Source organism: Elaeis guineensis, chromosome 2 (assembly GCF_000442705.2).
Source record: "Elaeis guineensis isolate ETL-2024a chromosome 2, EG11, whole genome shotgun sequence".
Lineage (NCBI taxonomy): Eukaryota > Viridiplantae > Streptophyta > Magnoliopsida > Arecales > Arecaceae > Elaeis > Elaeis guineensis.
Window position 1 is genome coordinate 113513220 of NC_025994.2, and position 70658 is coordinate 113583877.

General features: G+C 35.2%; 8 protein-coding genes across 15 annotated transcripts in view; 4 read left to right on the forward strand and 4 right to left on the reverse strand.

Moving 5' to 3' along the window:
• LOC105042307 (CRS2-associated factor 1, chloroplastic) overlaps window positions 1-424 on the reverse strand; it is a 9672-nt gene extending 9248 nt beyond the window's left edge. Inside the window, exon 1 of the mRNA XM_010919461.4 lies at window positions 1-424. This exon is cut by the window's left edge and continues 534 nt beyond it. Within this exon, the coding sequence (XP_010917763.1) occupies window positions 1-313 (313 nt within the window). The 5' untranslated portion in view covers window positions 314-424.
• A 1560-nt stretch (window positions 425-1984) lies between these two features.
• LOC105042315 (uncharacterized) lies at window positions 1985-5756 on the reverse strand. The gene is made up of 5 exons (XM_010919471.4): window positions 5538-5756; window positions 4839-4967; window positions 3769-3857; window positions 3399-3496; window positions 1985-2319 (listed from the first exon to the last, which is right to left on the reverse strand). The coding sequence occupies exons 2-5, from the start codon at window positions 4846-4848 to the stop codon at window positions 2184-2186; spliced, it is 333 nt and encodes a 110-aa protein (XP_010917773.1). The 5' UTR covers window positions 4849-4967; window positions 5538-5756; the 3' UTR covers window positions 1985-2183.
• Window positions 5757-14229: 8473 nt separating this feature from the next.
• On the forward strand, window positions 14230-22066 carry LOC105042326 (uncharacterized). Of its 4 annotated transcripts, none has more exons than XM_010919492.4 (11): window positions 14230-14342; window positions 14934-14995; window positions 16457-16556; window positions 17129-17384; window positions 18123-18227; window positions 18423-18551; window positions 19838-19887; window positions 19972-20069; window positions 20253-20371; window positions 20933-21224; window positions 21338-22066. In XM_010919492.4, exons 1-11 carry the CDS (start codon window positions 14258-14260, stop codon window positions 21923-21925), a joined length of 1884 nt encoding a protein of 627 aa, XP_010917794.2. In that variant the 5' UTR covers window positions 14230-14257; the 3' UTR covers window positions 21926-22066. The 4 variants fall into 4 exon arrangements, with proteins under 4 accessions (XP_010917794.2, XP_010917809.2, XP_010917800.1 ...); XM_019848056.3 differs by lacking the exon at window positions 14230-14342 and adding an exon at window positions 14471-14519; XM_010919507.4 differs by lacking the exon at window positions 20253-20371 and having other exon boundaries at window positions 14236-14342; window positions 20940-21224.
• A 1049-nt stretch (window positions 22067-23115) lies between these two features.
• Window positions 23116-29885, forward strand: LOC105042355 (uncharacterized). The gene is made up of 4 exons (XM_010919528.4): window positions 23116-23412; window positions 24105-24224; window positions 24328-24398; window positions 29360-29885. Exons 1-4 carry the CDS (start codon window positions 23263-23265, stop codon window positions 29595-29597), a joined length of 579 nt encoding a protein of 192 aa, XP_010917830.1. The 5' UTR covers window positions 23116-23262; the 3' UTR covers window positions 29598-29885.
• A 704-nt stretch (window positions 29886-30589) lies between these two features.
• Window positions 30590-37586, reverse strand: LOC105042365 (uncharacterized). Its single transcript, XM_010919537.3, has 9 exons — window positions 37335-37586; window positions 36637-36713; window positions 33700-33928; window positions 33319-33473; window positions 33180-33225; window positions 32991-33082; window positions 32615-32711; window positions 31172-31228; window positions 30590-30978 (listed from the first exon to the last, which is right to left on the reverse strand). The coding sequence occupies exons 1-9, from the start codon at window positions 37500-37502 to the stop codon at window positions 30802-30804; spliced, it is 1098 nt and encodes a 365-aa protein (XP_010917839.1). The 5' UTR covers window positions 37503-37586; the 3' UTR covers window positions 30590-30801.
• A 4666-nt stretch (window positions 37587-42252) lies between these two features.
• On the reverse strand, window positions 42253-50141 carry LOC105042371 (ABC transporter E family member 2). 2 transcript variants are annotated; one of them, XM_010919549.3, is made up of 12 exons: window positions 49896-50141; window positions 49136-49221; window positions 48941-49038; window positions 48739-48856; window positions 48573-48662; window positions 45926-46230; window positions 45625-45820; window positions 45372-45557; window positions 44920-45189; window positions 43623-43868; window positions 42862-43039; window positions 42253-42773 (listed from the first exon to the last, which is right to left on the reverse strand). In XM_010919549.3, the coding sequence occupies exons 1-11, from the start codon at window positions 49996-49998 to the stop codon at window positions 42920-42922; spliced, it is 1818 nt and encodes a 605-aa protein (XP_010917851.1). In that variant the 5' UTR covers window positions 49999-50141; the 3' UTR covers window positions 42253-42773; window positions 42862-42919. The 2 variants fall into 2 exon arrangements, with proteins under 2 accessions (XP_010917851.1, XP_073108914.1); XM_073252813.1 differs by lacking the exons at window positions 42253-42773; window positions 42862-43039 and adding an exon at window positions 43343-43539.
• Window positions 50142-51550: 1409 nt separating this feature from the next.
• Window positions 51551-57535, forward strand: LOC105042380 (large ribosomal subunit protein bL21m). The gene is made up of 5 exons (XM_010919561.4): window positions 51551-52081; window positions 52174-52254; window positions 56539-56640; window positions 57131-57205; window positions 57290-57535. Exons 1-5 carry the CDS (start codon window positions 51620-51622, stop codon window positions 57359-57361), a joined length of 792 nt encoding a protein of 263 aa, XP_010917863.1. The 5' UTR covers window positions 51551-51619; the 3' UTR covers window positions 57362-57535.
• An 11242-nt stretch (window positions 57536-68777) lies between these two features.
• LOC105042389 (probable ubiquitin-conjugating enzyme E2 24) overlaps window positions 68778-70658 on the forward strand; it is an 11088-nt gene continuing 9207 nt past the window's right edge. For 3 of the 4 annotated variants that reach the window (XM_010919571.4, XM_073252817.1, XM_073252816.1), the window contains exons 1-2: window positions 68780-69177; window positions 69886-70658. The exon at window positions 69886-70658 is cut by the window's right edge and continues 77 nt beyond it. The gene's annotated coding sequence lies outside the window, so the exon portion shown is untranslated. Of the gene's footprint in view, window positions 69178-69885 lie in introns of all 4 variants that reach the window. The other variant, XM_073252818.1, reaches the window with a different exon arrangement.

Below are 70658 nucleotides of genomic sequence, written 5' to 3' on the forward strand. Positions count from 1 at the left end.
ACGGGGAGGAGGGGGAGGAGGGGGTACCGTGGGACCGGAAACCGGCGGGGGAAGGGGGTGGGTCGGCGGTGGAGGAGGAGGAGGCGTCGGTGGTGGCCGCATCCTCGGCGATCTTGAGGGCGGAGCGGTAGCGACGGAGGCGGCGGAGGTCGTCCTCGATCTCCTGCTGGGCGCGGCGGCGGCGGAGGAAGGGCTCGGCGTTGGCGTTGTTCCAGCGGGAGAAGCGGACCTCGGTGGAGGGGCCGGGGCGGCGAGAAGGGGCCGCCGAATTTGGCGGGAAGAGGGGGAGGGGGACGGTGAACTTGAGTGCCATTGGAAATTCCGGCGGGGACGGAGGATGGCGGGGGTTTGGTGTTGGGAGGCTGGGTGGGTGGGGGGAGGTGGGGGCCGGGTGGGTTGCGGTGTGGGGAGAAGAATGGACGAGTGATCCGTTGCCCTTTTTCCGCTGAGGCTAAGAAGCGCGCAGCGCGATATCGTAATATCCAACCACGGGGAGAGTACTTCATGGCTACATAGAAATTAGAAAGGTAAGATTATTGAAGAGTCCCTAACGCTGCTGTCAATAGTCTGCCGTCTGCGTAAAAACAATCCAGTGCCCCTCCAGCCTAGTGGAATAAAAAATAAGATTTTTATAATTTTTTTACAATCCTGCAGTCCAAAGTACAAATTAGACCAAGACTAGGATGGCCTCTGGAGAGAGAGGGAGAGAGAGAGAGAGAGGGAGAGAGAGCTGGCAAGTCAATAGATTCAATTTCTATAGAAAATCAAATTCAATTTTATCAAATTTTTTAAATAATTTTTAAAATTTATTTTTATTTAATATTTGAATGCATAATTTAATAAAATATTAATCAAACTATAGCTCACATATCATATTAAAAAAAAACCAACATAATTTTAATTATCATAATAGCCATTCAAGAATATAAAAAAAAATATGTATATCCTTCTCCCTTTTTAAGAACAATTTTGACTTGTTATATGAGATCTTTAAAGTTAATTGGATATAAATATAAATTTTATAAATTATTGAATGCAAGTATAATGGATATAAATTTTAAAAAAAATTATAATTTATTTTAAAAATTAAATTATATAATTAAATTTTTTAAATTTTATATCATTTATTGTATATAAAATTGTAGTTTTTATATATAAATACACAGCTAGCCTATGCTCCCTATTTACCGGCAGCGGTCAATTTTAGATGGTTGGCAATCTTTTTTAAAAGTTTACTATGAAGATTCAAGATTTAAATTTGAACATACAAAAAGATAAATTATTTTTAAATCATTTTTATTTTTTATTGATATCTAAAAGGATTGTAGGATAAAATTACTACTAAATCCTCTGCTGACTTTAGATAATTTCATTATATTGCACATACAGGGCCACGCACAATCTAAGATAAAATAATTTGAAATACTTTATTAGTCCGTCCACTTTGTTTAAATTATTTTTAGATTAATCAACTCTGTAGAATAATATTAAGGAAATAAAGATGCAAATTACTTGCAAACTCTTAAGTTCTTGGAGAATGAGTTAATGTAGGATAACCGCGTGCAACATTGTCTGCATCAAGAGTTTTAAGGGTGGAGATCATATGATGGTGAACCGAGGGCAGTATGAGGATGATAACATACAGATCCAACAGCTTAGTCTTGTCCAGTGAAAACATCATTACTTGAGCAACATCCCTATTGAAATTAGCAAAATGAACTTGGAATTTTGCTGAGATTTCTCTTGTTTGAAAGAGAGGGTACAACTGAGCTTGAGATAGCAGTAAAGAAAAAATAAGAATCTACTTTCATCAACAATAATAATTTTTCATGTTACATGAAGTTTGCGATTTAGACATCATGTTAGAAATCACTGAAGGCTAATGCAGAATAGAGGATTTGATAAGATCACCAAACATTCTGCTCTGCCCATTTACACATCCTGTTTCAAACTTTCTTGCACTTGGATGCCCTTTTGTAATTCATTGCATATATTTTGCTCATGAAACCACACCACAAATATAGTTTGAAAGCATAAATTCAAAAATGTGAGATATAATCAGGCATAATAACCTTCTGAGATCCAGCACAAGTAGTAGAATCTTGGCAATAATCACTGTTATCATTTTTGAACATTTCTCAGCCGTACAACCTTTGATGCAAAGAATCAATCAGGATGCAACTTTAAGCAATTGTTGTCTTTTCCCTAGACAAGGAGCTGGGTTGATTGTCAACTTTTACATCCCTCTCCTCAGAAGAATCTGGTTCACATTCCTTGCCAAATCCAAGCTCAGACATTTCTTGTTTTGCCATCAAGTTTCTAAAAAAATAAATAAATAAATAAATAGACAACTATATTAACATTATACTGATTATAGAGGTATAATGAACAGAAAAAAAGTTTCTATAACCGCCAATTTTCCTATGAGCAGCAATGAGTCGAGGGTTCAAAACTTCTCCGGAATTCAAATGCATATGTAAAATAAATAAATGTGCATCAATCCTTGCAACATTAGAAGCTCCAAACAGATACAGAAACCATAGTATGCAGCAACGTAAAAGTACCCTTCATATCAGAGAAGGGCATCTGATTATTAGAGGCATTAAATGAGATTGGAGATAGTTTGAGCCAAGCAATGTAACAAACATTTCAACCCTTCTGATTTTGTTGTTTAACCTAGGAAATGAATCACATCAAAACTGAAAAAAAAAATATAGGTAAAACAAAAGTCAGACATTGTGTTTATGTGCATTAACATGGTTAATTGCTTCCAGCTTTATGAGAAGTAGGGGATGAGTACGGTAATTCCACAAAGGAAATTTCGATTTGGTTTTCTAATATGGTAAAACCATCATCATACAAAATGCTGCATTCTAATTTCTATGAGATTGACTGCATGAATTTGATTGATAGCCCAGGGAGGAGCTTTGACCCAACAACTTCAGTAGCATGATTTAAGTACCAAACTACCAGTCACTAGAGCGAGCCAGTAGGGAAGCACCACTCAATACAGCCCCTAAATCAACACCAGGTACCTCACTAGAGTACCATGCCGACACTCACAATGTCTGCACCAGTCGAGTGCTGGAACAATTACTTGTACTGGAAATCAAATTCTTGGTTAGTAGAATGCCAAGACTAATATCAAACTACTTTAGAAGATAAGCTAGCAATGATGCTGATGCTCTAGCTCATATTGCTTCTTCTCCACAACGCTAACAATGGGATCAGTGCTGATTTGAATTTATTCTTAAGAAGCTTAGATTTGACGATAAAGCATTAGTATATTTAGAACAAGTTTATATCCAGCATTGCTGCTGCTTTCTTCTTCTTCTTCTTCTTCTTCTTCTTTTTTTTTAAAGGATTGAGAGAAGAATAAATTAAGGGTCAGCAAGCACCTTTCCATACGGCATTCCAAGTACTTCTTTGAGAAGTGTCTACATTTTTCTGACTTGTGCCCTGATGATTTGAGGCAGGCAATGTATTCTTTCTTCTCCTATGCAACCATGTGAAAGTTCAAATTTAGTTCTCATGTAGATGAGTAAAATTCAATCTACAATTTACTAACAAGAAAGATGAGAACATTATCACTATAAAAAAAACCAAGGCATTAAATTATTTTTTTTTTAAAGAAAGAAAGAAAGAATACAATTGTAGTACCAGATCTACAATTTACTAACAAGAAAGATGAGAACATTATCACTATAAAAAAAACTCAGGCATTAAATTATTTTTTTTTAAAAGAAAGAAAGAATACAGTTGTAGTACCAGGTCACACTCATGCAAGTGATCTAAAGGAAATACACCTTTTTCTGGGGGTACAGGTTTTACTCCTCTATTTCCACCAAATGCCCCACCTGTCAAAATTATTTCAAATATTTAAAAGAAATAAATGAAGCACATTCATCCTGCATTATACTTATGTAGAATCTATAATCCATTACATGTTCAATACAAAACAATTCAAAATTTAAATTACGAAGATCAATTGTGATTGGTTCACGACTCCTACTAATATTGTGGACATAAAGCGTTGTTAAATCATAAAGTCCAATAATCCAACTAATGGACCAATGATAACATACAGGCTATTCAAACTCATACTCATGTAAATAATTGTATCTAGGTCCATACAAAGCACCCATTAGTCAAGTAATCTTGATCTCACAAACTCTTTAAGCAATACTGGTGTACCAACCTCAACTCGGAGGAAGCAAAAGATCAAGGAATATGAGAGATTTTCATATAGAATAATTAAGTTAATGGCCGCATATGGTGTATCACCATATCTAGACAACACTACTACAAGGCATGGTTCAGAAAACAGTGACTCGGTAACCTGTGATAAACTTATTTCCCTGGTGTCATTTTTTTCGTATATCTATTAATACGGTGCTCATCAAGTTCACTACCTAAATAACTGATCAAAACAATTTAGAAATAAAGGGCATCTGAAACTCCAGTCCAATAATCCAATGCTAAGGGCATAGAACAAATTATATCAAACTTCTCAAATATAAGACCAAATTATATCACCTGAGTATTATAAGAGAGCGCAAAGCAACACTAAAAAAAACATTTAAAAATGAAATTTCCTTCACACTGCTGAGATACAAACATTTAATGTAACATAATTTACAGCATAAGAACTTCAATCTCATGCTCTAACAATCACAAAATTGTAAAATTTTCTTGATTTTCTTCTTCCTCCCCCTTTCTTCTGAAAATTAAATTGTTTACTACATAAGGACAAACAAGAAAAGAAAAGGCATTCGAATAAATGTTGAAAGAATACTAATAACTGTTTCATAAGGGAAAACAAAGATAGAAAGACCTACCTGCGCTCATTTGCGGAAGAAATGCTAAGGCTTTTTGAGCTAGAATTCCAGTTTGAGAAGGACAGCGCAGGTTACACGCTCCAGCATTAAGGCGGCGAGAAACTGAATATGGAGATTTCGACTAAATACCTAAAAATTTTTATCAAAAATATGTTTTAATCATCTAAACTAAAATTAACTTAACGATGCTGTCCTAATAAATAAAATTATAATAATTATATAGCAAACAAACAGATAACTAACAAAACATTTGGTAATTTAAAGTATAAATTCTTACATATTAATTTTTTTTATTTTCTCCAATATCTCATCACCATGTATCTTTGTTCTTGAATTCATAGTTTTTGTTTTTCCAGAAAAATAAATTGACTTATTTACTTAAAGAATCATAAGATGTGTGCTCACAAATGCTTAGTACATGAAGACACTGTAACACTCCTACCCTTGTAATTGGATAAATTCTTAGAAAGTAAACAATCCCATTTTCTGGATTCAGCTCAAAAAAGTCCCCAGCCATCGTCTAAACCTCCCTATTCGGCCCCTCCAAGCCTCCCACCCGATTGAGACTTGGGAGAACGGATCTAAACTCCTGGAAAAATTAAAAGGCAAGACCTTTTCCATTGATCAATTTTTTTCCTTTTCCCTTCTTTTTCTTTTCATTTTTTTCTCTTTTTCGGAGATCTATGTGAAGCAAAGCACCTGAAGGAGATCGGACAACAAGACCGACGCCGACGACGATGGGGAGGAAGGCGACAGCGGAGACCGGTGGGAGGTGGTGGCGAGGAGAGCAGTGAGGAGGTCGGCGTCTCTCTTTTTTTCGGATATATGCGGGAAGGAAAGCACCTGACAGAAATTAGAAGGAGAAGGCCGACGCCGATGATAATGGGGAGGAAGGCGATGGCGGAGACCGGCGGGAGGTAGCGGCGAGGAGGTGGGCGTCCGCTAGGGCTCAGGAAGGGTTCAAAGAAAAACGCTGCCGCTACTTACAAATAGAAAAACGCGACTCTCCATGTATTGCATATATTCCCCTCAGCTCTGCCGGTCCAAATGGTCGTGGATTTTGATTTCTTAACAAAATTTCTTCAAAGTGTTTTGTTCCACAGAAACGCGGTTAAAAAATCAAAAATCTAGCCTCCAATTTTTCCAATGATACAATTTTATTTCATATTGTTTAAAGGAAAACCGGCATGTGTGCAGGCTTTTCTTTTTCAGATCAATAAAATGGCTCAAATATCTATTTATTAGTATAAAGCATGGGCCAGCTTGACGATCTCAATGGTCTGTGTAGCCGGTACAGGCCTGGCCCAAATCCCACACTTCCTTGACTAGTAGCCCAAAATCCAGGCCTAAGAACACCGAAAACAACAATGTTTGATATCCCCGCCACCATCGAAGTCGCGGAGAACGTCGACACGGAAAGGCGCCGGCGATGGGAACCAGATTTGGTGGCGAGCACCCAAAACCACAGCTTCTTCGACCAAACTCGCCTACCAGCATCACCTCCTATCTTCCGTGTATCGACGTTGGTGGTACCATGCCCTTCTTGCTTCGTCGAGCCGAGCAGGTCCAGAGTGTCTGACCAAGGCCCATTCCTTCGGGGCTGCGAGGGCGTCGGCGCACAACGCGAGCGGGAGGGAAATCATGGTCAAAACAACCGCCGAACACGGAGACCGATATCATTTCATTACTTAAGTAATTTAAAAAAAAATATATTTATCAAAATAATATATTTTTTAATTTATTTATAAAAATAATATAAATTTATAAAACATCATTTGAAATGATATTTATAGTGTCTACGTCACCATCCTCTCTGCTCCACGTGGACGATCAAAAAAAAAAATTAAAATCGTCATTTGAAATGACGTTTTTGAAAATACCATTTCAAATAGTATTTTTGAAAACACCGTTTGCAACGGCATTTTCAAAAACGCCATTTCAAACGGCGACTTTAATTATTCACTTACAAAAAAAAATAGAAAAAAATAAAAATTATAATTTTAAATTTATAAAAAAATAAAAATTTTGATTTTGATTTAAATAAAAATCATCATTTCAAATTAATATCTCCATTTCAAATTAATTTTTTAAAAAAATATCTCAAAAAAAGAAAAAAAATGGGTCGAAGATAATGGTGGGAGAACCTCAACCTCGTTTGCACGAACCTCCATAATTTTTTAACGATATAAATTTAGATAATGGTGGTTGTATTAGTACTGGTCGAAGATTGAACTCTGATTATCAATTTTGGGACTCCTCGATGACTGAATTTTCTAAAGGTCTAATATTTGAGAGTAAAAATTATGTAAGGAGAACTGTTGATCTTTATCATATTATGAAGCATCAAACATACAATGTAATTCAGTAGCATTCAAAGTTGTGATCCGTACGATGCGCATCATCAGATAATATTCAAAATTGTAAATGGAGGCTTTGTGCTGCATTATTGAAAAAATATGGATATTTTCAAACCATAAGATATGAGGATCTTTACACTTGTTTGTTTATGGGGTTGAGTCGAGACCACAAATATGTCAATGGAAGGATGATTGGCACACTAATCCGACATATTATTGAGAAAGATCCCAATGTTAGAGTTGAAGCTATTGTGGCAACCGTTAATGATCAATTTCAATATACAGTGTCATACAGAAAAGTATAGTGTGAAAAGCAGAAAGCATTGGTTGATATTTATGGAGAATGGGAGCCATCTTATGCTAAATTATCCTATTATATGGCGTACTTCAACATGCAGATCCCGGTACAGTTATTTCATGAAATTTTTTTTCAAACTGCGAATTCCAATGTCCAAGTTTTAAATTATATTTTCTGGGCTTTCAAACCATCCATCCAGAATTTTAGGCACTGCCGTCCTATAATCAGCATTGATGGCACGCACTTGTATGGAAAGTGTAAAGGTAAGATGTTAATTGCAACAAGAAATGATGCAGAGAATGGAATATTTTCATTAGCATATGCAATTGTGGATGAGAAGACGACTGCAAGTTGGAGTTGATTTCTTTTCCAACTCAGAACACATATCGTTAAAATAAAAATAGAATATGCTTAATTTCTGACAGGCATCCAGATATATTAAATGCCATCGCAGATGAGTCTATTGGATGGAGTCCGTCACGTGCCTAGCATCGATACTGCTTAAAACATATCTGTAGTAATTTCAATACTCATTTTAAAAATATACAGCTAAAAAGAGCAGTATGACAAGCAGGAAGCACTCATCAAGCTCGCAAGTTCAACTTTATCATGGATAGGATCAGAACAGTGAATGAAGATGCTCGGAGCTGGTTGTCTGAGTTAGAAAAGAAGAAGTGGACGTTGACACATGATGACGGCCTGCGCTATAGTGTCTTAACTACAAATTTATCGGAGATTTTTAATAGTATTTTACGAAAAACTAGAAATGTACCAATTACAGCTTGTGTTCAAATGATATTTTACTATCTTGTGAAATACTTTAATACGAGGCATGCCCAAGCCTTGAGATATGTACAGGATAATTTAAATAATCTTTTTACTTCTCGTGTTGCAATTAAGATTGCTAAAGATCAAGTTAAAGTTAACCAGCACCAAGTAACAGCATTCAACCTTCAAAGAGGGATATATGAAGTGCTTACGAGGAGAGCAAGCGCAGGGTTACGAGGTGGAAAAAAATTTTATAATATTATTTTAATGAAAAAAAAATATTCTTGTGGAAAATGGAGCATGTACAAATATCCATATTCACACGTTTTAGCTGTGTGCCAAGAAATGCTGTATATTTTAGTGGATTTATGGATGATGCATATACAATTACAGCATATATAAATGCTTAGAGTGGCGAGTTTAATCTATTACCACATGAAGATTATTGGATACATACACGTATATTCAAATGTATTCCTGATCATCATCGTTTGAGACCCAAGCAAAAAGACAGATCAAAGTCAACAAGACTGCGAAATGAAATGGATAATAGGCAAACAAGAAGTAAGAATCACTGTGGCATTTATAAGGAACAGGGTCATGATCGTCGTCGCTGTCTTAGGATACTTCAACACACTTCAACTTCAAACAGTGGAAGAAATTAAAGACTCCGAAGATGTATTTTCAATATTATTTTATGTATTTATGTGGAATGTTGTTTTATGTATTTATGTGGGATTGTATTTTCAATATTGTTTTCTTTCCGAAGATGAACTGTATTGTGTGTTTAAATTGTATTATATGATAATATTATATTTAAAATATATTTCTCATAAAATGCATGGCTATCATATTTTTCATGCTCTAATACACTTGGGATAATATCATTATTTTAGATTCATTAGTGTGCTATGGCTTACGATCCACGGTATCCAGACCCTCGAGACACAAGTATTCTTATATTGCAGGAGCATCATCGATCATAGACTATTTTAGATGACGGCGTAAGTATTCCAATCCTACTCTTACTATTAATATTTTTTTAAAATCATATACATCATCTAATTATTATATCTTATTGCAGGAGCCCAGACACCTTAGACTACGATGATCCGATGTTGACTTCTGAAGGACAGAGCATATCCCACTTGGAGTAGTGGATTATTTGCGATATCTTGGATTATATGGAGTGTATTGGATTGATCACATACAGATGGACGTTGGTCTTATTACTGCCTTGCTGAGAGATGGCGTCCAGAGACACACATTTTATCTTTCATTCGGTGAGGCGACCATCACGTTATAAGATGTCAGCATTCTTACTGGACTGCCGGTTGATGACGATCCAGTTACCGGAGTTGATCCCAAGCTTACCATTCTGGAGTGGTAGGTTTTATGCTTACGATTACTAGGGTTTAAGCCCGACGTCCAGTTTTTCGATCATTCACGACTCAAGATAGAGTGTTTGGATGATCGTTATCAATATTTTCATATTGACGATGATGCACCAGAGGAGATGGTGCAGCAGTATGTCAGGAGTCAGGTGCTGTAGTTGTTAGGTGGTGTTCTATTATCTGATACTTCATCGAACAAGATGCAGTTAATATTTTTGTCATTATTGGAGGATTTAGAGTTCGTTCGTAGGCTCAATTGGGGCAGTGCAGTACTAGCTTGCCTGTATAGGGCTATGTGCCGGGATTCTTATGCTGATCAGAGCGAGATTGGTAGTTATCTTGTATTACTACAGATATGTGAATTAAAAATTTATATTTTTAAAAATTTAATATTGTAGTTCTGATTTGATATATCAGGTATAATTTTTTTGAAATTTGTAGATTTGGACATGGGAGAGGATGCCGATTATTAGTCCATTACGGTGACAGTTGCTCGAGGTGCCACCAGAGCAGTATGACCCTGATATTTCATTCAAACTAAACGGACCATTGGGATATAGGTATAAAAATATTGCTTCGTTTACTTGAAATTTAGTACCGTTTTAAATCTGAAAAAATTTATTTAACATGAGTAGACTGTCAAGCAGATAGAATATTGCATTCAACGTTCATCATGTATCGACGAGAGTGGCACTGGTTTATAAGTGTCAGTTGGATACATTAGTTGATATACATAGATAGATAAAGTTTATTTATTTACAAATATCATTTTACAGTATTCATAATCTATTAAAATTTTAGCTTACTAATTTTTTTTATTTTAACTCTGTCAATTTTTGTAGGAGCCATATATACATGAGATATTGATTATATTGCCGCAGATGTGTACAGTTGGACATGACATATGGACTGCTAAGGTGTCACTTATTTATTTTGATGTTGTAGAGTGGCATCTTCCCAATCGTATCTTGCGATAATTTGGTCAGATTCAGAACATCTCAGAGCAGTTTGATACCAGCCAGAGACTTCATCGTATTGATCGACGAGGGAGAGCTTGTATTGACTGGCATATCAGATATACAGAGTACATCGATTTTGGGATGCACGTCGAGATCACATTGTTCATGGTGATCCCATTTTGAGAGACCGTCCATATACCGAGGACTACATGGCTTGATTTTTTAGCATTACAGTATGAGTCATTGGACAACGTCGGTATGTAGTTTCAGGATATGAGGATGAGAGTTCTGCGGTACATCTTTTGGTAAGACCATGAAAATTATATTTTATATCAATGTCTTTACTTCTAATAATTAAGATTGAAAAATAGTTTATGTTGTTTGTGTTATATTTTTATTTTATATTTTATAGTATATTATTAATTTTATTTTTATTATGTAGACTAATTCTATATCGGATCTTGTGTTGGACGCTCGTCATGCTTTATCTACGACTGATGAGGACAAGCAGATTCAAATACTGCGTGAGATAGAGAGAACAAATTCGAAAATATTGATGGCGATTGATGTTGACCCAGATAGCTGTGCGCCTTGGTATGGAGCAACCGATGCGCCAGATATGAGATATACACCATCACCATATGTTCTACATATGCCATCACCGCATATTCTGCAGATGTCATCACTATACGCTGCACAAATGCCACCACCTTTTGATCCATAGATGGCAGCACATTTTTCTTCCTACATCCCCCAGATGACATCATCGGGTACCACCTGACCACATGAGTATGATACTTTCTTTTCAGGTCCATCCGTATATCCAGATGAGAGGGTTGAGGGGGTCGCTCAGTCTGTAGATGATCCGACAGCATCGGTTATTCCTGAGCAACATGACCAGTAGACCTCCACTGATATAGGAGAGGAACATCACAGTAGATATAGGAGCAGGAGCAGCCGTTAAGGACCTTCTTGAGAAGGTCCAAGCGACCACGGGCACCACGACGTCCTTGTGGGACTTAGTATTTTTTAGATTTATACTTAGTATTTTTGAAACTTTTATTGTACTATTTTTTGTACACTTGATATTTTTATTCTATTTTATATTATTAATTATTGATTCTATTTTATATTATTTAATTTCAAGTGATTGGATATTATACTTTGTGGATATGGATACATATAGTCTCATGTGTCTCAGAACATTAGGAGAGAAAAAGTTATGCTAAAAGGGCTATAGAAATTATAACGTAAATAATAATAATATATCAGATAATTTAATTATATTTTTTGAAATATCTAAAAATAAGCTAAATCAGACAAGTCGGTGGGGAACCAGCAAAGTTCAAACCGATTTTTCGATAAATAAGATGAATCGGACCGTACTGGTATATCTCGATCTGGTACGGGCACGAACAGTTACATACGGTGCTGTATGGACCAGTATAGGTCGGTAAGGCTCTGGTACATTATGGTACTTTTACCAACCGCTCGATGCGATGTGGTTTGGGCTGCTATAAGTCGGTACGGGGATGATACGGATTGATTTTTTATTTTTTTCTCTTTTTTTAAAATTTATTTGAATTAAAATTAAAATTTTTATTTTATTTTTTTTGAATTAAAATTTATTTTAATTAAATTTAAAATTTTTATTTTTTTAAAATTTAAAATTTATTTTTATTTTTTTTTATTTTTAAAATTTAACATTTATGTTTTTCTATTTTTTTAGTACTTTAAATCTATTTTTGAAAACGTCATTTCAAGTGATCAGATATTATGCTTTGTGAACATAGATACACAGTCTCATGTGTTTCAGAATTAATTTTTTTTTTAAAAATTTAAAATTTTAATTTTAATTTTTTTTCTATTTTTTCTCTTTTTTATGATATTTTTTTATTTTTTTTATTTTTTTGAGGTACTTTTTCTCTTTTTTGGAATATTTTCTTAAAAAAATTAATTTGAAATGGGGAAAGTAATTTGAAATGATGATTTTTTTGAATTCAAATTCAAATTTTTATTTTTTTTATAATTTAAAATTTTAATTTTAATTTTCTCTCATTTTTTACCATTTTTTTCCTATTTTTATGATATTTTTTTATGTTTTTAGGTTTTTTTTGGGATATTTTAAAAAATTAATTTGAAATGAGGAAAGTAATTTGAAATGGTATTTTTTATTTGAACTAAATTTAAAATTTTAGTTTTTTTAAAATTTAGAATTATAATTTTTATTTTTTTTCCAATTTTTTTTTCTTTTTTTATGGTATTTTTTATTTTTTTTATTTTTTGAGTTATTTTTTTTCTTTTTTTGGGATATTTTTTTAAAAAAATTAATTTGCAATGGGGATACTAATTTGAAATGGTGATTTTTATTTGAATTAAAATTATTTTTTTTAATTTATAATTATAATTTTTATTTTTTCTATTTTTTTCCATTTTTTCCCTTTTTATGGTGTTTTTTATTTTTTTGAGGTATTTTTTTTTTTGAGATATTTTTTTAAAAAAATTAATTTGAAATAGGGATTGTAATTTGAAATGATGATTTTTATTTGAATTAAAATTAAAATTTTTATTTTCTTAAAATTTAGAATTATAATTTTTATTTTTTTCATTCTTTTTTTTTATTTTTTATTATATTTTTTATTTTTTTTAAATTTTTTTATGATATTTTTTTAAAAAAATAATTTGAAATGGAGATACTAATTTCAAATGATGATTTTTATTTGAATCAAAATTAAATTTTTTATTTTTTTATAAATTTAAAATTATAATTTTTATTTTTTTATTTATTTTTATTTTTATTTTTTTTGAAAGTGAATAATTAAAATCATCATTTAAAATTATATTTTTTAAAATATCATTTCAAATAGCGATTTTAATTTTTTTTTCTTTTGATCGCCGTTGTGGAGCAAAGAGGATGGTGACGTGGACATTATAAAATACCATTTCAAATGATATTTTATAAATTTATATTATTTTTATAAATAAATTAAAAAATATATTATTTTAATAAATAATTTTTTTTAAAAATTATTTAAGTAATGAACTCGATCGATAACGCTGCTGGAACGGAGATTCATACGGAGACCCATATCCTGGCGGTTAATGTGAAGCGGCGACCAACTCGTTGGAAGAATGTAACGACGTCTCCCGGGAAATTTGGGTCCAAAGCGCTCGTTAATTCTCCCAGAAAACTGGCGACCGCTTTAGACTCCATCCACTTCCCACTTCCCGACAACAGAGAGGTCAGAATTCCGTTCCCAAGAAAGTCGCTCTCCATCTTTAAAAAAAAAAAAACCGTACCGGAGCAATGAAAAATAAAAATAAAGCTATGGGACTAAATTCCGTACCAAACACACCGCATTATTGTTTTATCAAAAAAAAAACATGGACCCTCATCATTCGAGATGAGGATGGCATTATATGGGAGTGGTGGTTCGAGTCGAAGTGGCAAGAGGACCAAATAGTCTAGCGCCAGGTTAGTATAAGGGATTTGGTACCATCATTGCGTCCCGAATGATTTTTTTGTGAAGGAGCGTAAAGGCCAAAAAACTCGCGCTCATCTTGACTCGGGACCCTAGGAGGGGCCTACAATTCCCCAATCTGGATACTGACTCGTGAATGATGGCAACTGGATAAGATAACGATGTCCTGTTTTTATTTTTCTCCTCTCCCTCTTGGCCTCAGACTCGGAGCCTTCCCACTTGGCGACGGAGCTTCTCTTCTCAATGGTTCGTGATGCTCTCTTCTTGGTTCCTTGAAGTCTCTCGTGCCAACTTTTTCTAAGTCAAAAAAAAAAAAAAAAAAATCAAAATGTAATTACACTTGCCGTGATGACCCTTTTCTGTTACCCTTTTAATTGTTCCCTTTCGCTCTCAACGGAAAAAAGGGTTTCAATCGCTGCTTAGGTTTGGTATTTCGATCCTTGGTCTGGGCTTTGCCCAATTGATGCTTGGATCGAATCTTGAACTGGGTTTTGTGGCATTCATGATTTTTTTTTTTTCCCTGCAACTCTTTTTGTTTGTTTTATGCCTGTAGACTGGGGATGATATCTTTCTCAAAATGATTTGGATGCTTACCGACAGTGGCTTCTTCTTTTGTTTCTTTCCTTATAAATTCTGTTTCTTGAGTTCTTCATACTCGACTTTCTTTTTCCGTTTGTAGACAAATAGGGGGATTTTATTTTAGTTATAAATGATAATGGAGTGGTAGACACCATAGAAGAGGTCATTTCTTTGGTGTTATACGCTCTAATATTTGCACGAAGATGATTGGTTGAAACTTCTTTTGGCTTGGGCTAGTAACACCTTTTCTTTTTTCAGGCTCCGTTGCATCAATGGAAGAAACCTGTAACGATGAAGAAATAACTATTGTCTCCCATGTAGTGAGTACTGTTGCATCTCTTACATAGTTCCTCTTGGATTTATTGTATCAGTGGTCATCCGCTACCTGTTCGCCATGCATTCTTGAGACAACTATTATTTTGGGAAATCCTGGCAGGGTTTCATTGCAATTTGTTGTAGATATTAGGAATATCTGAAAACAATGCAACAAGGTTGGTAGTTTTAGGGTGCTTCAATCATTTTCGCCTCCTGGCAGAGCTGTCATTGGTCAGGATCCTACCCAGTACCAGCTATCCATAAAACGGCTTCAAATTTTGTGGTATTCTTGCTACCACACCTCCTCATTAACAAGTAGATGTTGTCCCATATTAAAGAAATCCATGTCAAGGGATTTGACAGTCTTCCATCTACACATCCAGTCATTATCAGCTTCTCTGTCAAAATTTCTCATAATTGGGAATGTTTACAGTAAAATGTTGACTAGTTTCTTGTTTCCTCATGAAAAAGGAAAGAAAAAGTGACTAGCCTCTTTAGCTTATCCTTTGTGAAGGTTGTATCTATCTAAAAAAGTAGTAGACATCCTCTCCCGCACCCCCAAAAGAAAAACCCTGCTTCCATGTCCTTTTCCAAAGTTATTTAACAGAAATCACAGAATTAAATTTTAGAGCTTTTGGAAATTTTTAGAAGTTCAAGACACTCCATCCCCAACATACATTTTCCAAATGAAAATCTATATCTGCCTACATGCCACACTTGGCTTCTCCCATGAAACATTAACACCATTTTGATCATAGTCATATTCTTAGAATTCTTAGGCCTGATGCTACATTTCGGTCATCCTGTGATCTTTGGTATTGCAGGATTGCCGTCTATCGACTTTATTGGTTCTTTTTTCTTATTGAAGTTGGCTTAAGCATCCACTTACCTAATCCCTCAGAACCTCAGATTATGTCCTCGTTGTTGACATGAAATCCTTTCCTATTACTCATATCCCTGCTTTCCCTTATTAAGAAATCAAACCACATGGAAATCAATTGAGCCAGAAAGGAAGCAAGCACATTAAAGATAGGCATGTAATAGGTAAATTTGTGACAATCACTTTGACCAATGTGTTCGTCAAAGGAGAAATTCTCACTTTTCCACCCTATATTCTTATCAAATCTCTGTCCAGGTGCTTCAAGTTTGCTCACAAACTTATCTTCTTTTTTCTCCTTAAATTACATATTTGCATTCTATTTCATTAGTTATCCACATATGAAGAACTTGATAGTGGTTTGCTGGAAGAAATTCATTACTCATCTCCCCAGCATCCTTAATGGCTTGGATTTGGAATTTCGTATATATTTATGCGTGTGCACTTGCATGCATGCGGGCTGGCAGGTTGTTGTATGTGCATATGGGTGTGTCTGTGTATATTTGTGGATGCATGTTGATGGGCGTGTCTTTTTATTTGTAGTTAATCTATAGAATTGATGGATGTTCCTTATGTTCCTTGTTATTAGGTCGAAAGTGATATTTCAAGGAGCACAGAAATGGATGATTATTTCATTCAACTTCTAAAATTGAGTTCATATATAACTCGCCAATTCATTCGATTTATTGGTGAGTTTTTTTTTCTATATGCAATGATAAATCAACATCTTCTATTATATCTTTATGTCATTTTCTATAATTTATGTGGGGCATCATTTTTTAAAAAATTAACTTGATTTATTCTGACTTATAAAACTAATTGTTCAAAAAATTTTACAAGCCTTGCTTTGCCTTTAAAGTGATTGGTGCTGGTGTTTGATTATTTATTTGGAAGACTGCTTTTACCATGTTTTTGATAGATAAGAACATGATAAGCTTTTGAACTTCTGGTTTGTTTAATAAAGTAACTTTACCTCCTTTATCAGGAATCAAAATCAATCATTTATTATGAACTTATGACTTATTCTAGTTTGTTGGAATGTCTTATTTGAACTGATTCTGATTCCTTATATGAGTGATGTATCACATTAACATTGAACACACAAGAAACTGCCTTCTTTTTGTCATAGTGATGCTCATTTTAGTAGCTTTCTATTATTAATTTTACAAGGGCATTGTATCCCTACTACTTGAAATGTACCTAGAAATTCTTCAGCACAAGCTGTTGTCCTGAAGTTGTCTAATATATGTTCTCTTTTCAGAGTACCTTGTGATCAGAGATGTTGAAAGCATCTCGCAAGAGTCCGAAGCTTTATTTTCCAGATGGAGGGGAAGGTCCTTGCATACAAGTTATCAGTCTTCCGTTGGGGATAGCTCAATGTGTTTTAATCCTTTGGAGACCAGAACACATATTCCGGAATCTGAGATACAGTCCATAAGCCAAAAGAAAAACAATTATGCATATAGAAAAACTGGAACTGTTGGACTACGGAAAGTCCAGTCAATCATTTATCGAGGGTATAACTTTCTCTTGACTGTTAATTTTACTTGTGAGATCCACTTATAATGGTTCATGTCCAATTATAATACTCTTTTTTTTTTTCTAGACTCCTGATTGCAATTTCTCCTCCATGAAGTGGAAACTCATATTGTAAAATGAGTTATTATTGTAGAACCTTGCATTTATTTATAGCATTGTCCTCTCAGTCTCTAGATAGCTCGCAATAATGCCATATGAAGAAGGAAGGATGTTATATCAGATGGTATTGAATTGAGATAAGACAATACGAGAGGAATTAAGTTTATTTGGTTAATTGGCTTTCCAACTATGATTTAAGAAGAAAGAACAAGGTATGTGAGAATTTTGGATATTTTGGTTGTAGCACACCATTAATATATCTACATCACGCCCAGTTTTGTTCTTTTATTGTTTGGATCAAACAATATATAAACATCATCTATCAGATTTGTCCTGATTGCACCGGAAGAATTTCAATTAGTTCCCTCTTGATAGGCAGAGCTCTGGTTTTCCATGAATGATCTGTCTTTGTACATGGCTCATATCTCATATTATTTTATATTCCTCGGGGAAACACCATTTGACAGGGGATCCACCCCCACCCCCACCCCCCAACCAAAAAAAAAACAAAAAACACAGCTTCTATTTTTGGGGGAAGGGGACAGTTTGTAGAAACCTACCTTGTAATTACTTTTCATCATGGAGTTTTTAATGCATACTGTTGAATAATGGTTTAGGTTGATGTGCCCATTGTATGGCCTCAGACTGGGATGTAGATTGGTGTCCACTTTTCTGAGATGTTCCAGAATCTATGTTAGAGAGATTCACATGCAACTGCAGGGGTAAGAAAATTACTGTACCTATATGTTCAAGTAGTGCTCTATAATCACTGCAATTCTGTAATCTTTGGGCATCTCTTCATGATCTCTCTTTATGATAAAATCTGACCTTTAGAACATTTGTACTTCCGTGCATTATAATATCTCATCCATTTACTTGTGTAGCCTCACAGTATTTTGTTGCTTTTTGTGCTGTAGAATCATATGCCGTATGAGGATAACATTGCAGGGATCATCTGAGGATATTGGGTGGTTGCAGAGAACTGAAGGATTACCTCCCGTGGAGGATGGCACTGCCCGATTCATGGAGCTGCTTCATGATATAAGGTATCTTTTTGATGCCAGTTTGATAATATTCATGCGAAAAGAAATTCAATATGGCCTCTTCTGCAAAAAACTAATTCTACTCTGATATGATATGCAACTTTGTAATTCATCTTGTTTCTAGGCTGGATATGATCAGATGCCTGTTCTCATAATTTCTTTGTTATCTCCTTTATCTGAACTGGCAAAGCATAGAGGCCTGTTTTGCCTAATTTATTCCCACTATGTGTTTAATAAATTTGAGCATGACCAGCATTCATGTGTGTTATGAATGTAAAAGAATGCGAGGGACATCATAAAGAAAATCTTCTTGTTATCACCATTTTTTGCTTTGTGAGGATTTCTCTCATCCAGCAGATGTTCAGAACTTGATATCATTATAAGATCAGAGTTTGTCCATTCAGAGGAGGAAAAGAAATAGTTTATGATATGTTCTATAAGAGAAGAATAAAATGCAATCTTATCTGACATTTTGGTTATATATATCTTGATATGTCATCTTGGGATTTTCCAGTATTTTGGTTTGTAGGCAAACAATTTATAGTTAAGGTGTGAATCATGAGAACCTTTTACAAGCCAATTAGATCTATTCTTCAAATTCTATGGTTGTGTGGGGCAATTTGAGCAACGTCAGGTGGCATAAGGTCTAAGAGTTGATACTTGCTTAATGGAGATGCTAGCTTACCTTCAAGTATGAATTCAGATAATCTAGGACCACCTGTAAATGAGTCATTTTGCAATAGTAGGAGGGATTTTACATTACTTGGCGTATCCCAAATATCGTGTTGCAGTCACATTGCTTTGAAAGTCCTGGCAACATTCTCAATTCTCTTGTATTAAATACACAGTATAACAAAAAACAATGGAAAAAGGAAGTAGTATATCTGAACTTAGGCAAGAACATTTGCAAGAGACAACAAATGCTTTAGTTGTAACAGCTTAGATGTGGTCACCTTTCAAAAGCTGCTGGGTAAAGTATAATAATTATGCTTAGATGTGGTCACCTTTCAAAAGCTGCTGGGTAAACTATAATAATTATTTTCACCAGAAGTATGTAAAATATGGGGCTGTATTTTTGAGATTTCATTAATGTGAAACATGGTAGAATTGGTGGTAAATAAGGCAATAGTTTCTTGGTGGTTTGTCATATTTTTATAGGAATAATAATTATCTACAGGTACAAGAAGGAAACTTCAGTTTCAATCAATCAGATTCCTGACACAATTATAGTGACACAGTTTCATAAATGTAGATGTTAATGATGTCATCTTCTGTCATTGCTTTTCCAGAAATGGCATACATTGTCTGCCCAACACTCTGGTTTATTTATTAATTCCTGGTGAGGTTTTATTTGTTGGTATTCACCTTTCACAATTATATGCTTTGATATTTTTGTATAATGACCTAACTGGTTCTTTGGCAGGCCTTTTTAGCAACCATAGTCCCTTATATTTTGTGAGGACAAAAAGATTCTTTTCGAAGATGGGTCTAACCTGTCATATTGCCAAGATTCATAGTGAGGTAACCATGACTATCACTCAACTGGCCTAGATTGTTTATGTAAATATTGGAATTCCTCACCTTACCACATTGACAATTGTGCATCTAATTTACATGCCAAAATCTAATATAACTTTTAAAAGTCCAATTTATGGAAGTTCATCTGTAGGTGTAAAATTGCAGCTTACATCATTCCTTTTATAGGGCATGACCATAGCGTTGATACGTACCACTACTGATGCAAAGGAGGGGATTCTACTGTATTTACTTTCTGATGAAGCCATTTATGGACTCACATGCAAGCTTAGGATCTGTAGGACATGGTATTTCTGCATTTAAGCAGGCTGGTTTTAATACATTTTCTTCAGAACTTGTGCACATATCAAAAACAATAAAAATGATATTTGCTTTCCGATAATTGCTACAGTCACCAAGCCCAAACATGATGCTTATACCCTATATCTGGCTTTTTTCCTCCTAGTATTTGTATTAGTAAGGACAATATGGGAAGCTTGACCCTATGCCTTGCCTTAATGAAATTCTGAATACCCGACCTTCCCTTCTATAATTAGTTCTTTAAAATTGCCTACCGAACTCAAACCCAAAAGTCTTGAGTTCGTTGATGAGCAAACTTTACCCAGGAAAGTAGATGATATCCAATATTTGACCTTGCCAACCGATACATCATTGTATCATTTATTTACAAAATTAGTTATGTTATTGAGTGCCCGATGGCAGTTATATTTGAGACATATTATGCTCTATCTTGGTCAGCAGTGAATCTGAGCTAGTTAACACTTCCAACCTGTCCAACAAATTCAGCTTTGCATGCTTATGAGTAATGGAAGCTATATTAGATATTCAAGCAGTTTGCTTGATTTAAGTCTTCAGGCATCAGTGGAGAAAAATGCATGGGAACTGAAGCAATATATTGAGGAGCTCTACTGGGGATCTGGAAAGCAGGTGCTACTTCTTGGGCACAGCAAAGGCGGGGTTGATGCTGCAGCAGCATTGTCCTTGTACTGGTCTGACCTGAAACAAAAGGTTGCTGGTCTTTCACTAGTTCAGAGCCCGTATGGTGGCAGCCCCCTTGCTTCAGATATCCTGCGTGAAGGCCAGATTGCTGACAAGGAAGCCCGAAGGATTATGGAGTTCATTATTTGCAAATTGATCAAGGTACTTCTTACTTACTATACAATTCATGCATCTTCCTGAATTTAACTTGTTAACATTGAGACTAGAGCATTCAGTACCACAGCTTGAAGTATGAAGCACAAAATTTGTTGCAGGGTGACATTAGGGCTCTCGAGGATCTCACATATGAAAAGCGGAAGGACTTTATCACCAAGCACAGGCTTCCTTCAGAGCAAATCCCGCTGATCTCTTTCCACACAGAAGCTAGTGTGGCTCCTGGTGTTCTGGCCACAATGTCCCTCATCGCCCATGCCGAGCTACCATGGCTTCCCCTTCCCCACTTCTTTTCCGAGTTCAACGAGAACTGCTCAGGGGAAGCTGGCCGAAAGGTGCCTGTTGTCATTCCTCTAGCTGCTGCTATGGCGGTCAGCGCATTGCACCTAAGGCTACGTTATGGAGAAAAGAGTGATGGGTTAGTGGCACGCTGCGATGCTGAGGTGCCAGGATCAGTTGTTGTGAGGCCAGATCGGAAGCTGGACCACACATGGATGGTGCAGGCCTCTCTGAAGAAGGACCGGTTTGAAGCTGATGCCAGTGAGATGTGTGAAGCTCTTCTGACCATGCTTGTGGAGATTGGAAGGAAGAAGCCAGTAATTGCGGACGCTACGTGGCCTACAAGAGATGGATGCATAAATGGTTGGCATCATGAAATGGAGAGTATGCAGAAAGCGTTGCATTTGTAGAGGCAATATGATTATATATATATGACGTAATCATTTTCTTAAGTTGCAGACTTCGTTTGATTGTGTTTTTTATCTTTTAAATTGTGGCTTTCATGGAGATTGAAGATTGTTGAGGTTGATATATAGCTGTTTTTTTTTATATGCTCCATGTTTAAGCTATGTTGGGCAACATTCATAGTTATGGTATTTTTATAAAATCTGTACGTGTACAACAACCCTCTTTGCTTGTTGTCAAAAGTTTAAGAAACTACATCCAGTCTATGTATATTAAAGCAAAATCTGACATTCTGACTCGGAGTGAAACCATTCATCCAAAATTCCGGGGTTTCGGTTCTTGAATCTTGACTGATCTTTTTTTAAGAAAAGTTCACTTGTTTAATCATTGTTCATGAAATTTTTTATTGTCTTACTACCAAAAAAAAAAGTTTATTGCCATTGTGCATGAATTTGTTATGCAAATGCCCGATCCCTTTTCCCGATTGAGGATAATTTGAACTACATCCCTTTTGTTTGGGCCCTAAGATGGGGAGGATTGCAATGCATATGGGTTGTCGCCGAGCACTGCTATGTTCCCGTTATTCACCAAATATGGATGGTGAATCATGTCCCAGAAGTGTACATTCTACAGCCATGTGAACTTTAAGATCTGTTCATGATGTGTGGATGGTAAATCATGTCCATGAACTTTGATTACACCGTATATCTCTAGAACTGCGGCAGACCTGTTGTGCTAATGCTTGCAATCTATACCTCTCATCAATCTGGTCCGCATGATTGATGGATCCTCGGCATTGTCCAAGTCAAGTGCCTTTTTCTTGCGGGGACTTCATAAACCGTCAGCTAGGGCCCATTGTACAACATTACGATAGATCATCGGATTGATGGTCGCAATTACATCTTTTCCTGGCAGGGCAAATCCCTGATTTCGAACCACGTCCCGTAACTCCCTCGGTCCGTAAGCCAAATTTGCACGCGACTCCACGGGCAGCCGATGGGATGCGTTTGCGAGATAAAACGGCCGGCAGATCTGACGCCCGCATAAAGAATACCCATGGACTCTCTCAGCGCATCTGCACCGTCTCGGCCATCGGGAAAAGATCGCGTGCCCCGCATCAGCGTTCGTGCATGATTCGTGAAGAATGGAATCATGCACCACGTAAAAGACGAAACCACCCCTCCCTGTGTCCTCCCCGCCACCATTGGGTCGAGATCGCAGAGATCCCTTCTATACCCTTACCCGTCGCTCGCCTCCGCCGCTTTCCAAGCTCGGATTTTTTATGGATTAGATATCGGTTATCGGCGATCTCGGGAGTCGGATCGGTAGGGAGGAGGTGAGGATGTCTTCGTTGGCGGCTGTCAAGGGGAGCGGCGACGGTGGGAAGGGGAAGGCGGTGGCCTCGCCGGTGGGGGCGAAGAAGGTGGATGGATCGGGGAAGGTGGTCTCTATATCCAAGCAGAAATCTGTGACTGTGGCTTCCAAACAGGGGGTATTCCTCGCATGCTCTTCCGTTATCTTGGGAAAGTTTCGATCTTGTCTGAGAATTCCCGTGATCCATCGGCTGTGGTATTTGGATTTGTTGTCGGACGGTTTTTGGATAAGTTTTTAGTTGGATTTGGGGGAGAGCACAGGAGGATCTATGCCGTTTGATCAAATTTTACTATAATTGTTGCTTTGCTTTTCCTTTTTTGTTCGATCTGTGGTTTATGGCAGGTAAATTTTGATGTTGTGTTGTGTTTCTCTGCTTCCTGGATTATCCACCTGAGAATTTGGCACGAAAATTGCTTGCTTGTCGTGTTCTCTAGCGATTTGTGGTGATGGAACATTAGTTCTCTAAGCTGTCTTGTTTCGATTTCAGATCCCAAAATTAGACGTTTATTTTTCTTTAAAAAATTCTGCATATTTATTTTCTTCTATTTCATTTTTGTTTTAGTCGAAATAAATTGGGCCTTCTTGGATTATGTTCATGTAAGAGTTCGTCTTGATGGAGGTTCTGGAATGCAATAATTTTCTATTCTGTTGGCCTCCATGATTTTACCTTTTGGCTTTTTAAAGCAACGGTGAAATAATTAATTCTTGTAATCCCATAAATCCAATTTGGGTGCTTATTTACTTAATTTTTTTTCTCTTTGTGTGTATTTCTTCTGTTTGATTTGTGTAACTTCTGATTCTGGAATGAAGGTGAAAGAAAAATCGTCGTCAACTTCTAAGAGAACTGTTACCAAAACAACAACTGTCAAAGTGAGGGCAGAGAAGAAAGTGTATTCCTTGCCTGGCCAGAAGTATGATCCCCCTGAAGAGGTTGCAAGAGTTGCACATTTACTTCCTTATTTCTACTTATTCTGAGGTGATAAATTGCTTTGCAAAAATTTCTTATGCTGTGGCTGTGGATTCTTCATGGCAGAGAGAACCCTTGCGGATATTCTATGAATCCTTATCAAAGCAGATTCCGTCAAGTGAAATGGCAGAGTTCTGGTAAGACTATTATTCTCATGTGCCCTTCATCCCCTCCTTCCCTATATGCCAAAATGAAAAATAAATCAAGTTACTTAAGTTGAGCTTCTATGTTGTTGTAGATATTCTACTTGCTTTCTTTGGTTGTAGTTTGTGGTTACATTTAGGTTCTTGAATATCATATACTTGTGTGGTTTTTATATCTGCATTATGAATCATCCAACAGGAGTGGCTAAATGTAGGGCATGATGCTTGTATAATTACTATCTTGGAACTAATGCTTGATGAGTATATGCTGTTTTATGGAACTTAGAGAGCATGCTTTATTAACGTGTCATTTCAAGCTTGTTATAGATGTCGGTTAAAGGAGCTTCTCTTTTCTGCTTATACTTTTAAGTTCTTGATGTTCAACTAAAAAAGTCTGCTGCCTTGTTGCATGCAAGATCACATTCAGTTTTACACCTAAAGTGCCTTGTTGCATGTAAGATCAATCAAGTTCCATGCATAATGGCACGTTGAATTTGCCAAACAATTGAACTAGTTACTTCCAATTTTGTGTTACTTTATAATGTATTTCTGCATTTGTAACTTGACTTTTGCATCTTCATGTATGGATTTGTTTCATTATTTAAGTCAGTTGCAACAATGTAAGATAGTTTGTAATTAGCATAGTGCATTCTGTATATTTTCTTAGAGCATGTGAAAAGATAGAAAGTATTTAGCCTGGTAACGCATACTGATAACATGGGTTTCTTTAAGACTGTAATTTCATACTATCAGAAATAATAAACATTGCACTGCCTAATTATCCTGGGAGCCAACACAAAAAGAGAGGAAAAAAAGTCAAATTATTATAATATTTTTTCTTGATTTTGAGAAGGCTTGGGTTTCTGACTCCCCAGTGATCTAGTGGTTGCATTACAAAGGCAGGATTTAGAATGAAAACCATCTTTGCGCACATTGCTTTATGTTGGTTATCATCTTTTGCAACTATTGTTCATAATTGAAGGAAAAATTGGCCGATCAAAAGATATTTGCCAAAGAGATTTTTAACTATTTTGAACTGAACAAAAGCACAAGCACATTATGCGCTCATTTGTTATCTTGTGCATGCAAAATATAAGATTGAGTTGGAAGAATTGTTCTCCTTATTAAAGAGGCTTGTGAAGACAGTGATGGGAAAGGGTATAAACCATTCTTGTATTCGGGGCATTCCAATATTCATTGGAAGAACTTCTCCCACAACCCTCCATTCCCATTGCCATCCTTCCTTATATTTTCCCATCTCTTTAGGGTATTGTTCTCTTAATGTGTTTGTTGTTCATGCAAAATAGATCTTATTTCCCTTTCTGGATATGGATTATTTGCAACTTGGATCTTCATGCTGCATGCTGATTCCATCTTAGTTGGCTCTCTGATGCTTTGTCATAACATGTGCAGTTTCAGCACTTCCTTTATTCATATTTTAAAGTTATTGCCTTTTGTTCCACCATATTTTCTTATGGGCCTTCATAACTAACCAAATGAAGACATCATATAGAATCTTCAAAAGAGATAGGCATTCAATTTCACTTCTGTAAGACTTCTTGTTCTTCAGTCCCTAACCTTTCTATGTTGACTTTCTCAAAGGACTAGATGGTGAGTCCTTATGCTCCCAAAAGAGTGTTCTATCCTCTTTTTACCAAAGAGAGGTGACTTCTTCTCCATTCTTCTTCCCTTCACTGTATAGATACATTAAAAATACATATCACACCCTTTGGATCCTTACTATCCTCTCCTTTCACATTCTTTTCTACAATCGTTTCTCCAAAATAAGGGTGGCAAAATCCAACCTGAACTGAAAAACCAACCCGACCTGACCCTATTTGGATCAGGTTTGGATCAATGATTTTGTAATTAGGGTCAGGTATGGGTTAGATTTCCTGACTTGAACTTTAAATGGATCGGGTATGGATCAAAGCTTTGGCTCGGCTCAAGTCATGAGGATTAAGATCTTTTGGGTCAACATAGTTTAAGTTGGATTGAGTCACGATCTTAGATAAGAATTTTTTGAGTGGTATGTCTTTTTCTTAATAATTATTTAATTTGGAAATTAGCTGGTAAGTATTGTAAATATTGGATATTGACAGGTTAGCCTAGGTTTCTTAGGGATTGAGTCTTGCAAAATAGATTAGGTTAGATCAAATGGGTAGGTCAGGTTAGGGGTCAAGATTTTATATGTTGTTGTGCTTACTTGACCTGACCTTTCCCGACCCTTTACACCCCTGCCCCAAAAGGCGTAACCTCTCCTTCCAATACCTACATGACCAATTGTTTAGATTTTGTACTGGTGCCAGTCCTTAGTGTCCAGGTTTAACATTTAAACTAGGAATAGCTAAAGAATAACTGTCACACGAATTTTCTTAATTTAACTACAATTAGAGCCTGGTTTTTGTAAACTAAAGCATGCTGTGTTACCCAGACGTTGGCATCCAGCTCCTAGAATCCGATACATATCCGAATTGGATACACATTAAACACTTAAATACTCATACTTTTAAGTCGTGGATCTGAAACTTTATAGAGTTGGCCCCCTTCAATCAACCCTCGATCATAATGTTAACAGCAAGGTTTTGTTCTTTCTCGATTGGTCAAGAGTGTAGGTATTAGAATAACTTTCGAAAATGTCATTTTTCTAAAATCTTTGAGCTAATTGTGAAGTTTGGATGAGAAACACGCATATCGAATACTTTAAGAAATACTATATCTTAATATTTTCTTTTGTACAATATATTTTGTCAATTTTTAAAATATATCCCCCATATATCCCTTTTCCCCCTCTTGCTCAATCAGTCACTTGGACATGCGTCCACATGCAACTCTGCAAAAACACTGCAGCACAGGCTTGTACCAATCACCAGTTGGTACAGTATATGATGTGACATGGGCCCTTATTGACACAAGGCATGGGTTGTCATGCACCTAGCATGACATGGTACAGTACGCGCCAGATCGAGGTGTTTGTTGACATGCTTGGCACCTCAATTCCTGAATTGAAGTTGAGTAAATGTTTGAACCCGAACTCCCATTCCTAAGGCAAGTATGCAACAGAAGAAAAAAAAAAAAGACAAAAACATGGGAAACTCTGAAGTATTACCTAGATGAAGCCATTGAGAATCTCTTCTTTTGACCACTTTTGATCCACGTTATCGGGGTGTACTGGTCATCTATTGAGTATGTTTCCATATCGGTTCACAGTTTGTCCATATGCTTCGATACAAGATGATGTATATATCTCAGCACATCTTAGTAGCATGCGATGATACAATCGGTTCTTCGAACCTTGTTTTCATCTAGTATCTAATTCTTCATTCATGTCTTGATTCTTCCACATAGGAGGTTTAATATTTAAAAAAAAAAAAATCAACGTTGTAAATCTTTTGGCCACTAATTTTAACAGTGCCCATGTTTCTGGATGCAAAGGTAACTTGTTTTAAAGATCCTTGTCATTTTCACATATTCTTCTGTCTGTCATCCTCTTATGACTCCATTGTCTAGCTTCTAAGCAATGAACTGTCATATCCTGTTTGTCTATGGTTGAAGGAATTATGAATGTTCAGCTTAGATGTATTGATCTGTTCCACTTTGCCTGCTTAACCTCTTCGTAGCCTCACATTCAAGATTCTCGTAAGGTGTCATCCCAGTAATTTTGCTGCATGTTTTCCATTCTTTTTCTTCATATCATCTTCATAGTCTGGTTAGAAGTGAAGCACATTCTGGTTTTAGACAGTCCATCTATCATGCAAAGCTCCTGCAAATTGGTGGAATAAGGAAAACTCCCACATAAAATAAATCTCTTTCCCAAATAACAAGCCTGTGCTTGTTTTTCATTCTAGCTATAATATGACACAAGTTTGTTAGGAGTTCAGACAAGGTATTGACATTTCCCAGAACAATGTCAAGCCCATGCCTGCAGTAATGAGTCCATCTCCAAGTGGGGTCCTACTTCTGCAAAAATGTTTACCACAGACAGCTACCGACAAACATATTGGTCTCTTCTGAGACCTTCCTCTTGGAGAAAAATTTGCTAAATAAGAAGTGCTGTGCATGCCTAAATTGGACCAGATATCTAAATACAGGCAATGCCAGGAATCTTCTGACTTCTTGATTTCCATTGTAGAAGTCCCTTGTGCTGTGATCTTTTGAGGTGGGATCATAAACTACTTACTGCAATATTATTTGTCAGTGATTGTGATCACTTGGCTTTCTTCTTTTCTGCTAGTAAGGTTTTCTTCTTCTCTTCAATATTTCACAAAAAGTATCTGTTAATTGTTGACAAGATGACAAATCCTCCAACGGCTGGAAACTGAGCATCCACTTCATAGTCAAAGTTCATATAGGAATTCCACTAGACTAAATCCTATAACAGATGTATTTCATTATCAGAAATGAGTAAATAAGAGGGCAAATGGTTTTCCTGACTTTTCAAGTTGTTTTACACAACACAATGCTAAACAACTACAGTAAGCTGCAAAACATTATGGTGCTCCTCTTATGCGCAGTCATAGGCAATTCTAGTATGTAGCTCCTGTCTGTGTAATCACGTAGGCTTTGATTGTTTGGGTCCAGAGCAGGATCCACATCATAGATACTAAGCTGAAAATATTGCACTTATAACCAAACCTTAGTCTGGTATCTGTAGGGACTTAGTATTTATGTGCATGTCTCCCAAATTGTACTCAATGCCAAGAAGGTACGACGGTTGGACACCTTACCATGAACCTAAGTTTTTTGTCCCTTTTCTTTTGTCCAATTCTGCAATTTGAAAATTTTGAAGTTATCTGCAATTTTAAGACTGATTTTTTTTTTTTCACTTGTCCATATTTATAAGTTTGCATTTTTACTCTATGTGATTGATTTTGGCTTCAGATGGTGGTATTTGGACGACTGCTTTTTTCCTACCTCTTTAGTGTCTCACAGATTTTGCTGTTCTCATCATACAGGATGATGGAACATGGTTTGCTATCTCCTGAACGTGCAAAGAAAGCATATGAGAGAAAGCAAAAGAGGCAGCAGCAACTGAGAATGGGCACTCCTATCAAATCCACAAAGCAGGAGAGACCAGAGAGCTCAAAGAAACCACAGGTATTGAAGAACGGAGATGTCAAGGCAAAGAAAAGAGTAAATTACAATGATGACGACGGTGACTTTATTGTGAAACAAAAGAAGTCAAAGGGATAATGTGAGCTCAATTTAGTTGTTAAGCCATATTTTCAAGACATAACATCTGAAGAAGCTGCTATATTTGAACTTCTAGTTGCCAAAAGAAGAGACTAAAGTCGGTATTAAGAAGAGGCAAGAAGCATTCTGATTGAGCTCCTCATGTTCACCTCACTGTAATGTAACATATATATGAACATTCTTTATATCCTTCAATTTGATATACAATAAGATGACAATTGTAGTTCTTGTTGATCAAGTACATTTTTGCTTATGAATGAGTTTCAAATATTACTTAGTTTTGCATGAGATTGTGTTCAGAACGTATGTTCTATTTTACTGGGTGTTTTCCTTGTGGAAAAAGGAGGTGTCCTTGCAGGCTGCAGCCTTAACAAGTTTTAGGTTTGAATCGGTCCATTAATAACTGGAAAATGCTTTGTCTCCCCCAAAATCTCACCAAAATTTGTCAACTCACCGTTTTTTTTCTGAATCGTCAGAAGCAAAGTGGGCATTGTGGCCTCTAATAAACCTCCTACCCACTCTGTCTGGCATCAAAAAAACAGGGTTTACACCAATTCTGGGGAGATTATTGGGTAAAAATAGCAGCTTCCTTAAATAAATTTTAGGTTTGAATTGATCCCTCAATAAATTATAAATGCATGAAAGGGATGCACTTCACAAGTTTTTTGTGGGAAAAAAGTTTATTGAGTAACCAGGCAATTTCCAATATATGGATACCTGGCCTTTATTTTGGAGTTATGCATCATCCAAATTAGAAAACCCAGCATGAAAAACAAGTCATTTGGTTAAATATCATTAGTGTCTGTCTGGAAGACAATTACTTGCCATCTGATTAATAATAAAGCTAAATGTTCAAGGTGAAATTAGGTAAGTAAACTCTTGAAGTTTTGATTTTCAGGAAAAGAGAAAAGAAAGAAGAAAAAGTGCTTGAACTTTTGAAAACATTAAAAATCACACATATCAAAGATGAGGGTGCACAGATAAGGCAGCAATAGAAAAAAGGAAGAGAGGAATATATATTGCTTTTGAAACTTATAATATTCACAATCATGGCCCTCACTTGGGGTCAAACAAAAAAGGCAAAATACATCTGGGAAATACAAAATTAGAAAGATCTACCATTATTGCTATTACAATAGCTGTTGTCAGCGTAGTGATGACCCTGGTGAGCAAATTGGTCTATACAACTTGCACACCGTCTCAGCTAGACTTGATCATCCACATGTTGACTCTTTTTAGTTGCAGTGGCAGCACTAGTGGTAGATGGTCTTGAACTTCTAGGAGTTTCTGGAGAAAACCTACTTGCTGCATGAGGGTTTTGAACTATGACCAGCAGAGGATTTACAGTCTTTCCAGAGTGGGAAGAAGGAAGAGTAGTTGGCTGCAAATTTTCATTGTCATATTTTCATCACCAGAAGTTGGAAGAATAATAAGCATGAATTTCAAAAACATTCTAAGAAGAACAGGAAAGGGGAGTCAAAAAATAGAAAGAAGTCCAGCATATAGAAGAAATCACTAATATGCTAGAGGAAGTTAATTAGTGGTTCATGTAGTTGAGTTTTAATATTACTTACCACGCCCACATGCCATTCTTGGAAAACCAGATTATTAAAATCAGCAGCATCAACCTCCTACAATATTTTCATAAGAACATGAGCAACGAGGCCCACTATATCCAGGCATATACTACATGAGTAAAGAAAAACATAAACATTAAGAATAAAAACCACAATAATAAATTAGTACTTCAAGTTCTTGTTACTCAAATCCAAAACAGCTTTACAGCCTTCGTGCATCAACAAAGCGGTATGTAATTTGATAACCGAATCCATTAATGGATGGAACTACTCATCATTTGCAACCACCAGATTTAACTAAATCAATTTCTATAAATCAAGATGCATCCTAAAAGTGAAGTATGAACAGAAAGAACAAATAGGTTAAAGAGTTCAAGATTTAATCACAAGTATACTGAGCAATAGTAAATTTAAAATGGCACAACATGATGTTCATATGAATCATGACTGGGTTGAATATCATATTCTGAGGTTGCCAAAAGGAAAATATATCATTGTGAACTATTTTATGAAGTACCTAGTTAAAGCTGACAATAATGAGAAGCTTGAACAACAAATACTTATGACTGTTAATATTCTGCTGTCAAGCCCTAGGTGGTCCAACAGCTACACATCTAGTCACCAAGGGAGTAGATTGGGTTTTAGTCTCTGCATTGGGTGAATGGGTCAAGCTTGCAGATTACCTCTGTTAATTTCTTAAGTCAGTGTAATGCATGTACCAGAAATAGATAATAAGAACAACTAATTACTTGAATTCATTGGATAATTTAAAGCATCCTATTGGTTATGTGTCAAAATAAATCATAACCATGATTGATGTCCTTATATTTTCTGTTAGCGATTCATACTTGCTGACAGAATGGAATGCCCAATGATTTAAATTTTGGAGTCCTGTGTTGGATAATTTGGAGCTTCATATATGTGATTAAAAAAATGGGGAGTGTTTATTTCGTACATACAATCAAAGGCTTCTAAAACCGATCAAAATGCATGCCCTTGTCCTCGTTTCTAATAGTATAATTGCATGATATCTCTCTTCACATATCAAAGTTTCTGGCCCTGATAATTATAAAATAAAAGTTCAAATTAAATAATAAATTGATTGCTTGTTACCAATCTCTTAGTTTTGACATTGATAGAGTACTAATTACTTATGGTTCAAGACTGGCGGTTTTAAGATATCCCAGTATGACTTGAAATTTCCTCAACAACATCAGAGTACATATGAATCTATTGAGGATTCATAGTAGGGCATATTACCAGTAATGCAATAAAATTTACATCATGAAATAGAAGTTAAATTATGATAATTTAGAAAAAGAAATATAAATATTGTAAATCCTAAAATCTATTCTGTCCAACAAAATATGATGACACTAAATAAACTAAATTGAAAGTTTGAAAATCATTAGTAATGGAAGAGTATGAAAAGGAGCATACTATCCTATAAACTGGAGGCACTGTCATCTCCAAGTTGGACTTCAAAATAGGCATGACAGAGAAATGTGGAGACGCTTCCTTTGTTCTAAAAGTCCACCTGAAAAGATAAGCAAAACCGAATTTGTATAGTTAAATGTGATATAATTTTTGATGACTATAATTAACATTACTCCAATCTTTGATCAAAGATCCAATGCAATACAGACCAAATCATATGGCTAAGAAAAAAAAAACCTATATTAAACATCAAAACTCTCCATGCAACCAGAGTCTTCATTCCTTTAGTAGCAATTACTCCAGAAATCCAATGGAAGTCTTAGATTTAAATGCATCATATGGAATGCACATCAAAAACAAGAATGTTCCTTCAACCTACCCGATGTACAGAATTATGCAAAACTGCACCCATTCACGAACCAACAGTCGGAACCAATAATTATCTGGTGTCTCATTAGCATTTATATAGACCTGAAGAACATTGTGTGCAGTATTTGACAGGAAATTTAGAACTTGTCATATCAATAAACATAGCTGATATTCATGGCAACTTAAAAAAGGTTCATACCAAAATTTCTAGCACTGCTACAATCTGCATCGCAACTTGAAATTTTCTGTTTTGAGTCGGTCAAAACACCATTAGTTTCATAAAATGCTTCCTCTTATAGATCTCAAAAGGCAAACATATTTAGATATGTACAACATACTTGAGCATAGTGTACTTTGTTTGTAATGCATCATGCATTGCATGAGAATCCTCATCCTCTATGAAATTCAACTGTTCACGCAGAACTAACAGATTGTGGGATATATGGCGGAAGATCACATAACAAGAAACAGAATAATGCAACATGAGAAAGACCTGCGTTGCATTCCAGTAAAAGAACTTAGGATTTAGATGCATATATAAATAAAAATTTTTAAAGCAAATGAGCGAAGGAAGAACTTATATTCATCTAGCCATAGCATCATTTACTTTAAATTTTCCAATAAAGATCTCATTACAAAATAATATTTATACAACTTAAGCTATTAGTTTGCCTCTATCAAAATACACAATAGGTTGGTGGTGATGAAGAGGGACTCACTGTGGAATAGGGCACAGCAGCTTTGTAACCAACAAGTGTCAAGTACAGGGCACATCCTAATGTAGCAGTAATGCGCCTTTCATGCACTGAAAGACGCTCATACATGATGCAGTAACCATGTGAGATAAGCATAAATGACACGAAAGAGGCTGTTTGAAAAAGTATCCCAGTTACATACACCCCAAATGACATCCACAATGAGCATTTCTGAAGGTTTATGCATGAGTACCTGCACAAAATGCTCAAATTTGAATTTTTCTAGAGGACAAGCAATATGAATGCTTCACATAAATATACGTACAAGACTTGTCTCAGTCTAAATACCCCAAGTTACGAGCTTGAGATATGCTGAATTATAAAATATTAACAAATTATGTAACAATTTCACATCCTTTCTAGATGCATATGGGGGTTTGGGTTGTTGTGTTACAAGTTGGTCAAGGTACGACTAAAGTACTTATCTCGTTCTGTTATTGAGTTTCAATCATGGATTTGGGATTAGTTGAGCCTGAATTCATGGCATGAAAGCATGTTAAATCTATGATTTTTGGGTGACAGAGGAGAGGGTTGTGATGATGACCTCATTATAGAGCCTTCAGCTTTGACATATCAAGCAAGAACACCTCAACCAAGTTCTGTAGTAATATGCTTGAAGAAATGAAAAACAATCTTTACATCCCGCTAATTTAGGGTTGGCTCATAAATCCTCTAGTGCAGATTTGAGTGTTTTAGCCCTATGCTCAAAATGTTTTCACGCAAAAGGACCAAATCATGCAGCAGATGGCCAGTTAAAGGGATACATAGCAAAAGAATATGCCATTTGAAGGATGACACAAGGGCACCTAGTTCATACAAAGGAATGGGAATAAGGCAATCTTGAGGACTCACATATGCCAAAATTCAGTGTTATGAAAGAACAGTAGAAAGATTGGTTCATTAAATATAACCATGTGGAAATTCAAGAAAAGACTACATTCAATTAACTGGACATCAAAGAGAATTTTCACACAATGGAGTTTTGGCCAAACAGTTATAATAGTTATTTCAAAACACAATTTATGACAAGTCTTGTATGGTACCCACGAGTTCAAGAACGAAAATATAAATTTATAAAAAGTCATTAAGGTAGAGAACTAATTAATATGTGGTAGGAGTTAAAGTATGGGTTAACTTATGATCTGTAGGTTTTTATTATGGGTTACCCTTGTATATTCTCAAGGAGATCTAAGAAAATGTGATTGGAGTAGTGTGGTGAAGATGACATTGACAATTGAACCAACAACTTTGAAGTAAAACTAATAAAGTAGCATCTTGGAACAGTTTAGCCTTATACCAAGAAGTTATAAATCTAGATATTTTTCCTGTCCTAAAAAAATAAATTAAAAGATTTAAAGAAAAGAAAGTATGCAAATGCCCTTTAATGAGTTAAGCAGAGCATGCAATAGAGTAGCAAGGAAGCCAGTTGGCATCGAGAAGTAATATACAAATTGCTCACGACATGTATAGGAGTGGTGACAAGCATTAAAGGTTTGTTTTACAAGATATACAAATTTCTAGTCATAATGGGATTTACACTAAGGGATTGACCTAAGCCCATATCTTTTAGTTTTTACAGCTTGTAATTGGCACAGTTAACATAGATATCAGAAGCAGCCAACATAATTTGTGTTATTTGTAGCTGAGATGATGTTAAAACATAAGATGGTAGAAGGCTGAAACTTAAACTGGAATTACAAGGATAGTTTATTGGGGATATGGATTAGTTGCTAGTGGAACCAACATGATACAAAGTAAATGCAATTTATGGGGGACAAATTAAAAACATGTGCCCAAATTTATAATGATTGTCAAGAGGTAACCGGTTCAACCATTTTCAGCATCTTTATCTAGTTTCTGAAAGAATAGAGACCACATGGGCTGATGAAGTATAAAAGTGTGTCCAACTAATGCCTTTGATTTAGGGGTAGTTTATATTAACAAGCTAGATGTTGTAATTTGGTGCGATTTAAAATATTTAGCACTTAAATGTAATTGCTCTCAAGATAAAACTCATCTGAATAAGCTTGAATTGGAATTAGACTTTAAAATAAAATAGAGACATTTGGAAGCCAATCATGACCATAATGATGAGAAGAGAAATAGCTTAAGTATGTGGATCTATTGCAAACAGGAAAACTTCCTTCTTTTCTAAGATAAAGATAAGAAAGAAAGCTTGAAACCTTTTTTCTAAGAAAGAAAGCTTGAAGCCTTTTTTTTTTCTTCAGAAACTGGAATAAGATACAATATTTAGATCATCTCTAAAGCATTTTGATTGCTTAGGTTTCTCTGCTTCCTTTTCTCATGGGAATTTCTAACTCTACTGCAACTGTACAAAACTGATGTCAGGTCCATATTTCTTTTATTGGTTAATATAATCATTCATGGAATTCTTCTAAATCATAGTATAGAACCAAGTCACATCCAATGACATTATTTTTAAAAAGGATGTAAACCCAAAAGGAAAAACCAACTTCTCTCTCAGAAAAAAGGACAAATTTAAGAAAAGAAAATGATCTCAAAGATGGAAAAGACAAGAAGGGAATCAAAGGATTGGCAATTTCAACATGATGATGCTCTTGTTCCTTTTACATTCTTGCAACCCTTGGCCCATCCATTATAAAGGGATCCAGGTTAAATGGTGGTTTCAAGATTGATCTCCATGGACCACCTAAAAAATCTGTTGGAACTAAAGAATAAATAATTCAATCAAAACAAAGTGAAATGATTCATTGAGATGGCTAATACAGCTGATTAATTGTCCAGCCAATGTCTAGGTGATTAAGTCAATCAAACAAGATAAAAGGATTTTTACAAGAAAAAAAGAATGTAAATGAAGTAAGAATAGCCAGGAAAAATACAGGGACCACCATACCAATAGCTGATAAAATAAGTTCTTACCAAAATGAAAAGGATAGCGCCAACTGCAAAGATTTAACCAATGGAACAGTAGCCAGCATCCGCTGCAGGTTGTTCACCTATTCTAACATAGAAATCGCATTAAACACCGAAGATTATTCTTCTAACAATATGGTTTCTCAAAATCCTAAAAGAAATAAGTGCAGATTCTCAAAACGAAAACCTTAGCACCATAAAAAAAAAAAAAAAAAAAAGAAGAAGAAAAGAAAAAGAAAGCATGCAAAAAAAACTTTAACTATTATACGACATTCAAATTGTAAATAATCTGATGAAATAATTTTCTCATGATTTAATACCAAATGAACCATTTGTATTGCCAAAGGGATTATTTGTTTCTAAGAGGAACACGAATCGGGAATCAAGAGCAAGAACTGATAACCATAAAGTTCATATTCGAGAAAAAATAAATTGAATTTCTTAAAAAAATTGCAAATGTATAAAAGAAACAAAAAACAATAGTCCCAATGCTCCTTTCTTTCAACATCTTTAAATAAATTCAGATAAATTGAAGAAAGAATTGAATTTTAGTTTTCCTGCTACAAAAAGACCAAATTTGGAGAAAGAAATATAGAACTTATTCAAGAAATCAGCGAAGAAAACACATCAAGAAGCACATGGCGATTGGAAACAATCCAAAGACCCTAAAGAAGACCCCATTCGACTAGAATCAATGGAGATACCTGGAAGTTGCGATTCTTCCAGGTGTGGAGGGTCCAGGAGAAGGCGGAGACGCCCCAGATCGTCAAGAACGCGAGGTAGAGCGAAGGAAGCGGCCGATACGATTCGTCTAAGAGCGGGGACCCGAAAAAGAGGAGATTGGAAGGAGAGGACGAAGAAGAAGCTTCCATTCTTCTGAAAGAATGGGGATTTGGGGCGGAAAAACCCAAAAAAAAAAAACTTTCGGGGATTTGGGACGAAACTAAGAAAAGAGCCGGGCCGCTTTGAGTATAAATAGGCGGGATCCCCCGGAGGAAACGATATTGGCTCCCCGTTTCACATAAGATCTTTTTTTCTTTTTCTTTTTTTTTTGGGGCGTGGGGGTGGGGGAGAGGGGGACAAACATATAATCTTTTAAACAAAAAAAAAAGGACAATATTTCTATTGAGATCAAATGGGAGATTAACCCCGAGGGTTCAAATTTTTCTTTTTTACGAAACCTAATATTTTTAATTAAAATTGATTTTTTTATTCTAAATATCGGCTGTATCCATTGATTGGCATGTTTCATCGGCCTCAGCTTCAATTATTTTTTTAAGTTGGTGTAACTAGAATCAAGAAAAAGAGATGAAGTTGTGAAAGCAATAAAAATCTTAGATATTAAATAAATCATTTTTTTCATAGTCCAATCTATTTTGTATATTGATTGTTGGATTACATAGTTCTTAATTGAATTGAATTTCACATGGATGATTGTGTTGAAATTCATTGTCAAATCCTATGCCAATTAGAATTTCATTTTTAATTGATCATTGGCTTTAGAACTCTATTTAGTTATTCTTTGTGTGTTATATTATAGATAGGACTTTATTTCTAGTATTATTCTATTTCATTTAGAATTTATATTTTAGTAATTTTTTATTTTTTAAGTTCAGATAGGAGTCAGAGATTTCATCCATATGATGTTCTATTTAAAAGATCTTTGATATCTCTTTTGGATGTGGAAAAATCGAAAAAAAAAGAGGAGTGATTAATTTTTATGTGTGGTGCCTCTTTTGTGAGGTGTCTTTGTGAAGAAAGTTTAATGTCTATTTTCTCTTTCGATTTTTTCTTCCATAATTATCTTTTTCATAATTCTTTACAAATTTTTTTATAATTTATATTTATTTTGGATCTTGAACTGACACAGTTGATCTACTGTATTTAGTATGCCATTCTATAGATTGCTCTCTATCCTTACAAACGCGCATGCTCCTATGCAATATAAAAGTTACTGTAAACTAGGCCTTCAAGGAATGAAGATAAAAATTTCAACTGCAACTATAAGTCCCCTCCTTTAGAATTCTTAAATCTTGGTAAAGACAGGATATAAGCCTAAGAGTTTAATAAAAACACCAAAAAACTTCAGCAACATGATAAATAAGTATCTTCTCTGAAAGTTATATAACTAATTACCTAATCTAGCAAGCATCCTATAATTTGTTAACACATTAGCAATGCCCCACCACAAACCAAGTTAAACATAAAGTGGAGATGGTAGCAAACTTACTAACATAACAAATATCAAGTAGCCTAATATTTTCATGGCCAGACTTGCATATTTTTCTTGGCTGGCGAGCTAATCTAGTTTGGTTTAGGTTAAGAAGCAATTCAGGACCACACATGTCTACAAGGACCAAGCCGCCTATATATGTTTAGATAAGAAGCTTCTAAGAGTGGTTTAGTCCCCGCAAGGAAGCATAATGCACCTAATCCACCACATTGTTACAGCAGCAAATCGTTTCTTAGCAAATATAACTATTAGTTTATAATATAATGTGATTTCCGGTGCTAAGTGTATATTTAGTAGAAGTTAAAACATCATGCTTCCAGCATATGGAAGCTCACTTAAAAAAAAAAAGCGCATATAATGTGCCAGGCAACATGTATCTCCATGCAGTAAGCAAGTAGAAGTATTGTGATCTCATTAGCCTTCGTCAATATAGGAAAAGAAAGAGTGTTGATGTATTGTTCATAGCACCATAAAATTGACAAGGGTGGTGACAGAAAGGAGAGAAGAAAAGGGAAGGAAAAAAAGAACCACTAAAATGAAGTTTAATTCAGAGAAACAGATGTGAAGAAGTACGTTGGATGAATAAAACATAATTTGGAGTTAAAAAGACTTCCAGTCCAATGTAACACCATAACTGGATGGAACAGTTGCTAGGGTTTGAGATTTAGGTGGGAGAATGGGTATTAGGTGAACCAACTCTACCCAGGACACTAAAATATTATTATACTTTCTAAATATTAATTTATTGGAATCCATTTTTCCCTTTGATGGACAATTCCGGATATAAACACTAGAAAAACCCACCAGTCTCTGCTATCGCTCCAGCCTCCAAGCACTGGTGGCTGCCGAGAGAATTTTTCATGTGGTTACGCTCATTTCTGAATTCAATAGGCAAACGGAACTTCTAGTCAAACATGTCATTGACTCACAAAGAACAAGCCACCATGGAACTAGGAAAGGTTGCCAAGACCTTATTCAATTATTTAATGGAAGATCTTATAAAATAGAAAAGAATTAAAGAGAAATCATGGACACGGTTTGTCTAGCCAATACCCGTGTCTGCAGAAACCAGTGATGCAAACCACGAGCTGCAAATATAGTTTGCAAGCATCCCATTCATGACAGAAAACTACACAGCCTTACTCGGTCCTTCATGGTTCCCTCCCAACTCTGTACCAGGAGAAGCTGATGCATTTGAGGGACCACGCAGACATGCAGTGCTCAAATGTAATTTTTGTGAGATACAGCCAAAAGCAAGCTTGCCCGCATTCCCACATTTGATCAATTGAGAAATCTGCTAGAGATGCCTACGTGCAGCGAGACAGTGTCAAAATATGTCTCGGATAGCATTGATTAGAACTAAAATCAAATCGGATACCAACATATTCATATTCATATTTGTTTTGTTTGATAAATACAAATATGGATATGAATATTATTCAGATTCAAAAATTTATATCCATATTTATTTTAAATGGATATGAATACAATTCGAATACTGAAAGTATGGATATAATTATAAATATAATTTAGATAATTAAATTTTATAACTATAGAATCAAAGATATAATTAAATAAATGATAAATCAAATTAATAACATGTTCATATAGTTGAATATTTTTTTAAAATTAATATGTTATAAAAAATTATATAAAGTTTTATATAAATTCAGATATTGGGATATGGATCGGATAGTTGTCTATCATATTTATATTTTTTTGACAGATACTGATACAGATATTAGTTGAATCTTCAAATTTTTACTCCTATTCAAATTAATTTGGATACAAAAACAGATACAGATATTGATCAACTCTCCATCGAAAAATACTTGCATTCATTAGTCCAATGTAAGCACACCACAACTAACAAACAAGTATATATTTCTATCAAAATTAAAAAAATAAACAAACAAACAAACAAACAGATGCTTTCTTCATCGAGCCTATCTAAGATCCTCTTTAGAATTGTTGTTGCCAATAGAACTTTTGAAATTTTTGAAAGTAAAATTTTTAGAAATAAAATTTTTACAAAAACTTATTTACTATTTGATAACTACATTTATAAAGTACTTTAAAATTTTAACATATATTTGATAATTAAAATAAAAAAATATTTTTAATATGATAAAATGATAATAAAAAACATTACATAGCATTATATGGTAGAGAATAATATAATATAATATTATATACTAAAATATTATTATACTATATAATATTATTATAATATAATTTATAATGTAATATAATATATTAATTATAATCTAATTTAATAATAGATCATAATATATTAATATAATATAATATTATATTATAATTATATTATTATTAAAATATTATTGTGTTATATTATATTATTATAATATAATAATATAATAATAGATTATATTATATATCTATAATATAAATATTATCACATTTTAAAATATTATTTTATTATATAATATTATCATATAATATAATATAATACATAATATAATATAATTATGATGTAATATATAATGTAATATAATATAATGGATTATAATCTAATAATAATAATATATTATATTATATTATTATAATATAATACTATTGTATTATTAATAATAATTGTTATATCAAATTATATTTTAATAATATAATATTAAAATAATAGATTATATTATATATTTATAATATACCATAATATTAATTTATTATTATGTTATATTTATAATATAATATAATAATATATTTTTATTATTAAAAAATATTTAAATCAAAATAATTTTTTGATATTAATTAAAAAATATTTTTTTAAAAAAATTAAAATAATTTTTTATATAATTTTTTAAATTTTTTAATAAATATATATATATATATATATATATATATATATATATATATATATATATATATATATATATATATATATATATATATATATATATATATATATTATCAAACATCAATGTATCAACTTAAAATAGTTTCTAAGAATCAGACGTTGCTGTAAACGCTTAGAACCTAAATCTCTCACCCGCCCATGCAAAAGTAAACGGTGTTTGAGTTGGTCCGCCGATTACCAAACTCGCAGGTGACACAGTACAAGGTCCCACCAGTAGGAGGATCCTTGTAGATTTGGAAATCTTAGGTTTCCGTCAGATATGATAGCAGCACACCCAATCTTTGAGATCCATGCTAGCAACAATCTCTGTAAAAACACGTTAAAAATCTGATATACGTTATCAGAATCCCGAGTCTACTGCTCCACCATCCGGAAGTGCCATGTATTTCACCAACTGATGCTTTCTTGACCAGGGATGTCAGCAATTAAACACCTCCCACGCGAAAAGCAAAGCTTGCAGTAGCCAATGCTAGTAACTAGATCTTTACAACAGACAGATTTTCCAACAAAAGTGAGATGATTAGTCCGGAAAAAGGTGCCACATCTGAAATAACAAAATTATGCTCACATAAGATATTGTAATGTCAAAATTGGGATCGAAATCACTGCAGCATAGACCAGAGGCCCTCACAGCGCTACCCTTAGCCTTGAAAAGGCTTGATCATATGTAGTATCATTTCAAATAAACACTTTGAAAACCAAACACTCAATATCCCAATAAAATATCTGCCAAAGCAGACGTAATGATAAATATTTGTGCACATATTTAATTATTTCTCCACCCTAGCAGGATTTGCTTTTAAGCTAGAAAAATACGAGAACTGGCCGCCCGTTAGCTGCTGCTTCTGTAGCAGCTATTTTTTGAACTCAACTTCCTCGAACAAAGCACAAAGCAAATCTTACAAGTTATAACCTTTTCAAGCTCCACAATGCCGGATGTTACTATTTGATGCGACGGAATAAAGTATTCAAGGCTTGAATGTGGTGCTTCCCGTACTCACATATTTCCTTGAGTAGATAAAAGAGGGACGTAAAACCCTACATCGAGATGTTGCCAAAAAGGGATAAGATTGTGAAGAAGGAAAACACAGAGCAAATGCAACAAGCAAACAGAGGCGGAGAGGACCTGCAAGTATCAAATTCTTTGGAAGTAGCAGGACTTGCTGACATATTAGTATATTACATCAATCATCAAGGTAGTAATAGGATCCAGCAGCCTTCTGTTCCCTATCTTTGGTGGAGTCCAACTTATTTATCCGGGGCCTGTAATTAGTTGGATCCCTTCTAAAAGTAATATCAAGATGCTGCACCCAATAAAAATGGCATACGCTATCTCAAGCCGGTTATAGCATCAGGTAAGTCAATACGTGCAGAATCAATAAAACAAAACATTGGTGCATCATATCACATAAGGAAAAAATTCAAACTCAGTCATTATCACAGGAAAAAGCTATCTGAATTTAACACTTACCAGAGAAAATCTAATCGTACTTATAACATCTCAACACAATATGATACAAAATAACTTTTCCATCAGAAGCTTGCACACAGAAGAAGCTAGAGAAAATACTTCTCCATACAAAGCAAAACTAGTACATGGAACATGCTGTGATTCCTGAAAGACCATGCGAAGAAAGGACCACCTTTTGCATGATGAGGGACAGGCAAGATTCATTATTTATTAAAATAAAAAATGTAAAAGGCTGGTTTCATGTGGAGTTGGACTCCAGTGAAGAAAACCAAGCTTTTCTTATAAAAAAATTATCGGGAAAGAAAAGTTGGATAGATATGCCCACGCTTGGTTCTATTAAAAAAAACAGTTACCAACATTTGATTATCAACCAAAATAGAAAATAAAATAAAGAATGGAGTGGTTCATGTGCTTACCGATAAGAAGCGATTCATCCCCGATACCAACGACTGAGGAGCATTGGCAGTACAATTGACAGATGGTTTCCCCTCATACACAATAACTTTGTCAGCCAAGTAAGTTGCCATGATGAAATCATGCTCGACGATAAAGGCAGTCTTTTTCGCATGAAGAATAAATCTCTTTATCACTTTTGAGGCAACAATACGCTGCTCTGAGTCGAGGTAAGCACTAGGTTCATCAATCAGATAAATATCAGCAGGCTGCATTAATAACAAAAGTTATGATGCAGTTTTAGCCATGAAGAAATTCAAGTATACATCCCAAATACAAACTGAACTCTCGCAACAAAGCGACACTCTCCCCAAAATGGTTGCAATGCTCTGCGACTAAAGATAATCCAGACCAGAATTGTTGAAAGCTTGTGCACATTTAGTGCAAATACATGCAGAGCCAATGTTAAACTGACGAGCAATCATAGTAAATATAGCTCTTCAGTAGGATCTAGAATTAAAATATTGAATTCAACCTACTCTGACTAGTTGCAAGCTGTCATATTTCGCCTTAAAAAGGAAATACTTTGATTTTAATCATTTGTAGTTATAAGTATTTAAAAAAATGATGTGTAAAAAAAACATTATCACTTACCTAGAAACAATAGCTGCTCCAAATAATCATTAAAAAGAATGTTACCGCATCATTCTAAGTCATTCGCATTCTACATGCTAATTTTAATATATGTTAATTAACTTAATATCCATGGAACAGAAGCTTAAGGTACAAAACATGCTCAAAACTAATCTTATGTTCTCTTCTCCTCTACCCTTCTCCAAAAAAAAAAAAAAAAAAGGCATTTTAGGCCAAAAAAAGGGTTTGTTTTGTGTCATTGGACCCCACAAAAAATAATACATCAAGCAAAATAGCATCTTTGCAAGCAAAATTTGATGTGTTTCAGCTAAATTGTTTAAACTACCACAAAACTTCCCAATAACAGTATTGAAGATTGGTTTTTTGTGGCAACTTAACATATAAGACCTTGTGACCAAGTCGTGTTGAAGTACATATCAGATAATGGATGAGAATATTTCAAGCTGTAGTTTAATGTTAATGGTGTTATGATTTCACTTGCATTTTTTCCTTTTAAATACAAAGAAACCAACAGAAAATGTTATATGAGAAATTAAGTCTTTCCCAGAGACATTTTGCAGCCTCAAGTGAAGAACTAATAACATTATCATTAACAAGAAAGTGAAAGAACCAATCCACTACCAGAAAAGGAAAAAAAGATAAATGGGTATAAACAACTGCATATACCTTTCCAAGACATAGACATAATGCCACTCTTTGCAACTCTCCACCGGAGAGGTTTACAACTTCTTGGTCCATTAATTGTTCAATTTGTAAGGGTTTCATCACATCAGAAGTGAACTGAGGATGCATATATGAATCCCGAATTTTTTGATGCAGCAAGTGTCTCACTGTAGATTGAAATTTAGGACTGATCTTCTGGGGCTTATATGAAACATTAAACTCTGGTATTTCAATATCCGAACCTTCAACAGAATCAGGCTTCAGCAATCCAGCCTAAAGAAGTCATATAACAAAGTAAAAACAAAATAAGTCAAAACAAAGCAACATAAACAAAATTCTTTTGATACTGCAAAAACAAGAAACTTTTAAAGCACAAAATCCAATGAAAGAAAATGTTTGACAGATGGTATATCTATTTACTGGAAAACATGCAACAAAAGGGTAATAAACTTTACCAGCATGCGGATAAATGTTGTCTTCCCTGTTCCATTTTCTCCCAACATCACAATAATCTGAGAATCAGTGAACTCACCCTCAATCACAGAAAGTTTAAAACCACCCTGGGTTTTACTCATGGTAGGGTACCTATATCGCTGGTAAGTTTGAATTTCCTCAGCACTTTCTTGAGGAGTCTCAGCAACCTGGAGAAGAGGAAAGAATATCAGAATCCAACATTGCCAGACTATTGCTACAAAACAAAATAATTACCTTAAATGTAAGTGATTCATCTCGAAATCTTAGATTTTCGGTAGGAACAAAACCAGCCAAGAAGATATTGATTCCTTCTCTAACAGAGAAAGGTAAGGTGACAACTCCATAAGCTCCAGGCTTCCCATATAAACAACAAATAAAATCTGATAAATAATCGAGGACACTTAGGTCATGCTCCACAACAATCACATAACTGTGAAAGGGGAAAAACAGGGAGTTATTATTTGCATAATTGCATTTCAATAAGAGAAATATTAAAAAGCACAAAAAATCTGTAAAACATTAGAGGCATTAAGACCTGTTAGGTCTGAGCAAAGATCGAACGACCTGGGCCGCTTTAAGCCTCTGTTTTACATCAAGATAACTTGATGGCTCATCGAACATATATATTTCTGCATTCTGCACAGCTACCACAGCAATTGCAAATCTTTGCAACTCTCCACCAGACAAATCTCCTACATTTCTATCAATAACCAGATTCAAATCAAGATCAGCACAGAGTTCAGCTTTCATTTCTCTCTCATCTTTTTGATCAAGCACCTGTCCAACATTCCCTTGGACAGCTTTTGGAATATGATCAACATATTGTGGCTTGATGATTGCCTGTTATTTGCAAAACACAGTTAATCGCAACAAATTGAAAGCATGCATTATAATGTCAGCAAGGAAAAATGCATGATTATTCACAATATAGCAAACGATTCCTAGGATCTATATCAAACTTATATGCTAATCCCCATAATATCTAACCATTTCTAGGATCTATATTAAAATTTATCACATACGACATGTCAAAGGACTTTAAAGAAATAAAAGCTTATATACAAGCATCTGCTTGATGAGACAACTGCTTCATCTCTATGTCAGCAACATCCTACAGCAGCAAGGGTCTGAAAAAATTTACAATTATAAAAGGCATTCGAGCCTTTTTGATAATTGCAATAACCTGATTGAACTCAGGATAAGCATAGAGTTCAGATTTCATTTCTCTCTAATTTTTTTGATCAAGAATATAGCCAGCTTTCACTTGGTAATCAACTAGAATGTGATCAATAATATTGTGGCTTGATGATTACCTGTTATTTGTCAAAGTAAGTTATTCACAACAAATTGAAAGCAGTGAAGGGAAATCATTCCATGAAATAGATCATATTCATTAACCACATTGAAGCAAGCATTACAAAGTCAGCAAGGAAAATGCACAATGATTCCCAATCATACCTATCAAGTTATAGGATCCACATGAAACCTATCAAATGGGACATGTCAAACAACTTTGAATAACTAAGAGCTTATATACGAGTATCAGCTTGATTAGACACAATTGCTGTCTCCATGTCAGCAACATCCTACAGCAGTAAAGGTCTGGAAAAGATGCAGATCCAAGTCTTTCTGATAATTGGCTGTTTAAATTATCATCATGGGGTTGGCTATGGAGCAAAATAAGTAAAGAAGGCCCCATTGTAGGGTTGAGCATATTTTTAGTATCACATCATAAAAAAACTAATAGCAGAACTGTCCTATGCAGTCAACGAGAAATCATAATAAAACAATATCATAAGACCCTAAGGATCATTGGGCTTTTTATTCTAGAATTCTTTTTTTTTAATTTAAAAAAAAAAATTATACAAGAAACTGTAAAGATATAGTAACCTATTGAGTTGTTTTATTAAATAATAAGAGAGAAATGGTCCAAGCACCTCAAAATAGTTCATATAACTATATGGAGTAGTCAGTCTTTTTCTTTTATAGAAATTGATACACATTTCCATTCCCATAAGGGGGCATTTGGTATGGAGTGATCCATATAGGATCAAAAGTGATGTGGGTGGAAGTGATAAGATCACTGTATTTGGTTGCACCATGGTGATCCTACATGGTGGTGATTTCAAATCACCTCCATTCCTCAAATCACCATCCAACATGGTGATAGGAAACCCGCTCTTGAGGACGGATATCCAACATCACTCCATCACGGTGATCTTATATTAAAATATGTTAACCAAAATACTCTCACAATCAAGAGAAAGAGAAAATCATTTTTTTTGCCACAATATTTTTTCCGCACGCATGGAGTGGGTAGCTGAGGCATCTTCTCCACAGAAAAGAAGGAACGCATGCAGGTACTTGGGGCGTCATCTCCATGGAAGAGAAGAATTTTCTTCTCTCGTTGTGCTGATTAGAAAAAAAAAAAATCTATTTAGTTTTGTTCTAAAATTTTCTTTACCCCAATCCTCAATCCCAACTCCCAAACAAGTTGTCAGAGACATTTTGGTATCATATAGTCGGTCATCTTGAATTTTCGTAGCATATCAAACAAGTTGCTTGTACATATCCGGAGATTTTTAATCACTGCACTATGGCAAACCAAACATAATGATCTTAGATCACTACAGATTAGATCACCCCAGGATTTGGATCATCAGTGATCTTAGATCACCGTGACGATCCAAGTTGGGTCATCAAACACCCCCTAAAAGTGAGTTTACTAAAACAAACTTCAATTCCTTGGGAGCAATAGTTTAGACCACTTTAGCCGGTTGCTTTTTGTCTACATCTTCTGAACAAGAAAATGACAAAAGTGATTGGAAGGACCACAAATACTTTCAAAGTCTGGTATGAAGAAACTAAATAAACAACAAAATGGAGATGAAGAATTTGGAAATTTTTCAGATCAATTGTTTTCACAGTTCAAAGTGATGGTGTTTCTTTTCTTTTCTTTTTTCTGTGCTTATTGCCTCTGGACTCTGGACAGTACATTTCCTAAGACTTACAACTATGAAATTATAAGCTTCTGTTGAATTACATGAGGTTGTAAGTATATAACAATATTAATAATTGAACTAAACTATAGAAAAGAACAAGAAGTGATATGACAAATTCAGTATTCTCAGGTATTCAAAAAAAAAAAAAAAACAAAACAAAAAAATTGGAGAAATGAAAACCTTCAAATTGTCCTCTAGAATGCGAGTAAAATAATTCTGAAGCTCAGACCCACGGAAGTATGTCAAAATTTCCTGCCAATCAGGTGGATTCTGCAAAGGAAGTGAAAACAAATGGATATCCTCATCCAGAAGCAAGTATAAGTGAATAGGTTCCATTTGACATTACATCGTAGCGACCCAAGTTGGGTTTCAACTTCCCAGCTAACACTTTAAGGGCAGTTGACTTCCCAATTCCATTTGTTCCAACCAATCCAAGAACTTGCCCAGGTCTTGGAACTGGCAACCTGTAAAGAAAGTCTCAAAGTTACCCGTACTTGAGGACAAAATAAGGCAGCCTTCCATGTTCCTAACTAAACATTTCTCCTCACCTGTGCAGCTTGAAGGTATTTGGCCCATAACGATGAGTTGTATCTTTATCCAAATCCTTGGGTAAATTGATAATCTGAATGGCCTCAAAAGGACATTTCTGCATCCAAGCAAACATAATAAGCTAAGACTTAAAACCAATACACATGTCAATAGAAAATCCAGAAAACAAGAAGCAAAGGAACAAGAATTATGACCTTAACACAAATTCCACATCCAATGCATAACTCCTCTGAAATGAAGGCAATCTTTGATGCAGGAGTGACCTCAATACAGAGTTTTCCTGAAGAAAAACAATGAAATGTATTAAGAGGAAAAAACAAAAAGTACACAGGTAATAGAGCCAGCATTTAGAAAGAAACAAAAAGTAAAAAATATGTTCCGCACATTTCGGACTACATTAACAAGGGAAATAATTACCCTCTCCACTAGCAGACTGTGTTGGAATATATGAAAACATACATTCAAAATACAATCCTAAAGTCACTTAATCACGTGTTTTATATTCAGCAACTGGTTAATTAACATTAATTAAATCAGAAAAGACGATGCCGTGAAGATTTCGTGTCTCCGCTTAACATTATACCTATGCTGACCAAATAATCATTCGTAGCCTTATCTTGCTTCTAAATTAAATCATGACGAAAGAAAAGCACAACTTAGAAAACCTTGCTAAACCACAAACATGACCATGATTAAGGTCTTTTAAGGTTCAGTAGACTCATTATCGTACGTTCATCTGACCGATTAATTCTTCTAGTATAACCTTCGTTTGATTCCAATCATCTATAAACAGTTTTTCCCAAATTTTACATCTTTCATCGGGAACAGAACCATAGAAAGAGTTCTATTAAAAATCAAAAACCAAGATTCGACAATAGACGCAAAATATCCAGATGCTAAAACCCCAAATTCGAGATCAAATCAATATTTTTGCAGAGACAGAGTTTATGGAACCTGTTTTGACGACGGGACAGCTCTTCTTGCACTCTTGGCGGCACTTCTTGGGCTTACACCGATCGGAGCTGACGATGGCGATACGAGTCAATCGATCCGCCATCTCTTCCTTTCGAGGCTTGGATCGAGAAAGCCGAAACCCTCCCGCCGCTTCAAAGCAAAACCCTGGAAACCGATCGGAGAGAAGAAGGGAACAGATTCGAAGACCAAACTGAATAGCGTGAGAACGGGCAGGAAGCAAATGCCTCCACCGTTACTTTAGAGAACGGAGAGGAAACACTAACGCCGAGATAGACGATGTATCTTTCGCGCGAAAGTATTACTGATGTTCTTTCGCGACTTCAGATCGCGCTTTGCACACCTTGCAAAGCCCGACGGGAGCTTTGTGCAAACCGCGATCCAACGGTTGAGGTCGCGAGAGAACATCAATCATTCTTTCGCGCGAAAGATACACCCCGAGTCCCGTAAAACCGGGCGTCGTCCAGACGCCGAGTTGATCCGGGTTTCAGGCCCGGCCCGCTTTGTACCGGCCCAGTTATACAACGGCGTTGATGTTTTATCGGATTCAAGGGACTATAGGGTTTGAACCCGATAAGCTTTTACCAACTTCCGGTTTCGTGCCATGCTTTGGTTTTAGATTGCCTAATTTTATTACTGAGAAGAGCAGGCTCTTCATTGCTGACACGCAAGTATTGTTCTCAGTAAGGTGCGAAGGAAGCACATAATTTTCATTGGAAGAGGAAACTAATTGGTACATACATGACTCTGCAGTATGATTTTGTTTTGATACGAAAGGGAAAGTAAATTTCCAATTTAAACCGACTTACTATCTTTTTTGAGATGCAACCAAAAAAAAAAAAGAAAAACAGCTTACTATCATAATGATCTTTCACATTCATATCAAATATCTTATTTTTAGCAATATATCAAAAATCTCATTTTAGCCATGCTACATGTAATTGGTATGCATTACAAAACTCAAATATACACTATATTATGCAATCAAAGTAAACATTTAGAGTTATACCGGTGATGAGTCTTCATTATATAAATATTTTTTTTCAAATTTTTTACTAATTACAAAGTTCAAACGAAATACAAAAGATTTTAAGGTTCATGTGTGAATGGTAATCTTGAACTATGCGGAGCAAATCAGTCAATATGTGAAGTGAATTATTTAAAAAAAAATTGTACCTACTTGCAAAATACAATAGATTTTGAGATTTATATTGAATTCAAATAAATTATTTAGTTTGTTAAAAAAATTATGTACCTTGATGTCTACCAAATATTAAGCTGGACTCTGTATGAAAATGAAGTTAATGGAATTAAAATATGGCATCCTCATCTTAGTCACCTCTTAACTACATGCATTCTCTTGTGATGTGTCATATGATGGTAATATAATTGAATCAAATTTATTATGGACCAATCCAATCAATCAAGAAGCAATATATGTAATGATAATTTGTTTTCTTTTTTATATGTAATAGGAACATATATTAAGATAAATTTATCAGTGGTCCATGGTAGGTCCAGTCCAATTGATAATTTTTTGTGCAAAATGGTGTTTTGGCTGAAAAATGGACCCGTGGCAATGCCGGATCAAGATTTTGTTTCGGGTTTATGTCCGAAGTCCGGATCTGAAAATGGGAGGAGAACCCTAGCAGAACCCCGATATTTTTTTCCCTCCCGTAGTGACAAAGAGCGGGTGGAGGGAGATCATGGCAAGCCGGCGATGCGTCGCTTCCGTCATTCGCCATTTTCGATCTCGCATCCTTTCGAACACCGCTCTGGAGAACCCCCAAACCCTAATCTTTCGAGCTCTAGAACCCCCGACCCTCCGAGGTCCTATATTGAACCTCTTCGATTCTCCCCGCGGATTCCGATGCAGGGATTCCCTTCGATTCAGTACCACCCGCCACTTCTCTTCTCGGACGACGAATCCTTCCGACGAGGAGAAGGAAGAGGATGAAGAAGAAGGGGAAGAAGAGGAGGAAGAAGAGGGCGAGTGCTCTGATGGAGAGGACGGCGAAGCTCCGGCTTCGAGATGTGTGGTTCAGAGAGGGAAATCGGAGGAAGAGAAGGTAGAGGAAGCGGGTGAAATCGGATACAAGGTGATTGGGCCGCTGGATCCGTCGGAAAACCCATTCAAACCTTATGAGCCGGTTTTTGCCGTTGTTCAGGTCCGAATTGTGAAAAATAGGTTCTTTCTTCTCTGTCATTTTCGCTATTGCTTTAAAGGCTTTTGGTAGCTTAGCTTGTTTATTTCGTTCAGATTGGTTCTCATCAGTTCAAGGTCAGCAATGGGGATTCCATTTTTACTGAAAGATTGAAATTTTGCGAGGTTAATGACAAGGTTGGTTGCTTTAGTTGATGGCTTGTATTTTTTCCCATTTCTCTCTTCCACACTTGCTAGTTTTCTATTCTCTGTTTGATATCTTGGTTGCACTACCGAACGGAAACTACCTTGGATAATAATGGTATGCTGGTTGTAGGATAGATGGTGAGTATTACAATTATGATCACCAGATATTATTTCCATGAAGTCTTTGTTTCGGAGCCTGTAAATGAGGAGAACACGATTCAAACTATTCAACATCGATGCTTAGGCAGATCGCAAATCCTCAATAACTTGACTCATTGATGTAGAACCAATGGTACATGCAGAATCAGCCTTTGACCTGAGTATCAAAGCAAAAATTATGACAATTTCATCTGTAAAGATTATGATTCAATAGATGATAATATATCTTCCCATGGTGTTATATTTGGGTGATCAACTAAGCTAAATTTTCCGAGTGCTATCAAGTAAAGATATCAGGGCATAAGCATGCCGTTGGATCTCCACAGGTAAACTGAAGCTACTATTACAACCCATATTTCATACTTCCAATTGTTGACTTCATAGATTCCATACTATCATTTCTTCATGATTAAGGTCAGATCGTTCATTACTGAATCCTTCAGTAAAATATTAAGCACTGTGTTGCCACTTCCATTCAGACACTCCTTGGACCTTCAATCCTTGTTAAATACCATAGTTACATCCTCCTTACATACTGTGGATTTCTTTGGTTGTTGTTATGACCAAACCCATATTTACTAGTTGTCTATTTCTTGGTCCTTCATCAATGATGCTTAGTTCAGCCAATTCACTGCTTTATGTTGTCATTCTCTCACCAACTTCTTTTCAGTGTTTGTTCTCGTTATCTATTATATTTCATGTCATTTTTCTGATGGTATTCCATGAATCTGTGCCATATCTAGTTTCCACATTCCAATAATAGTACATCTAACAATTCTTTCCTTCAGTTTCTTTTTCATTTTGAGAATTTACCTATGGTAGCATCAGCTTAACAGTCAGTTTTTTAACCTGTAGAATTACATCTCCATCATCTAGTTTGGATTGTGTTGGAAGCAGTTTGCTTATGGATTCTGTTTTCCCTTACATAACATACTCGTTATGTTGTTTAAACATGTAGGCTAAAAGCATATTTGGGCATAGAGATATGGTATTCGTGATGCTGTGATGTAACGAAATCTCTTTTTGTTTCAATGAAGAGAATTTTAGAAAGATACATGGATTTTATTTAACTAGAGGGTGAGTCTTGGCATAATGGTAATGTTGCTCCATTATGACCTAGGTGTCACGTGTTTGAAACAAAGAAACAACTTCTCCACATGTGAGGTAAGGCTACGTAGTGGTGGGAGCCTTGTGCACTTGCTCACCCCTTATGTGTATTCTATTTAATTAAGAATGCCTTTTTAATTGCTATTTTAAAAGTTTTTAATGGCAATATTGTTTAAGGTTTTTTTTCAAAAATCTAAATTTAATCAATTCGCTCACCCAAAACTTATATTACTTGTTAGGAAAGGTGATGCCATTGATGAAATGCAAAAACATAAAAAATAAATGAAAATGATGGAGCAACTAGTTAAATACTTTAAGTTGCCTTCTTGGATATGCGTATTATCGTGAAGTTGTCGTAGAATCTTTTTGTGTTGCATAGAACGGACCAATGAAAGTAACGGACTTAACAATAGTGGTCAGGAATGAAGAAATTTGTTGGAAGCAAATTCGTCTAAATCATACATCAAAGAGGACCTTTCAAATGGCTTAGTGTTCTTGTTTGAATGATGATATAGGAAATTTGTTGGAGGATTTGAATGAGATAAAAAATGACTTTCAAAAAAGGGATGGACAAGGTTTTATCCTATGTACTCAGCTTTATTAACAAGAATTTTCAGAGATCTTGAAAGATAATTTGATGGAAGTATTTAGGGAGTTTTATATGACTTGAAAGAGGTAAAGGACTATTAACTAGCTCTGTTTCAAAAAGTAGGGCAATTTCCTAGTTTCTTGCCAGGCTACTCATGTGGTTCTTAAAGTTCTGATCTCTCCACTTTAAAATGCTTCAAATCATGGCTACAAAATTCAAATGGTAATATATTATCTAGGAAATGCATTGCTTTATTGAAGAAACATAAAACTAAGGATATATGCAAGATTGATGTGCAGGCAATTTGATTGGTCCTTTTTCTACTATTTTGATGTGGTCTTAATTTTAAATGGGTCTGTATTAGGTTTATAGTTTAGACTCTGAGTTTTTTCATTAATTTTTTGGAATTAATTGTAAATATTTTTCTAGCGGATGTAATTGAGATATGAGAGTCCACTTTAGCTAAATTATATATGATTTTAAGGGATCTCAGTGAAAAGCATATTGCTGATGTGTTAGATAAGGTTTTAGTCATCAATATTTTTAGGGATAAGGCCTTTCGTGAAAATCAATAGATTTGTTAGAGAAAACAAGTTTCCATTCTCCTTTTCTTTATTCTTTCATTTTCATCCCCACTTCTCTTCTTCTAAATCTGTTGAGTCACCCTGGATAGTGCATCTGCCTATACAGGTTTCCTGCATTAAATACAATTTTGCTTGGTAGAGCAAGTTTTTGCTAAAGACATGGAAATTCTAGGTTCCTTGTGTTGAAACTTCTGTCCATGTTATCAAAGTTTCGTTGCAGGTGTTTGGTGTGTATTTGGTTACGCATGTCGTTCTTTTTGACTATTAGGGATATCTTGTTTCATTTTGAGGGGTTCATATCGGGGATTTTGGAAAGAACTTTGGATCTTGATTTCTTTGGTGGCATTATAGTCAAAACCTCAAAATCGATAGTATTATGACTCAATGCCTTTTGTTCATAGTGTAAGCAAGGAAAGTTCTCAAAATAAATAAATAAACAAGGAAGCTAAGTGTTATTTTGGCATCACTTTTTATTTTGTTATTTTCGATTATAGAAATAAAAATTTTATACTATTTTTAAAATTTAAGATATAAATATATTTGACATAGTCGATTATTTTTAAAAATATAAATATGATGGTAGTGGCCGAGGTACTGGTAGTCATAGCTGAGACAACAGAGGCGGTAGTGGTATTGTGGTAGTGATGGCAACATGAGTGTTGGGGCGCTAGCATTGTAGTGGCGGCGGTTGAGGCATCAAAAATGCGGTGGTAGTGGTGATGCTTATGGTGGCGGAGGCACTGACAATGTGGTGGTAGCGGAAGTAATGGTGGTGGTGTGGTAGAGGTGAAGGCATAGTTCATGGTAATGGTGTGGTGTGGTGAAGGTGATCGGGGTGGTGGTGATGGCAGCGGTGATTGTGTGCTGGTAGTAGCAGTGATGGTGATGGCATGATGGTGGTGATGGAGATGATGACAATGGCACTGGAGTCGATGGTGGTGGTGGAAATCATGGTGGTAGTGGCGGCAGTCGGGATGATGGTGGTGATAGTGGTAGTGGCGGCATTAGCGATGGTGGTGGTGAAAACCACAGTGGTGGTAGTGGCAGCAATAGTAGTGATAGTAGTAAAAGATATGAGTGACTTATTTTTAAAAATAGTGAAAGTAAAAATTTCTCATCTTCATTTTGTCTATAAATAATGGAAATGATTTTGGAAAATAGAAGATAACTACATTAAATATATGTTATCTTGGTTTTTGAGATTCTATTTTTAAAAAATCCCCACAAAAAAAAAAAAGAAAAGATTTTCACTTTGATATGGTATTAGAAGTTGAGAAATAACGACTTTCTTCAATGAGCCTCCACTATTTAACTGTATGTGGGATGTTGCAAGTTCAAGTCTCTTGGAGTTGCAAGATTTTAGGTGGCTGGGATGGTATGCATGAACAAGGTGGACACCAACTGTATGGAGTGCTTGTTGGCCTGCTGAAATCTTGGGTGATGGCCACATCATGTTACATAGCTAACCCGTCAATGGAGTAAGCTGTCCCAGATGGAGGTCCATTGAGAAACTGGACCTTTATGTCATTTAGTGAGCGATCATGGGGTCCTTGTTCTTCTCATAGTTTCCAGGCCATTAGGTGCACTACCTATAACAAAGTGGAGCCTTGTTCTGTAATCTCTTGGGGCTTACTGTTCATGTCCTTTCTCTTTGATCGGGACATTTTTCTTCTCATTCATTTTCCAATGCTTCTCTTTCATGATTTCAGATGCATTAAACTTTCTTTTCTGGGCTTTGGCCTTTATGGAACCATGTTTGCTTGTAGTTGTTTTGCCAAGGTTATGTTATAATCATGATTTTGTATTGCCTACTGAGTCTAGCTGGTTTCTCTGCAGTTAATTTTGAACAGGGTTCTGATGCTGGGATCAAAAACTCAGACAATCATCGGTAGGCCAGTGGTACCTGTTGCAGCTGTGCATGCTGTTGTCGAAGAGCATGTGAGAGAAATCTATTTTTTTTATGCTCTCTCTTCTTTTTGCTTATGCAGATGCATTTTTTGCTTTATTTTGCAGAAGTTACTTTTGGTATAAAAAAGTGATTAATATTTTATCAACAATTGAAAATCCCTTAAGTTATTTTATGAATTTGAGATTTAGACTTGAAACACACAAACAGTCAGCTGACCTCATTTTTCTAATATTTTTTTCTTTGTAGTGCCAGTTTCATCCAACTGCTTGATTTCAAAAAAAAGTTTAATCTGTGCACGACAAAATTGCATGGCTTTGAATGAGTAACAATCTGTTCAAAGATGATATACTAACCAATCATCAGATCTTAGTATATGGATGATTACCTTATATATATGCATTATTGAGCCTATTATGTACTGCTAGTTTTTTAGAACGTATGAGGGGCATTTCAGGGTTCTTGTCTCTGCTGTTTTTAGAACATTTTCCGTATAACAACAAGAGCAAATTTTCCTTTCAGGCTTTAGATGCAAAAGTAATCATATTCAAGAAAAAGAGAAGAAAAAACTACCGTCGAACCAAAGGCCATCGCCAGGTAAGTCAAGTATTTTCAGTAGGGAATCTTAAGTTATTGACCTGTTTGGAACTGGTTCTTACCCATGGTCTATTATGCTTTCAGGAGTTAACTAAGTTAAGAATTACTGACATCCAAGGAATAGATAAGTCAGAAAATGTTGCGACCACTGCTTAGCATGGATATTGATGATCAGCAAATGGACAGGACTGCATCATTTAGAACTCTTCCCTGACATGCTCACCTGGCAATTTAGACGGCACACCCTCCGGCATTGCAAGTTTTGCATCGGAGCTTTATGGAAAACGGATAAAGAATTACTTGCAGTCATTCATGTAACTGCATTAAATCTCATGGCATATCCTTGAAAGAAGAATGAGGATGTTTGGTCAAGTGGAACCAGAAAAATTTGGATTCCTGAGATGCCAATTTTGTGAAACTGAATGTTCTCAATATTCAATGTGAGTTTTCTCAAGGTGTCGTTTCATAGTGGCAATTTATTTGGCATGGCCAGGGCATGTTTTACAGGTTTGCTATTCTTTACATGGTATAGATGTATGTCATGTGAATCATCCAGATGGTGCATATATATTCATACCTCTCATCCATTGCCGCTCCGAAGAAATATTTGCGAGATTGACCCTCCTTTGTTAGTTTAGGAGTTGATATGTGGTTCAAAAGCAAACTAATGAACTTGTGGGACTAATTAATTCATTGTGTTTTGCAAGTGAAATCTATTGCACATGCCAGCTATACCTCAAGCCGATAAATCTTTCAGAATTCTAGATATTGATCTCCATGAGCTCATGGGTCTCATTTCAGGCATAAAATGTTCAGATGTCAAGATTAAGTTAGATGGTTTACACCAGTGACTGAATCTTAAAAGACAGTTCTAATCCAATCGAAAAAATGGAAGCTATTTGCTATTAGATCCTGTTGCCGTGGGATCTTGTTGAATATCAAGTCTCGCCAAAAATATAATGTCTCTTCGATTCATATTGCAGTGCAGATATCCAGAGTCTTCCTAATCTTGTCAATGATGCTGCTCTCTCTTTTAGCAATGTCTTCAAAATAAGAGGGGAAAAGGGAAGATCTCGGTGGGTCATGATGAGTAATCCTCCGTCACTTTTAGCATGAGCAGGTCCCGCGAAAACATAAAGCAATGCTCTTTTCTTTGGTCCTTGAGGATGGACTTCCCTTGGTCTCTAGGATAAGTGAGTCTCCAATTGTCATTATATTAATAGACACTTCATCTAATATCCACTTGGGAGTGATGAGATTTCCACTATGGTAATCTATTGATCTCCCCATATCATGGTGGGCCTACGATACTGAAATAGTATAGTGCTTTTGATGAACAACATAAACATTTAACTCTTGGTATGCATCTAAAGTGGCTAAACTGTTACACTAGTTGCACCTCAAATGCATCCAGACAGATTTTAGGAAAGAGGGGCACTGCAAAAAAAACAAAAATCTCAATTTAAATAAAACAATCACTGATGCATAAGTTCTCTCTCCTTGCGTGTAAATCACCCAGATTGCGGAGTGCCATAATACTTTCACATTGCTTTCTTCATTATTATTATTATTTTTATGTGTTCCAAGTCAATACGGTACCCTAGTCATAAATAATTCTCACCAAGCCCTGTGAATCGTCCCAATTCCCGGAAGTACAACTTTCTTGATCACAATTTCTAAGTAACTAATCTGGTTTGAAGAATTTTGAGACCCAACTTTCTTCCATCTCAACCAAAGGCTATCAAAACCATGTTCTCCCTTGCTACCAAAAAAAAAACCATGTTCTCCCACCCACCTCACGTAGCAAAGATTGCAGACAATTTAGTGGTCGGGACCCAGACGCAGAAAGGATGGAGAACAAATGTCGTGTGCTCACAAGTCATATGTGGGTCGACGCAAGTGAAAGCATTGTTTCGCTTTCAAAATTAGAGATGGGCACAGAGATGTGGGGATTTGTATTGGAGCACATCCTTCAGAAGTGCTCCTTACTTTCCATCATAAAGTGTCTTTTTTCTCTCCCACTTTTTGAGATGCCCGAGAGCTCCCACTTTGCACTCAACACATCCCATGATTGGTGCCCATGCTTGTCCCATCCTTTCTTCGCTTCTCCAGCAAGCACTATCCTCCATCAGTAAATTTAGCAAAAAAAAAAAAAAGGCTCAAATCCGTGAAACTTGATTTGAAATATTATTAATTTGTTTCGATGATTGAGTAGAAAATCCTATATAATTCGTACATTGAGCTAATACAATAATAAAGGCTAAATTAAATTCACTCCAAAGCTATTTGTGGATAATTATGAATATAGACTTCATCTAATTTATAATTCTATGATTTTCAACCAAATCATCCTAACAGATACTTAATTAGAGTAATAATAACAGTGATATTAATGATAATGACGATGATAATAATAATATAATAAAATTGCTGCTGCAACCAATCTAGATCATGTCAAATCTAACTATTACCTCCAAAAAGTAACTCACAATCATATTCTAGTATCTATAATTACTCCAAATAAATTGTAAACTAGATCGAAGCCCGTGCAAATTCTGCTTTTCCAACTTAAAAATTATAAAATTAATCGAAATAAAAAATAACTGTATTTATGAAATTATTTTAAAAAGTAGTCTCTTTCGTTATCTTCTTGGGGACTCGAAGCTTTTCGATTGAAGTCTTCCTCCACCCTCCATACTCATTTCCTTGTTCTCACGGCCGGCCATCGCGACCCTTCCAACGCCTCCTTGACTAGGACAGTTTCCTATATAAATGGGTACAAATAGCATTTTTCTTATGTGTGCTGCTTCTCAACACCACTCTATTTTCTATCTGTAAGCATCCGTTCTATGGTCGGAGGATCGATGGCATTGGGCACATAAGACAAGCAGGAGTCGGGTATTACCTCACCAGTTATTGTATTCGGATGTGGTTTATTGATTCTTTTCTTATGGGAATGTAGTGAGTGGCTTAGTTTTTTATTGGCATGAAAGATGCAAGTGCTAACACAATATTTCCAATAAGTGAACTGAGATTTGACAGTAACCCATCTCCATCGGGAGAGAGCTTTGATTATTGACTCCAAAAAAAAAGAGAGAGAGAGAGAATAAAAAAAAAAAAAAAGAAAGAAAGTTGACGCGCTACGATTCAGGGAGCATGTTGCTTGTTCATTGGCTAATGATGGAAGAATTGGGGAGACAATTGCATGCATTTCTGATCCATTTTATCCACTCAAGAACAGGACTCATCTGCGTTTGCTTTTTCTTACATGGAATTGCAGAACGAAATGAGGCTATAGTTCCATATATCCAAAAGTCTTCTATCTCATATTGCATTTTATGATGATCTTTTTTTGTCCAAGGAAAAAAAAAATGCAAGTTATAACTGTCCTTTCTTGAAGAATTGTTCCATTGGAAAGCATAGGGTTAAAAGGGAGATGATGATATGATATGATTTAAGGGAAGGAATTGAGACAAAAAGGTATAGCTAAATAACTCTATCAAATTTATTATCTAATCAGATCTTCCAATACTGTCGAAAAGGGTAAAGATTTTCACAGACAATCCTGGGAACAAGAGTGAGAAGAATTTAGTGTAGCCAATAAATATCTAATCATTCCTTTCTTGTTATAAGTAAGTAACTTGATATATTTTTTGACATGTGTCTTGCTAGATGAGTCAGAATTCCATTAAACTTTGTGTTGGCAGGGAAGCTTAACCAAGTCTAGTCTAAACAATTTAAGAAGAAGCTTTTTCTAGTAGGCAATTGAAGAAAAGAGCTTTATGTAGAAAGAATGCATGTTCATGGTTGTCATTGGAATGTCTTTGCCCACTAACTATAAAGATAACTTTAGTGGAGCATTGGAAATTTATGATATTAATAATGGTAATATACCTTATGACTTCCACTGATTCATTAAACTAAGTTAATATTTCAATAGTTCTCTATGATAGATATGATAACCTTAACTCATGATGATCCCTTTTTTCTGTTTTTTTGATCTCATCGTTCTTGAAATTTTATTGACCAAAATAAACCAAGTCAATTGAAGTGGTTGATAATCACAATTATTTTTTCAAAATGTACACTAATGCAATTTTAATAGTTGATGAATATAAGAAGATATTAGAAAATACTATAACACGTGATATAAAAATTTTGCTAAATCCGTATTGTCGATAACTCTACTGACTTGTACATTAAGATAATGAAACAAGAATGGGATTCCGTAAAACTGGCATTCCTATGCTATTAGAGTCTCATCCTCAAATAGAACCAAAACAAGATGAGATAGAATTTCTAAAGGGTGAGAGTTGTCCTTTGATTAAAGTTAGAGGAAAGTTCCTATGAAGTAAGTTCCTTTCCTACTCTTTCTTAGTCAAGGGATAGGACTAGGGCAACATATCCTTTTCATACATAATTGGCACACTCCACCCAAAAAAGGAAAAAAAAAATCAACACACCTAACTTTGAGAAACGAAAACTAGAGACTTCCAATATCATATGGGTCCCACCTTATTTTCAAGAATGTGAGTGATATATAATTTAAAATATAATAATAATAATATCATATCAATTCATGTTCCGTCTAAAAAAAAAATGAAAGATATTATTTAGATTGTTTGGTTTAGCATATAATTGATATAGACTAAACACATGACTCACTTTGATTCCTTGAATCATGATGAGTCTTATGGAGCAGCCCAGCTGGAATTCATCATGTCGTCGAAACATGAGTAGATATAGAAAAAATAACATGATAACGAAGGACTGGACGCAATATATAATGAAAAGAGCTGCCAATCCCGACCATCCAATTGGTTGTTTCTTCAAACTTGCGCACTATCGAGATAAGTGATCCTCATTTCACTTGAAATGGAGCGCAATGATATATTTCTTTCCACTTTGGACAGATCGACTGTCGAGGATATTTCATTAGGATTTTTGAATATCATATCTGTCACGTCCCAAATCCAGAACATAACACGGTCATGCTACCGAGGAATGGAGCCCACGATAACACGAAGCCAATCCATCATAATCATCTAAAATCCGTCAAATAAAAAGGTTCAATTCCATTATTCATCAAATAATTTAACCAATATTGGTTCAGAGCATCTAAATCCAAAAGCAAGTACCAATCCGAATCTCAATATTTATAAATAACTACAAATCTGTGATTATAAAATAACTAAACTTCTGCTACCAAATTTTCAAGCTTGCTATGCAGATCTTCAAGCCTGGATTCTTTTTTGCCAATCCTAACCTTATTCCTCTGTTCAAACAAAAAGAAAACAAAAAGAATATGAGCTACACTAGCCCAGTAAGTAAAACTTGCACTTCCTTATCGGATCCAACATAAGTTTTTCATGATAATGTAATATTTAGAAAATAACAGGTAATACAAAATAAAATATTTTATAGAGTATATAACAAAACAAGTTATAAACTCATCATGCATGCATAAATCATATATATTTCACAATCATGAATCGTAAATCATCTTCATCATGCATTCATGTCATGTTTCAAAATATTGCACACAGATATTCGTGCTAAGATCACTATTATACCCGTGACAGGGTCATATTTCTTAATCGACAGAATTCTTAATTCATGTGCCAACTTTATGTCCGCTGGCAGGATCATGTTTCATGTGGATGCTAGCTCCGAATGTCAACCTTTCCGAAGGGATTCATTCATAGCCATTTGAGAGCCTTTGAAATCATTATATCTTTTTCTTAAAGCATACATATACATAGACGAAAAAATAATAAAATTCATGCTTCATAATCATGCTATTTTCATAAAACATTCATGAAATCAATGCTCATAATAAAACATACTTTTTCATATCACATATGCCGATCTTTATTTTATGAAAAATTATGATTTCATCAATAACAATTCTTTGCATAAAAATATGATCATTTAAAAATAAATAAGGAGCATAAGATCCACTTACCTCGTTCATCTTAGATCTTCAGACTTCGTTAAAAGAATCAGCTAATTCTATTTAAAATATCAAATCATCATCAATTTTTATTCCATAAATATAATAAAATTAAATCATAAAGAAAGAGGACTGTTGTTCGGATGTGTCGGACCATCCAGATACCAGAACAATTCAGGGTCTCTGATCTGAGGGTCAGATTTAAGTGACTTGATCAAGAAATCGTGAAGTACAGATCGAATTAAGATCAAGATCAATAAATATGGTTCATTAATAATGAATTTGAAAGATACTTGATATGATCAAATGAGGTTGACATACAGTACGGATATCAAAGTAACTTTAGATCATCTTGTTATAGTCAATATGAACCCCTAAAAGATGAAGGCATAACTTGGTACAGGATTCATAGACCTTCTTAGAGAGAGAAAGTCGATCATGAGAGAGAAAGTAGAGAGAGAAAGTAGAGAGAATCTTCGTATCTTTTAAAAGTGATAATCATGATCGAGATCATTAGAGGTTATATCAGGATGACTTAATATGGATTAACCATGATTGATGTTATCAATTTCGAATAAGGATCGGATCGGGATCCAATCTACTACACGAATTTTGGAGCAGTCTCAGATCATCATATTTTCATCTCAAGTTTATCCTAGGGTCTGTGATGCAATCAGAGAGAGAGAATGATCCTAGAGAGACAAAATTCATAAAAAGAGATAAAAGGATCTAGAGAGAGAAAATAGGAAGAAAATCTAGAGAGAGAAAATAGAGAGAGAATGTAGAGAGAGGAAGTTCAATTTTAGAGAGAGAAAGACTTAAGAGAGAGATGAGAGAAACTTTCTCTCACATATATTTATTATTATTATTATTATTATTATTTCTTCTTTCTTTTCTTTTTCTTTTTCTTTTCTTTTCTTTTCTTTTTCTTTTTCCTTTTTCTTTTCTTTTCACGGGAGCAGGGGACCTATGTGGTTCTCTTCTTCACGGAACAGGGGAGGTCCTTCCTCCCCCTTGTTCCCGAACTAAGGGCCTCCCCCCAACTGACCACCACTCCGATCGGTGGAGCAGTCTCCGACGACGTCGAGAGATCGGATCTGGTGACCGACGACGGCAAACAGTGACGGAAAGAAAAAAACAAGGTAACATGGAGAAAACAGAGGATCTTCTTTGGAATTTATTTTCAGCAAAATCGATGGCCGGCGGTGAGGTCTAGGGTTGTGAGAAGATGAGCAAGAGAGAGAAAAGGAAGGATTGGGACCTTACCTTGGTTCCGGTGGCATCTCCGGTCTTGATTTTCGGTGGACACGGTGAAAGCAATCAACGACTCCATCGAAAGAAAAGAGGAAGAAAGAAGAGAGAGGAAGCCTAATATTTTCATGGCTTGCTTAAGATAAAGAAGAGAAAATTTATAGATGAGATCTAGGGCTCTTAGAGTCCCAATCCCATTCTGATTCAAAGAGGGAAGACGAACTCTATCAGGAGTCCTCTTCCGTTCTCTTCTTTCTTATTATTATTATTATTTTTAAATCTGGATTATTACAATACCTACTAATAAATTCATCTAGCTTACAATACAAAGTATTTTTTAAATTTATATATAATTGATAATATATTTAAAAAAATTAAAAATGTCTAAGAAATGGTTAAGATTTTTGATCTGATGTGGATTAAAAGAAATAAAAATTGGAGTTACCACCTCTTATGTGACCTATTTATAAAGCTTGAAAATTTTGAATCAAAATAATAGTATTAATCTTTAGTTCATTTTCTTCCATTGCTAATTTATTTTATACTTTTCACATATATTAGTTATTTGGTATGCATAAGTTTTAAAAGTGTTGTTTGCATAAGATGAAATTATTATATTAGAGATGATTTATATTTAATTTATTTGTGCTAGAGTTAATTGGATATGTACTCCTAAGATTTGTTTGTGGCTAAATATTTCAACAAATGGTGGAGAAAAGAATGATAGCACTCCTTTGAGGATTTGTAGCTCGTGATATAGCTCTCAATTTTAATCAACACCGAAAAATCAAGAGAGACTAGATAAGTTAAGTGCAAGACTGATTTTTTTTTTTTCAAAAAAATATCTATAGTTAATTGATTACACAACACAAGGTTGCTTGATTTCAAATAGTCTTAAATTGTGCATATCCGATGAAGATGAGATTTAGTCTTAGATTATTTCTTATAATTTTTATTTCCTATAATTTTTTAAGTCTTTATCGCCTCGGTGATCTGGCACCTTCACCCGGTCACTATTCTTGTGGGGTCTATGCAATACTAAAGTATTTCTCACGGTACTTGCAACAATAGATCATGAAGGGTGGATAGACACGGATGCAAAACTTGAGTGCCCCTAGGGCTAGCAGTACTTTAGATTGTCTGTTTCTAGAAAAGTAGAGCTAGTGCAAAGTTGACTGGAATCTTTTCTGATCGTGAAGCATCAAGACTACTAATGCTTAAAGTATAGTTGCCCATCCCCCCACCCCAACCATTCTTTCCATTATTTTTTTTTTTTTTTTTTTGTGTGTGTGTATGTGTGTGTGTGTGTGTGTGTGAGAGAGAGAGAGAGAGAGAGAGACCATTTCCTTTTATAATACCCTATTTTGGCCAACGATGATGTACACAAGGGCAAGGATGAGGAAAAAAAAAGACCAATAGGTTTAAAAACATCGGAAAAAACTATCTATGGATTGATAAAAAAGCATGGCTGGCTACCATGATTAAGACAAAAAAAAGAGAGAGGACTTCATGAGTTTAAAACAATGTAATTGCTATTTTGGCTTAAACTAAAATAAGAATATATACAGTATACTTAATATAGTGCATCTATACAACAGTTTAAATAAGATCAATACCAATCAGACGATTTGCGACTTGATCATAAATAGGGATGTAAATAAGTCAAGCTACTCGCAAGCTATTCAAATTCGACTCGAGTCCAAACTTGACTTACTTCAATTATTATCAAGTTCGAGTAGCTCAAATAATTTTTCGAATCAAGCATGAGTAGTAGAATATTCGACTTGAAAGTTCGTAAATCCACTCAAATTTATATATATATTTAATAATATTTTTTTATAATATATATTAATATATATATTATTAATAAATCAAGACTCGATTTCGAGCTCAAATATGATTTGGTTAATATTTGAGTCAAGTCTGATCGAGTCGATCTCGAGTTTTGTCCATTTTTCATCGAGTCGAGCTCCAGCTAAGAATATTAAAGCTCGATCAATCTCAAGCTGACTTTTGAGTCTGAATATTTTGAGTCGAGTAGAACTCGAGCTTCTATCTATTCGATTCGGCTTGACTCAATTATATCCTTGATCATAAATATATTTATATTACTTAAATTATTCTTTTTTAACTATGGAATATTTTGACGATGCATAGGTTAGGAATGTCCAAATCATATACTTTTCCAACAATAACTGAAAAATACCGAATCATATCTAATGGCTTGAGCCATTAATTCTTGACTAAATAAATTATGTGACACACACATGCATGCGCAGATATATATATATATATATAAGCATAATACACACACAACAAATATACATGCTAGATCCAGGGGAAAAATTTTAGGGTTGATGACATGATGTGTCGATAATTCATGCTGCTTTACATAAAAAAATTAGAAAAAAAAATTATATGGATGCCCCCTCAACTTAGGGCATGTCTTATACAAATCTCTTCGACTTTCAAAAGTTTGGAACAATTTCAAAAATTGAGAGACATGTTGGAAACTTTTTCAACTTGAAGGGTTGTATGTGAGACATATTTAAATTGAAGCAATGTTGCTATAATTTTTCATAAAGAATCATAATATAAATAGAGCTTCTCGTTGCTTGCTCATCCCCCCACTCCCACCAACACAATAAAAAGAAAAAAAGAAAAAAGTGACATGAAGGACATGGGTTATTTGTGTCTAACTATGTTGAATCTAACTTAATGGATTGGAATGCTATTATTGCTATCATTTCAACTATACTATCAAATTATTTTTTTAGTTAATATAATTACAAAACTATATGAATTATGTTTAAATGCAAAAGAAACACACTCAAGATATTCTTAATGAATCTCTCAAAGTGTGGAAAGCAAAAGCCCAAAACAATTTATCACAACAAAATTTAACATATAATTTTAGTTGACTCAGATGGAATTAGAAGTAACCAGTCAAACCCAAATTCAATATTTATTTTGAAAGAGACATGCACATGAAATATGAAGTAAATATGATCCCTTTTTTTTTTTAGAAGAATCATGTGTTCATCCATGAATTGCATCGACAAGAACAAAAGAAACCCACTGCAGCCCCCAAGAACGGTAAAGCTGAACCTCAAAAAAAGTAAATAAAAGGCAGCACATTGGATCAAGAGAGCAATTATATACCGTCATGGAAAAGAACACCCAAAGTAATAGTGGTACTCCAAAAATAGAATTCAGCAGTGAAGCCCAGATGAAATTGAGAAGAACATATATTTTGAAATCTGATTGTAAGAGAAGTGAAGAAACTTCCAGACTAAGCTCAACAGTAATGCACTGACCCAGGTGTTATAAGGAGAGAAAAGCTTCAAGATGAGCAGCTGGCGATGAAGAGATACACTATGAAGAACAACTACCCATTGTAGGAAATGAAGAAATATGTGTAAAAGTATATATTTGAAACAGCAAACACTCTGTACCACTTCGATGCCAATGAATTGCATTCTTCAAAATCATGTATATTACAATGAATGTCCCAAAGTCACCTATATATCAACCAAAAATGAATTCCCTGGACCATTGGGACATATATTTTTTGGATGCACACCATCTTTCAGTTGTTTTCCTTATAAACAGATAACCAAAGATTCATTCTTGAAGGTCTCTTTGTGCTATTCCATTTCCAAGATGAGGCTATTGCTTGGCCTGATCATAGTTATGCCATTCTTCACACTGCCTACACCATCAACCTTTTCCATGACTACTTCCAAACAATATTGCAACTCAGTAGAGACCCACAGAAGACTGTTGTATTATCATCATCTGATTCTACTCACTAAAGAGAAACACAATTAAAATAGCATGGAATTAAAAAAGTGATTACCTAATCATGCCATTGTTTGCGGAGTAACATATTGTCAGATATCAATTTTAATCCGATGAACAATGCTGAGTCAAATAATAATAATTTAAAAATAATTACTATTTTAAATCTATGATAAAAAATTATAAAATTAGAAAAATAAAAATATTATATCATAGGATGAAACTATAATCCGTATTTGTGATTCCCCATTTTACATCAGGAGCTCTCTGAGCTGCGCATTCGGATCATATCTTTCATATCTAAAAGAATAATTGATTTTTTTTTTATGACGTCAGCTTGTCGATCATGCTTTGTATAAAATTAGAAGCACGCTAATACATTTTTTTGTCTCGTCTGCATGGATCTTGAAGCGCGTATTACGATCCAGCGGTTGACATCCTGAAAGAACGGGAATCATTCTTGCGCGCGAAAGATACAACCCCAATCCCGGAGCAACACGTGCCACACTAAACGCCCAAAAGGCGAACCGCACTCAAAAATATTTGCTAATTAAAATACTCTCATAAGGAGGAACAAAGGCAGCTCTCTGGAGTCTATACCGTTAGAGATATCCATAGCGCTCTCCGCAAGCAACGTTATCGATGCGAAGCTAAACCTAGGACTCGGGAGGGAATCGAGAGAGCGAGAAGAGGAGGAGGAGATCGCTACGGTTAGGATTTTGGTCGAATCTCGGTGTCGCGGGGCGATCGGTGATGGCGTGATGGGTATGGCTGCGGGAGGGATCGGGCCTCTCACGTAAAAGCCCTCCTTCTCTCTGTTCGCGTTTCCTCTTCTCCTCTCTCTTTCCGTTCCCTCTGGCCGAGGCCTGTTGTGGCTACTGTTTCTTGAGAAGAACCGGAGGGAGGGAGGGAGGTGAGAATTCAGGGGATTGTAGTTTTTGCTCCGGTTGTGGATTCAGGGATCGTGGTATGGCTCCTCTACTTGGATATTTGCTTTGAATTCATTTTTCTTGGAGTGGTTTTGGCGTTTACTTTTCTTTTCTTGGTGCTGTTTCTTGGTTTTATATGTTAAAGAATTTCTTTTGGGGAATTTAGATACAGGGAGACGAGATGTTTCTACGAAAAATTTGTATTTTTTTGGTCAACGAACTTGATTCTGGGATCCGTGCTTTTTTTTTTTTTTCCTTAGCTTTACGCGTACCAGTTGACCTTCTAGTTTGATATTGGATAAATAACTATCAAAAGATGGTTTCTTTCTCCAATTTTAAGACTATCGGTTTAATTATTTTCAGTTACATGATTGAGCTGCCTCAACTGATATTGGTTTTGATGTGAAATCATGCTGAAAGAGTAGTAGTTCTTGTTGATCAAATGGCTTTGTTATTTTTCACATTTCCAAATCAAGAAAAACTACTGAAGCTTTGTGATATCGATCTTTTACATACTAAGAAAAGATCCGCAATCAAATACTTTATTTTGAGAAAAGCTTTGTCTACACTTGTTTGCATATCCTTGTTATGTAAATGAAGCCAGTTAATTAAGTTGATGACTTCGCTTTCTGAAATGATGTACAGATTGTGATAAGCATGGTGACTTCACTTGTTTACATATCCTTGTTATGTAAATGAAGCCAGTTAATTATGTTGATGATTTTGCTTTCTGAAATGATGTACAGATTGTGATAAGCATGCTGACTTCTCCTTCCAACGAAAGGTTACATAGTTGATGACAGGTTGGGTGATGGTATCTTCTTGGCTTCAAAGTCTGTGGAGTGATTTAAGTTTGCACTTTCCAGCCATCATTCACACATGAAGCCACATCAGGAATGGTTTCTCTCTGTTGGGCAAGTCTTCTTGGGCGGCCACATCAAAAATGGTTTCTAAAATAAACTTTTCTTTGGAGGGCAAATCTCCTTTGGCATTGATTATCTAGGATAAATAGTAGTTTCGGCAAAAGCATCCATTATTAGCAAAATTAGCTATTCAAGAATATTTTTTGTGGTCAATATATGCCGCATATTCTGCTTTGTCGGACAAATCTCCTCTGGCAGGGAAGAAACTTGTGAAAGCTTTTTCCTTTTTTCTGGGCAATTCTCCTTTGGCAACAAATATTTCATCATGCAGGGCAAATCTCCATTGGCAACTAGTAATTAAAATCTGCTCTCAAGGGCAAATCTCCTTTGGCAACAAATATTTCATCGTGCAGGGCAAATCTCCTTTGGCAACTAGTAATTAAAATATGCTCTCAAGGGCAAATCTCCTTTGGCAGTAACAGAATCAGATACAGGTCGAACTCCTGCATCTTTTATCTGGGCAATTCTCCTTTGGCATCAGGTTCCTGGCTCATCGAACATCACAGCATATTAGTCATACAAAAACCAGTTGCTGTTCTGTATGGCTTTATTGTGATCTCATCAGTTCATCTCTGAGAAGTAAGCTTGACCATAAA

Coding starts and splice junctions, on each gene's coding strand:
- LOC105042365 (XM_010919537.3), bottom strand. CDS start 37,502: ATGGAAGCTTCTTCTTCGTCCTCTCCTTCCAATCTCCTCTTTTTCGGG. Junction 33,226..33,318: donor ACAAAGTACACTATGCTCAA/GTATGTTGTACA, acceptor GACTCAAAACAG/AAAATTTCAAGTTGCGATGC. Junction 31,229..32,614: donor TGCCTCCAGTTTATAGGATA/GTATGCTCCTTT, acceptor AAAATATTGTAG/GAGGTTGATGCTGCTGATTT.
- LOC105042326 (XM_010919492.4), top strand. CDS start 14,258: ATGTCCTGTTTTTATTTTTCTCCTCTCCCTCTTGGCCTCAGACTCGGA. Junction 14,996..16,456: donor TAACTATTGTCTCCCATGTA/GTGAGTACTGTT, acceptor CCTTGTTATTAG/GTCGAAAGTGATATTTCAAG. Junction 17,385..18,122: donor CAGTCAATCATTTATCGAGG/GTATAACTTTCT, acceptor ATAATGGTTTAG/GTTGATGTGCCCATTGTATG.
- LOC105042380 (XM_010919561.4), top strand. CDS start 51,620: ATGGCAAGCCGGCGATGCGTCGCTTCCGTCATTCGCCATTTTCGATCT. Junction 52,082..52,173: donor CGGTTTTTGCCGTTGTTCAG/GTCCGAATTGTG, acceptor TATTTCGTTCAG/ATTGGTTCTCATCAGTTCAA. Junction 57,206..57,289: donor GAACCAAAGGCCATCGCCAG/GTAAGTCAAGTA, acceptor TTATGCTTTCAG/GAGTTAACTAAGTTAAGAAT.
- LOC105042355 (XM_010919528.4), top strand. CDS start 23,263: ATGTCTTCGTTGGCGGCTGTCAAGGGGAGCGGCGACGGTGGGAAGGGG. Junction 23,413..24,104: donor CTGTGGCTTCCAAACAGGGG/GTATTCCTCGCA, acceptor TCTGGAATGAAG/GTGAAAGAAAAATCGTCGTC. Junction 24,399..29,359: donor AGTGAAATGGCAGAGTTCTG/GTAAGACTATTA, acceptor CTCATCATACAG/GATGATGGAACATGGTTTGC.
- LOC105042371 (XM_010919549.3), bottom strand. CDS start 49,998: ATGGCGGATCGATTGACTCGTATCGCCATCGTCAGCTCCGATCGGTGT. Junction 49,039..49,135: donor GATGTGGAATTTGTGTTAAG/GTCATAATTCTT, acceptor GCTTGGATGCAG/AAATGTCCTTTTGAGGCCAT. Junction 48,857..48,940: donor AATACCTTCAAGCTGCACAG/GTGAGGAGAAAT, acceptor CTTTCTTTACAG/GTTGCCAGTTCCAAGACCTG.
- LOC105042315 (XM_010919471.4), bottom strand. Junction 3,497..3,768: donor ACTTGCATGAGTGTGACCTG/GTACTACAACTG, acceptor ATGGTTGCATAG/GAGAAGAAAGAATACATTGC. Junction 2,320..3,398: donor TTGGAATGCCGTATGGAAAG/GTGCTTGCTGAC, acceptor TTATTTTTTTAG/AAACTTGATGGCAAAACAAG.